The sequence below is a fragment of the Oryx dammah genome, unplaced genomic scaffold, assembly GCF_014754425.2.
Source record: "Oryx dammah isolate SB20612 unplaced genomic scaffold, SCBI_Odam_1.1 HiC_scaffold_5, whole genome shotgun sequence".
Lineage (NCBI taxonomy): Eukaryota > Metazoa > Chordata > Mammalia > Artiodactyla > Bovidae > Oryx > Oryx dammah.
In genome coordinates, this window is record NW_024070189.1 from 7,472,266 (window position 1) to 7,544,354 (window position 72,089).

The following is a 72,089-nucleotide window of genomic DNA, read 5'->3' on the forward strand; positions in this document are numbered from 1 at the left end:
GTCATCCCCATGCACCAGCCCCAAGCATCCTGTATCCTGTATTGAACATACACTGGCACTTAGTTTCTTACATGATAGTGTACATGTTTCAAAGCCATTCTCCCAAATCATCTCACCCTCTCCCTCTCCCTCTGAGTCCAAAAGTCCGTTCTATACATCTGTGTCTCTTTTGCTGTCTCGCATACAGGGTCATCATTACCATCTTTCTAAATTCCATATATATGTGTCAGTATACTGTATTGGTGTTTTCTTTCTGGCTTACTTCACTCTGTATAATCGGCTCCAGTTTCATCCATCTCATTAGAACTGATTCAAATGTATTCTTTTTAATGGCTGAGTAATACTCCATAGTGTATATGTACCACAGCTTTTACTTTACAATACTGTATTGGTTTTGCCGTACATCAACATGACTCCGCCACGGGTGTACATGTGTTCCCAATCCTGAACCCCCCTCCCACTTCCCTCCCTATACCATCTCTCAATTTTTTAAGTATCCCTTATAGGTTGTTTCTCTGTTAGGCACTGCTATAGACTGAAAGCTTGCATCACTCTAAAATTCATATGTTGAAACTGAATCCCCAGTGTGATAGTATTTGGAGTTGGGAACTTTGGGAGGTCAATAGGTCATGAGATGAGACCCTCACATGAATGGTGTTAGTGCTCTTATAAAAAGGACCCTTGAGCTCGGCTCCTTCTCCCCTTCTACCACGTGAGAACAGAGCAAAAAGAAGGCCATCGTGACCCAGGAAGCAAACCCTCATAAGACAGCCTCTGAATTTGCCAGCATCTTCATTGTGAACTTCTCAGCCCCAGAATTATGAGAAATAAATTTGTAAGCTACCCAGTTAGTGATATTTTGTTAGAGCAGCCTGTAAGGACTAAGACAAACAGCTTTTGCTTAATCTCCCTTATCACAACAGCATCACTATATTCATTGTTTTACTGAAATCACTGAGGCAAGGATTATTAACTAGTTCAGGCTGAAGTTCAAGGAAGTCACTTCTTTCTTATTCTTGATCCTGTGATTTTTTTTTTTTATAACATATAATAGTAATTTAAGAATCCTTCAAAAAAGCTCTTATGAATGTCAATGAGATGGCTTGAAATGTATATTAATGTAGAAAATTAATTCTCTCCAAGATTTTTTACATATCCATATATATGATTAATTCTACATTTTACAGTTATTACAGAGAGATTCTTTATAAGATTATTGTGCATACCTTTGCTACATTTAAATGCATATGTATATGAGTATTTCAAACATATTTTGATCTTGGAAATATTGCACTCATATATAAAGCTTACTTTATCAGATTCAGTTCCTAGTAATGAAGACTGAATTGTTTACTACAACTTCTTTTTTCCCTTTTAAAGACTTTGTTTCCCAGACTGCTGTTTTCTCTGTCCTCTATTTTCTAGATGCTCACCGTTCATAGTGATTTCTCCACAGTTTTCCTAGATTCCAAGGAATTAAATATTCCCCTTGGCTACTGTTCCCTTTCTGACACTTTACACTGCACTCCTCAGACCATTTCTCTATCTTAGACTCCTTGTGATAGCAGCTGCTAACCAAACACAGTGAAATTGACCTGGAATCAAAATGTGCCTTCCTGTGTACCTTCTGCCATTTTACACCAGCTTCTAAAATAATGGAGAGAATCAAAAGAGCTTATTACTTGCTATTTCAAAAGCAATTATTTTTCATTTAATCAAACAGTTTTGAAAACAGCTTGAGTTGCATGCTTGTTCTGAATTTGAAAATTACTGCTTTTCCTCAATCCATCTCTGTATAAGTCTCATGTCTGTAAGTATATCACAGTATATAAACCCTGGAAGAAAATCTCCTATCATATCCAGATAAGAGATATTTTCTAAAAGTTCCTGCATTTGCTCCCTATGGATCTATGAGAAAACCAGAGCACTGTAGTGACTTCTATAATGAAGAAGGCTTTTTTCACCATCTAGATACATGTGTTGGTAATATGTTTATAGAGCTTTTCCTATAAAGTCTTCCTTATTTGGGGTATAAAAGTCTTTCTGCTTCCTACCACAGGTAGGAAGAGAAATTGAAGAACAGATCCTTTTTAATCTATTAGAGAAATTTTTCTGGAAATTAACTATGTACTTAGGGAAACTGTACTATTTCAAGAGTCCTTGTGGATAACAAATCCTAACATCACCTTTTCTTTGGAAGTTATTCTGGCTGATGAAGAAAAAAGTACATGATAATGTAATTTATCATATAGTATTTGAAGTAAAATTTTTTACATAGTTTAGGAAGATAATGCTTAAAATCCCATGGCTTTTTGCCATAGACTTCAGTTATACAATCTGACATCAGGTATGAGGGAGCAGAGAAGTATTAAAATGAAGAACCCCCACCAAGATGATTGGTAGAGAAATAGGCAGACTGACTATCAGTGATAACTCTCCTGCCTCCCTGCCCCAGTGGTCTCATGCAGGTCAAGTTAAATCAAGTGATAGATAGGTCCACTAAGGATGGAGGGGATAGCCTAAATGGGCTGAATTGTTGAGGGACTACTCTCTTTATTTTGCCTTTATTTTGTGTGACAAACAGATACGCCTGTTTTATTGTCCTGTTGTTAATTATTGCTCTTTCTTCTAGTTAAATTTTTATCAACAGCTTACTGTAAGAAAACCACTACACTGAGTGTTCTCTATATCAGTTCAGTTCAGTTCAGTCTCTTGGTCATGTCCAACTCTTTGTGACCCCATGGGGGTGGTTCTCTATATAGTGGCAAATTAATCACATAAGGCTCTTTGTATCTTATATATATGGATGTCACAGGATACTAAATTAAAAAATAATACTCAGATAATTGAAATTTGCAATCAGTATAATAAAGAAGAAAAACGGGGCCAATAGTGGAGAAGGGGAAAGAGATGTTAATATTAAGCAATCTAATATGGCTTCTCAAGGAGGGCATATTTCAGATAGGTTCTAATGAATAAGAAGGACCTGGCGAAATCTCTACTGAGTCACTTCACTGGGACTGTTCCTACAAGTAGCATGAGACTCTCCGAGTCTGAATTCCCATTTGTTTGGGGCAGATAAGCTTAACCTTTCAACTGACTTACGATTATCTGCACTGGGTTTCTCTTTCCTTGGAGTGTACAGCATGCTGCACTCAGTCACTCAGCCACGTCTGACTCTTTGCGGCCCCATGGGCTGTAGCCTACCAGCCTCCTCTGTCCATGGGATTTCCGCAGCAAGAATACTGGAGTGGGTTGCCATTTTCTCCTCCAGGGAACTTTTTCAACCCAGGGATGGAACCCACGTCTCTTGCAGCTCCTGGATTAGCAGGCGGATTCTTTACCACTGAACCGTCTGGGCAGCCCTGCATACAATAACCTTGCCTGAAAAGCCTAGCTCCTTTTGACTTGAGACTGCGCAGATCTGTTTTCTCAAATAGTGAGAACACAATAAAGATATTCAACATCTAGCACCCTAGGAAATATGATGAATTGTTTAAAGTATCAGAGTCTTGCCACGAATCTTCCTGTCTTTATTATTTCAGATAATGTTAAATTACTTTAAGCCAATAGAGTCTCCCCCAGTGCAGTCTTCCCTCACCCTCCTTTCCTTATATTTTATCATATGCGTAAAGGAATACAAAGCTGCCTCCATAACCTTGTTGTTGTTGTTGTTGTTCAAGTTTCCTAATGTCCACGATCATGATCATGAGTATGGCGGCTAATATTTATTGAATGCTAACTCTTCCCAGATGGCTCTATGGTAAAGAACCCTCCTGAGAATGCTGGAGCCACAGGAGATGCTGGTTCGATCCCTGCATTGGAACGATCCCCCGGAGTGGGCAATGGGGACCCACTGCAGTATTCTTGCCTGGAAAATTCCATGGACAGAGGAGCCTGGTGGCCTAAAGTCCATGGGGTCTCAAAGAGTCAGACAGGACTGAGCAACTAACACTTTCACTTTCATACGTACTCAGATTCCAGAGGCTGCAACCCAGAAAGGAGAACTGTGATATTATTTTTCAGGTACCATTTTCTTATACGGATTTTGAATGGGATTGAGTGGAATTCATATCCTCTCAGGGAAAAATAATATGGTATTGGTAAACTAATGAATATATCACATCGAAGCCCTTTATGAAGGAAAAAAAAATGTGAAACATCAGCACTTAAAACAATTATATATGCATATATACATACTGACATACAAATCTAATAGCCTTTACAAAAAAAAGAAAACAAGGAAAACTATCTGATCAATGGGGCTGCCTTTTGGAGCAGGTAAGAGATGGCTTGGGCTACTTAGGGAATTGAGAGTTGTTGAAGCAAAAAGCTCTGAAACCTCTGCCAAATCTAGCACAGAATTCTACTTTGATAACCACAAAACAGAGGAGTTGCAAGTTTTCTCTTGCTGTAACATTTTGCCAGTGTCAAAACAGTTCATTCTGCAAGCCTGCCAGTCTCCCACAAAGCTCTTCATTCAGTTTTTAAGGGAAGAACATAGATGGTAATCAAATGTCTTTGATTCAAATGGCATTACAGCTGACACATGAAAAGATTTAAAAGAAAGGGAAAAATAAACTGACTTTACAAGTCCCATAGTCTTAAACAAGAAAGGCTTATTACTCAATAGAATGAGCACTTCCCGTGGTCTTGACAGCCAGAATTTTTGTACAGCTTATTGCAATACAAATTCTCTTGCATGCAATTAAAAATGTGAATCCAACTTCAGTTTTCTAGTATTAATTAATAAAGTGGGAAATAAACCATCATAAAAGTTCTCAGCATTCATGAGAAGTCATCCAGAGAGGGTGTATATGGTGGTCAATGATATAGATTCTGGAGTCAGAAGTCCTAGATTTAAATCCCAGCAGGTTAGGTCTTAATCTCCTGGCACTGCTAGGAGTATCTATCTATCTATCTATCTCTATAAATATATATATTTCTAATGACACTGGATTCTTGCCTTACAGTCTAACTGAAAGGGTTCCATTCTATGACTAAACTGTCCCCCTTTTTTTCCCCTCTGAACCTCTCAGATGAATAAAAGAGATCACATGGGCTCTAAGGGAAAAAGTATAATTTAGACAGATAAAATATGATAAAGATGATTAGAATTTGGTGACCAATGTGGACATATAAAAATGAAGAGAAGCTATTATTAGTATGCCTGCATGCCTGCTAAGTCGCTTTATTCCTGTACGACTCTTTGTGACCCTATGGACTGTGTGCCCACCAGGCTCCTCTTTCCATGGGATTCTCCGGGCAAGAAAACTGGAGTGGATTGCCACGCCCTCCGCTAGAGGATCTTCCCAACCCAGGGATCAAACCCGTGCCTCCCGTGTCTCCTGCATTGGCAGGCGGGTTCTTTACCACTAGCACCACCTGGGAAGCCCTATTGTTAGTATAGACACCATTCTATCCTTTCCTCATGCATTGGCTTCAGGTGTAGTTTTGAAATATAGATGAATTTTATGTTGAAAAAAACCTTTGGACTTCCTATGCATGAGCCAGACATATTCTTGTCAATGAACAACTTCTAGTAATAAACTTGTTCGTGTGTTTTAAAGTTATCCTTTTTGTATATAACAAATCATTTGTACTTTATTAACTTTAAAAAAAATTATATGATTGAATTACTACTTAAATATTTATCTTTTCTTACATGAAGCCCTCACCTTGGCTAAGGAAAGATACTTTATATAACATTACTTGAGTAATCCCATTTTAACTGAATTAATTTAAAATGAGGCCTTCATTTATATCAGCAGAGAAAGAATTGTGCTAAGAATCTAATGTTATTGATCTATGTGAAAATTACACTGTGAGGTTCTCCTAATTGTATGTCAAAATCTAGTTGGCTACAGAGGATGTTTATTGTCAGCTTCCACTACAAGATCATGTTTTATTGCCAATATTAAACTCAAGCTAAATACAGAAATGTATACCTGCCTCCCAAAATAGGCCAATCGTGCAGAGTGAATATTAATTCATATTTGAATGAATGGAAATGTAAAAATTACTCTGACACAGTGTTCACTTTTGAGGATCTCAGAGACTATTACAATATATCACATCTGCCACAAAATAATGCAGCTTACTATGCAAACTACAATAACATATGGGGAGTAAACACCCCTTTTTATCACAATAAACATTACTGGCTGCTGTATCTAGAGATTATGCAGTGATTCCTTAAATAAATCCTAACTCCTAGTTAAACAGTGAGTACAATTTAAATATAAATTTAGAAAGGTCTCTATATAAAATATTATTCTCCTAATTGTTATTACTCTTAGTTTTTATGTTATTATTGCCTCCAAGTAGGGTAAGATTTACCTCACCGTGAATACATCCTGAGATGTTACCATGATATCACTGAAATGTAATATGTGTTCTCTCTAAGTATATGGAACAATAGTGAGACTGAAGAAATGGGATTCAGAGAGAGCTGTACTCCTCAAGCATTATTTTTCTTAAAAATTATTTACTGATTAAAGATTTTGAAAAAGGCCTATCTTTTTGTATATGTTTCCAAATGATCTAATTCAAAAGGAGCATCTCCATAATGGCAGGTAGGCAACAAGTCATATTTCTAAAAGAAGTCAGAGACAACGTTTGCTATGGTTTAATTCCTGATGTATATAAGACTTTAAACTCTAAATACATGTTTAGGGAGTCTTCTGGCTACCTAAAACTTGTTGATTTTAGTTAAAAACTAAGAAAAAAGGAGAATCATTATTTCAACAATCATGGAAATATTTTACTGCGCTACAAGACACAGCTGCAGTATGGTGCCAAAATATCTAGATTCAGACAGGCTCTGACTCAGTTAATCCCCAAGCTTATTTATTTTTATAATTTAGCAGGCATTGGTTATGATTCAGATGCACTCTTAAAACTTAAAACATATATTAGAGATGTATCTCTGAAATCTACCTTTTATTACAATAAAATATCATATAATTTTTACTAATATTTTTATTTTATATATAGAACATGAATCCAATTAATGTTGTACTATTTTTCATATTTCAAATGAATTGACATTACTTACTTGAATATTTATCACATCCTTTCTGGTTTCCTAATGTACACTATAATTGGCATTTGAACTACAACTCAGTTGGAACAAAAGTTACTTTTAATTGTTTTTGATTGATTTGAGTATTTTAAGTGGGCAATAGCTTCCTTATTATGTGACCCTTTTCGATCTTCAGTTGTTTCTGGATGGCACTTTTCATTTCATTAATATATAATTTTATCAATATAGACTTTCTATTAAATAGTATAGGATCAAAAGTAGTGAAACATAAGTATACATTAAAATATAATCAAATGATGACAAAAATGCAAAAACAAGAAGTGAAGTGAAGTCGCTCAGTCGTGTCCAACTCTTTGCGACCCCGTGGACTGTAGCCTACCAGGTTCCACCATCCATGGGATTTTCCAGGCAAGAGTACTGAAGTGGGCTGCCATTTCCTTCTCCCAGGGATCTTCCCAACCCAAGGATCGAACCTGGGTGTCCCAAACTGCAGGTAGACTCTTTACCATCTGAGCTACCAGGGAAGCCCCAATAGCTTTCAAGCCAGCAGCAGTTGATCATTAGCCTCTTCCAATTTCCCACAAAATAAGCAAGAAGACACAGATAAGTGATTAAAAACATCAATGACACAAAATTTAATACTGACAGACAAGTCACAATCTTGGAGGTGAAAAATATTTTAAGGCTGATAAAGTTTACATGGAGAAAAAAGATCAGCTAAACTACTTAGACTCAGTCTAAGAGGCCATGATCTACTCAGTAACAGAACTAAACCAGATTATCTAGAAAAATAATGTTGGAAACATGCTTTTAACCCCCTCACCTGTTCTGATTCAGGGACTATGTAAGTCAGCAGTTCTCCTTGGCTGCTATGCTGTATTTCCATTCCAAGTTACCCCCCCCCAACACATGCTTCTGCACATCCACAGACACATACACATATCATTTTCCTCCAAAGACATTAAATTCCAAATAATAATTTGGTGAAAATAAGAGTGGTAGAGTGGTAGCCATTATATTTTACTTTCCGGGGGCAAATTTTTCATAAAAACTCAAAGTGTTATCAGAAAAAGTTAGAAATCCTAATTTTCTTGTATAACTCTATCTCAAAGGATGGAATGGGGAACAGGAAAAAAGTCATAAAAACAAAACAAAACAAAAAGTATCTTTAAAACTTAAACTTGACTTGGAATTGAGCACATCCAACTGCTTTCCAAACATATACACCAAGCAATCAACAGTAAGGCCAAAGGTAACCTTCTCACTCATATTTGTCCATGCTTAGCCTAGTATTTTTACCTTCTATTAAGTAATTACTATTGGAGGGGAAAAAAACACTATGGAATCAAGAAAATATTAAATAACCAACAAAATAATATGAAGACTACCAGGGGAATAGCATATTTCAAAAAAATGACCTACTGTGAGATGCAGAAGAATATACTCAGATGACATCATCTTCTAAGAATTGCAATAAATTATGGCCTTCATGTATCAGGGTTCTGAATTTAATAATTCAAAACAGGAGGAAATGAAAAGTACTTGCATCAAATAAAAAGAGATAAAGCAAGAGAGAGAATACTGAAAATTGACTGCAATGGCTGTCAGTCAAGTGGGTAAAAACTAAGAGGGAAAAAATATAAAATCTTTTTGAAAAACTAGTAGAATTGAAATGAAATACATAATTCCCCAAACACTAAAATGATTTAAAAGCATAAAGAAGAAATCTATGATGTTGAACTGTGGTGTTAGAGAAGACTCTTGAGAGTCCAAAGGACTCTCTGCAAGGAGATCAAACCAGTAAATCCTAGGGAAAATCAGTCCTGAATATTCATTGGAAGGACTGATGCTGAAGCTGAAACTCCAATACTTTGGCCATCTGTTATGAAGAACTGACTCATTGGAAAAGACCGTGATGCTGGGAAAGATTAAGGGTAGAGGAGAACGGGATGACAGAGGATGAGATGGTTGGATGGCATCACTGACTCAATGGACATGAGTTTGAGCAAGCTCCAGGAGATGGTGATGGACAGGGAGGCCTGGCGTGCTGCAGTCCATGGGGTCCCAAAGAGTCGGACATGACTCAGCAACTGAACTGAATTGAGAAATAAAAAAGAGCAAGCATAACTGAGACATTTTAATTTTATGTTTTATTTTCCAGTTGCTGTAAATTTTTAAAAATCTTCTTATCTGTTTACTCACACTTAATCTAAGGAAAAGAGCCCAGAGCCGAATAAAAACAAACTGGAGTTCTCAGCTTTTGATAAACAAAATATACTTTTGAGTGAAATGAAAAGAGAAAGAGTTTTGGAACCTCAAATGTGAAAGTTAATGCCAAACTCTAAATAACAATAGCCAGTTTTGTAGGGCAGGCTTTCTGCCTCCAAATGAGAAAGTTGAGTAAAAGAGAACTGTAGTCCTCACTCGGTGATTAGAGATGGTTCCTCTACCCCTCCTACTTACAAGGTTGCCTTCAAAAGACAAGGGTGAGATACAATGCTCCCTTGGAGAAGTTTGGCAAATCTAGGATTAAATGAAATTCTCAACATCTGCCCAGATTACTGGTGAAATATCCTGTATCACCAAGAATGGGAAGAGGAAGGGAGATGACTAAATTTGGAACCAGGAGCGAACAGAGCTGATGCCATTCCACCTACAACCTCCTGACTTGAAACGTCCATGGGACAGCAGCACAAGGGAGAATTTGGAAAACAGATGTGTGGGCTGCAATTGGCTGAGTTGGTAAGATGCATTACTGCATGGGCAATGCTGATCACAAAAGAGAATCGGCCAGTTTGTAAGTAAAACAGAATTGTAGTGAAAGACAATAACTTGGTTTGGAAAAACAGGAACTTAAAATTTTTAAAGAGGTAACTTTGTTCTCAACCCTACCTAGTAAAAGATTACACTGACAGAAAGACAAAAGGCAAAGGAGAAATAAAATCTCAGGCTTTTATAAAGATCAAATCAAGTCTATGTTTATCTATTTCATCTGTGGCAGACAGATTGTAAGACAGGCAAGTAATTTATTGGTACTTACACTCTATGTAATCCACTTCCCAAGTCTGGACAAGGCCTGTGATTTGTATCTAAACAATGGCAAAGGTGATGAGGTATCACTTGAAAGATTAGTTTACATTTTGGCTTGCAGACTCTGTCTCTCTTGCAGGTTTTACTGAAGCAAACTGCCATGTTTGATATGCCTGTAAGGTAAGGAATTAATTGTATCCTCCTTCAAGCCAAGAGTCAGCATGGAAATGGGACCTTCAATCAAACAGCCCTTGAGAAATTGAATCTTTTCAAAAACCATGCAAACAAGCATAGAAATGGATTCCTTCCTCAGTCAAGAAGTTGGATGAGACTTTGGCACTGGCTAACAATTTTATTTCAGCCTTTACAAAAGATCATGACAAAAGGAACACAGGAAGCAGATTCCTGACACAGAGAAATTGTGAGATTTTATACATATATTTAATCCACTAAGTTTTGGAGTAATGTGTTATGCAGTAATGCGTTATGCAGCTATAGATATCTAACATAATACCTCTTTTAAAACATCTGAATGAATAAAGGTGTCTTGGATCACCACTAACTTTATGCCACCAAGTAAATCATTTCAATTGATAAAATACTTTAGGCAAAAGAATTAAAGGCTTTCCAAAAAAAGAAGTATTAACTTGAGCTAACTGAAACTAAGTCATAAAAATGAAAAATGGAGGCAAGAAAGAAAGGAGGAAAGTTAGATAAATCTAAGAATGTGCATTATTACTATTCTTCACTGACTATAATGGATATGAAGCACAGGATATTTTTAAGAGTCATACTTCTAGAGAATGAGCTCAGCCTCAAAAATAGTGTGATTCTTTGAACAGTAAATTGATACTTGATCGTCTCAGTGCACGGGTTCAGGATGGGGAACATGTGTATACCTGTGGTGGATTCATGTTGATGTATGGCAAAACCAATACAGCATTGTAAAGTAAGATAAAGTGGAAAAAAAATTGATACTTGAGTCCCAAGTTTGTTCAGGCAGAAGTCAAGCTGAGAAAGTGGCCCAGCTTCCAAGGAGGGTATATTTTCCAATGTTGCCCAAAAAGAAAATGGAGGGGAAAATCAAAACAAAACCAAACTCCCATGGGTAACAGCTCAGGAACTAGAGATCCCTAGAATGAGGGAAAATTCAGACCCACTTGAGAAACTTTCCCTTTCCTCAATGTAGCGGTTCTCATAATCTCTGCCAAGCAGGATTTCATGATTAACTGGAGGACCCGTGATCTGCTGGTGTTTCCCATTCTCTGCCTTCAAAACACGACTCTTCATTCTGGTTTACCCTGTCCTGCCACCATATTTAGATAGGGGGCAAGAGGAGAACTTGTCTTTTGAGTTCTTAAGCAACCATATCAAGTCCCTATCAGTGATGCTGAGGCTACTGCATTATCATGTAAAGATACTATATTTTGAGGTAACTCTGGGAATGAATGGGATATTTTGACTTTGCCTCACGAAGATGAGTGTATTTCACTTATGGAGAGGCCCGCTGAACATCTGGTGACGAGAAGTTGAACAGGAGTAGTCCATTTAAGCTTATACCAAATAGTTTTCCTCTCCCCTTTTCGGGAACTGTGTAGGACTGGATTTTGTATCCCCTGTGAAATTATACCTGGAGTTTCTTTAGTCAACAGAATGTCAATAAATGGCTTGTATTACTTCTAGCTAAAATTCTAAGAATCTCTAAACAGTTTAACACACATCTTCTCACTTCTGCGGCAGTCATGTAGAAAATCATGCAGGCAGAAGCATCTATCAGAATGAAGCCTTTATTAGCCTGGAAATCTTTGTAAACGTACAGACTCAAGCTTTCAGGCAACCTGTGTGGAAGTGTCATGAGCTAATATGTCAAGTCAGTAAGATTAATGTAATATTTATTAACACAGGTTAACCGATTCTATCCTAAAACTTGCAGACATCCTTGATTTCTGGATACGAATTTGAAGAGGATGATTCCAGTTTCTTAGACCTAATGGGAATAGTTTAGCAGAATGGGTGTGGACTTTGCAATTGAACATGAATAAGAAAAAGTGGAAATGTTAGTCACTCAGTCGTGTCTGACTCTGCAAACCCATGGACTGTAGCCCACCAGATTCCTCTGTCCATGGAACTCTCCAGGCAAGAATACTGGAGAGGGTAGCCATTCCCTTCTTGAGGGCGTCTTCCTGATTCAGGGATCAAGCCCAGGTCTCCTGTGCTGCAGACAGATTCTTTACTGTCTGAGCCAACAGGGAGCCTGGAAGTGCACACTTCAGCTTTAATTCTGGTTCAGTCATAACTAATTTCCAGAAAACGGCTAAAATTTTCTGAACTTGCGTGTTCTTTTATAAAAGTGATATAAAACTGAATAAAGTTATTTTATGGAGTAAGTGAGAGAGCTCGGAAAATGTAGGACCACGAATCATAGGCAAACGTAGTATGTGCCCTAACTCCACCTCCTTCCCTCTGATTCCTACTCAACTATTTGCTTTAAAAATCAAAATTAAATCAAGTTCAAGGGGCAAAATGCCATATGTGCATGTTTAGAAGAAAACATCTTCAAAGTTTACTACATAAGCTTATAAAGAGAAGTAGAAACTTAAATTAGTTTCACTAGATTGAATGTTATCTATCATTATTGAACCAAATTTGACAGTGTGGCAGGACCTGATTGATACTAACTCATTAGGGTGCCTTTCACTGATTTATTTACAATAAACTTTGAGAGATTACAAATAAAAATGTCTATGCACATACAGCTCATGAACATTTTTATTACTGTTACAATTTAAATCCTACAAAATCCACAACTTTAATTTGGATCCTTAAAATAATGAGATCTAAACATTAACTTGAACCCATAAAAATTCAAAATTTAATTCATTTATTTAATATCTTGGGTGACTATTGTCTTATCTATGGTTTTATTAATAAATCATAATACAGCTGTGTAGTTTTTATAAAATTCAGGGTTTAATTTATTGGATACAATTTCCAAATATTATAAAACAAACTAGTGAGCTCAATGCCATTTAACTGTTTTTTTTTTTTTTTTAAAGAAAAGTAGAAAAAAAAGTTGCTTTTTTGGCACTCTATTTTTATATCTTATGGTACACATTAAAGTATTATTAAATTGACAGAACTTGATGTCTATTATGTGTTTTTCTTATCAATGTTTATGAGTAAATAATTAACTTATGCTATCTGGGAGTCACTAAAAGAATTCCACAATTTTGAAAAGGCCAGAACCACAGAAGCACTGTGATGGACTAAAAGGCTTGACCTTGAGAGTTGTCATTGAACTCTTTATTTGCAACCATTCTTTTAGCAATATTGCACAGTTCCTGCCAGATAGGCTGTAAAACCCACTTGCTGTTAATGTAGATTACAGATACTTATGATGTAGTATGGTGCAGCACACGTGTCAGTCATATCTGACTCCTTGTGAACCCATGGACTGTAGCCCGCCAGGCTCCTCTGTCCGTGGGATTTTTCTGGCAAGAATGCAGAAGTGGGCTGCCATTTCCTCCTCCAGGGGATGTTCCCAACCCAGGGACCGAACCTGTGTCTTTTGTGTCTCTTGCACTTGCAGGTGGACTCGTAGTATAGAAAATAAATTATTTATTTGATTTAATGGATAACCAATTTTTCTAAATAACAAAGAAAAAGAAAATACAGACAAATTTGAATTAATTCTGAATTCTCCATTCAGTGAATGATTTAGGTTTAACTTGTTCCTGACATCACTTTAATTGCATTCTCTCTTTCTGCACAGTGTTGACCATTTTCAGGGCTAAAACAGTGCTTTAGTTTCAATTGTATTTTATTAGTTTCATCTGGCTTTTCTTTCCCAATTTCATATTATTTTCCCCTAAAGCTTTCTGCCAATATAAGGCATAGTAAGATTTTATAAAAAAAAGAAGAAGAAATCACCAGTGGGTCAGCTTCACATACCAAAGAATGTTCTTAGAATAATATTTTTAGCTAAATTTGGAAGCAAAAATGTTTATATAATTACCATAGAAAATGGAAAGGTCTACCTATATTTATATTTTCAAAATTAAGGTCCATTTGTTGAAAATTTTTGAATTATTCAATACTTCACACAGATAACTTTCTGCCTTCATGTTTAAACTTTAAAGAATGAAAACAGATATATTACTGATGTGTTATTCCTCAATATATATTCCTAAACAGCTAAGGGATTAGATTATATGAATGGATATCATATAACTCCCTAGTGGAAAGATGCGTTGCCTGAGTCTTATTATGAGAGTTTTCTTAAACATGTTGAAAGATGTCCTATAGGAGTAAAGATGAGTCTAAGTACTAATGGAAAAATAAACCAGAGTAATATAAACTTTAAAGTGATGAACTTTTTAAGATGTAAAAATTCCCTAATTTCATAAAAAATATAATACATGGCTCTGCTTATTTTAAGAGGTACGTTATATGATACCTTATAGTGATATCTTGTATATGACATGTCATATACAGAATGTGTGCACGCGTGTGTGTATGGTAAGTCACTTCAGTTGTGTCCGACTCTACGATCCTATGGACTGTAGGCCGCCAGGCTCCTCTGTCCATGGCATTCTCCTGGTAAGAATATTACAGTGGATTGCTGTACTCTCCTCCAGGGAAATTTCCAGACTCAGGGATCAAACTGGTATCTCTTATGTATACCTGCATCAGCAGGTGGGTTCTTTACCACTAGCAGCACCTGGAAAGCCCCCATGTACAGAACATATATTGTTTAAAAGGTATACATGCATACATAGCCATGTGCCTACACAGAAAATATAATGAGTTCAGAAATTGTGAAAATCAATACTTAATAAAGAGACCTCATGCTTGCTGTTTCTCTGTTTTATTCCACTGGACAAGAGGACTGACAGAACATCATTCCTATAAAACAAAGCCCAACCCCAAAAAGCAGAAGTGCTTCATAGAAATCTTTGAAAATACTTTACTTAAGAATAGCTCTAACCATGTTTAATCTTGTTTCCTACCTACAACATTTATATCAAGATAAATAATGTGACTTTTAAGCTTATGCATGTGAGGGCTTTGATCAGAGACAGATTGTTTTGTTATGCTTACAGCAATATCAACATCCAACTCAATACTCCCATGTTGGTATCCCATGCCCAGCCGCCCAACAGAGCAACGCAATGAGAACCAGATGGAAAGGGTGCTCTCCATGAGTTGGAGGCTCACTTAGTAGACCACAGATGGAGAAATAGGGTCTCCTCCGTAGAGAGGGCAAAAAGACTATCTCCTCTGCTGCTTTTCCAAAGACGTCTTCTTGGAGATTGGATGGAAGCATATTTACTAAGTTTACTACATATTTACTACGTAGGTTGAATGACGGCCTCTCCAAAATATATCCATGACCTATTCTCTGGAGCCTGTAAATCTTCACTTCTATGGTAAAACTAGGACTTCCTTGATAGCTCAGTTGGTAAAGAAGCCGCCTGCAATTCAGGAGACCCCGGTTCAATTCCCGGGTCGGGAAGATCCCCTGGAGAAGGGATCGGCTACCCGCTCCAGTATTCTTGGGCTTCCCTGGTAGCTCAGCTGGGAAAGAATCCGCCTGCAATGAGGGAGACCTGGTTTTGATCCCTGGGTCAGGAAGATCTCCTGGAGAAGGGAAAGGCTACTCACTCCAGTATTCTGGCCTGGAGAATTCCATGAACTGTATAGTCCATGGGATCGTAAAGGGTTAGACATGACTGAGCAACTTTCAAGTCATTACCTGATAAAAAATTTGTATCCAGAATGTAAAAAAGCTGTTAAAACTCAATATTAAAAATTCAACTAATATGATTTAAAATGGGCAAAGGAGATGAAAAGACATTTCTTCAAAGAAATATAAATGGCCAATAAGCACAAGAAAAGATACTTAACATCATTAGTCATCGAGAAAATGAAAACCAAAACTACAATGAGACAGTTTCACACTCCCTAGGATGACAAGAATCAAAAAGTTAGAGAATATCAAGAGCTGTTGAGGACATGAGGCAGTCTGAACCGTCTTAAACTGTTGTCAGAAATGTAAAATGGTGCAGTCACTTTGGAAAATAGTCTGTCAGTTCCTCAAATGATTAAACATGGAGGTACCATTTGATACCTCCCTGTTTGATACTAGCAATTCCACTCCTAGTTTCAAACCCAAGAAAAATTAAAACACAAGCCCACCCAGAAATTTGTACATGGATATTTATAGCAACATGATTCATAGTAGCTAAAAGATATAAGGACATAAATTTCTATCACTGACATATGAATAAACAAACTGTGATATACCCATACAATGGAATATTATTAAATCACAGAAGTACTGATACAGTTTTCAATATATATAAAAATGTTAAAGATTATTCTAAGTGAAAAAAGTCTGGCACAAAGGTCACAGTCTATGATTCTGCTTACCTGACATATCTAAAAGAGGAAGATCTTTTAGAAACTGAAATTTTTAGAAACTAAAAGTAGATGAATGGCTATCTATGGCTAGGGCTAGAGTGGTAAGATGGGGAATGGTTATTCCTTTTTGGAGTGATGAAAGTATTCTAAATTTGTCTGTGGTGTTAGTTGAACATATCTGTGAATGTACTGATAATCACCTTAAAAGGGTGAATTGTGTGTTACCTGAAATTATCAATATGCCTAATGAAACATTATAAGAAGTTCAGGAAACTGTCAGTTTGTGAGCAGGATAAGGATGAATGAAGAGGAAGACACACAGGAGGCCTTAGAGTAATGGAGAATATTTTATTTCCAACCTTGGTGATAGACACATAAATACTTTTTAAAGTATTTATTTTTACTTTAATGTTTTATATATATACATATATATAGCAATTATTATAGATATAAAGCTAGATATAGAGTGAGTTAGTTCAGTCGCTCAGTCATGTCTGACTCTTTGAGAAGCCATGAATTTCAGGATGCCAGTCCTCCCTGTCCATCACCAACTCCCGGAGTTCACTCAAACTCATGTCCATTGAGTCGGTGATGCCATGCAGCCATCTCATCCTCTGTCGTCCCCTTCTCCTCCTGCCCCCAATCCCTCCCAGCATCAGAGTCTTTTCCAATGAGTCAACTCTTCACATGAGGTGGCCAAAGTATTAGAGTTTCAGCTTTACCATCAGTCCTTCCAAAGAACACCCAGGACTGATCTCCTTTAGAATGAACTGGTTGGATCTCCTTGCAGTCCAAGGGACTCTCAAGAGTCCTCTCCAACACCACAGTTCAAAAGCATCAATTCTCTGGGGCTCAGCTTTCTTCACAGTCCAACTCTCACATCCATACATGACCACTGGAAAAACCATAGCCTTGACTAGACGGACCTTTGTTGGCAAAGTAATGTCTCTTCTTTTTAATATGCTGTATAGGTTGGTCATAACTTTCCTTCCAAGGAGTAAGCGTCTTTTAATTTCACGGCTGCAATCACCATCTGCACTGATTTTGGAGCCCCAAAAAATAAAGTCTGACGCTGTTTCCACTGTTTCCCCATCTGTATAGAGATAGGTATTTAAAAACAGTGTATGTCAAGTATTTCAAAATTAATAAAAGAAAACCTAAACTAGGTATATTAACTTTGATTCCATTCCTACCAACATACCCATCATGGTTTCCATTGTATCAGACAGTGATTCTAAAGTTGTATTGCCTGGTTTTGGTTTAAAATTGTGGTTGATAATTCATTAATACAAATACAACATTGGCTTCTGGTGCAAGCAACATTTCCTCTAACTCAAAATAAAACTATTATTGATTTCAGATGAAGTGTAGCTATATAAGTAATACATGTGGCTATTACAAATGACTTGCACAAAAACAAAAATACATGCTGTGCCTTAAAGTGATACTCATAATAGTTTGTATCAACTATGCAAAGGCCCAAATGCAAATGCTTTTTAAAAGCAATTACTTCCCAACATTTACAGGCTTTTCTATAGAACTTCTGCCATCAAATCAAGGTACTAAGTGGTAAGTTACATCTTCGTAGTTACAATTACTGGCTTGATATATGCCAATGCAACTATTAATCTAATAATAGATTATATAATAGTCATTTCTTTTGCCTTAGAAATGGGATGAAGATAGATGGGCAAACAGGTACCAATAGATAAAATCATGTCAATAATTCTTCAATGTGAGTCTATCTGCTACTGCAACGTGGATAGTGATTCACTTTGCAGAATGATGTGAGAGCAGGGCACAGGTGCATTTGCACAACTCTTTCAGTTCCATCAGGAGCACCCTTCAGCAGGCAAAACATGTCTGTTGTCACTGGGGTTGGGGGAGGGAGTAAGTATATTTGGGAACTAGCACCCTTGGGTAGTATAAAGGAGCATGGTTCACATTGTCTGAAATTGCTCATGCCCTGGTTCATCCAGCTGGTAATGAAGCAGTCAGCATCCCATCTCTGGAGTGGAATAGGCAATTATTCCAGCTTGAAACTCTGCCCTTGCAAATTGAGTGTGGCAACAATTCACATTGGCTGTCATTACAAAGTCCCTCAAAACAGGGTAGCTATCCATATCAGATCACAAGGAAAAATCAGAGATGCCTAAAAAGTTTACCTTAACTCCAAATAGATTATCGTGTGCGCTGATGATATAAATATTTAAGCTGCTTTCTGGGGGACCTTTTTGTTCAGTTTTATTCTTTGATCTTACTCCAGATTGCTCCAAATAAATCTAAAATCCTAGTCACGTAGAATATTTCTGTAGAGTCTCATTAACCAAAACCTCCTGTCTTGCAATACAGTTAGAGAATAAAAACATCTCTCATTTCCTTCTAGTTACATTTTAATGCTATTACAAGAAATCAAGAAAAGAACAAACTCCTCTGGGAATTTGAACCTTGGATGTGCAAGTAAAACACTTTGTACCTAGACCTCTCAAACGTAGCTCATGTATGTATCTTCTGGGGAGCTCTCAAAATAGTATCTGTGCCTGGGCCCCACCCTATACCAGTTAAATCAGAACTTCTGCACCTGAGATGATTCTAGCATGTTCAAGTTAAGCACTAGTAAAAATTTAACAGGCATACACATCACCTAGGGAAGTATTTCAACTACAGATTCTAACTCAGGTGTTCCATGATTGGGACTAAAAATCTAGATTTCTATACATTTCCAGATAATGTGGATGTAGCTGGTTTATGGGCCACTTTGTTAAGCAGCTGGAATATAGATAAGAACTTTCTTTTTAAAATTTTTTTTATTTTTATTTTTACTTTATTTAACTTTACAGTACTGTATTGGTTTTGGCATACATTGACATGAATCTGCCACGGGTATACACGAGCTACCAAACATGAACCCCCCTCCCACCTCCCACCCCACATCACCCCTCCAGATCATCCCTGTGCACCAGCCCCAAGCATCCTGCATCCTGTATCGAACATAGACTGGCGATTCGTTTCTTACCTGATAGTATACATATTTCAATGCCATTCTCCCAAATCATCCCACCCTCTCCCTCTCCCTCAGAGTCCAAAAGTCCGCTATACACATCTGTGTCTCTTTTGCTGTCTTGTATAAATGGTCATCATTACCATCTTTCTAAATTCCATATATATGTGTTAGTATACTGTATTGGTGTTTTTCTTTCTGGCTTACTTCATTCTGTATAATCGGCTCCAGTTTCATCCATCTCATCAGAACTGATTCAAATGTATTCTTTTTAATGGCTGAGTAATACTCCATTGTGTATATGTACCACAGCTTTCTTATCCATTCATCTGCTGATGGACATCTAGGTTGTTTCCATGTCCTGGCTATTATAAACAGTGCTGCGATGAACATTGGGGTACATACGTCTCTTTCTATTCTGGTTTCCTCAGTGTGTATGCCCAGCAGTGGGATTGCTGGGTCATAAGGCAGTTCTATTTGCAATTTTTTAAGGAATCTCCACACTGTTCTCCATAGTGGCTGTACTAGTTTGCATTCCAACCAACAGTGTAAGAGGGTTCCATTTTCTCCACACCCTCTCCAGCATTTATTGCTTGCAGACTTTTGGATCGCAGCCATTCTGACTGGTGTGAAGTGGTACCTCATTGTGGTCTTGATTTGCATTTCTCTAATAATGAGTGACATTGGGCATCTTTTCATGTGTTTGTTAGCCATCCGTATGTCTTCTTTGGAGAAATGTCTGGTTAGTTCTTTGGCACATTTTTTGATTGGGTCATTTACTTTTCTGGAATTGAGCTGCATAAGTTGCTTGTATATTTTTGAGATTATATTGTTTGTCAGTTGCTTCATTTGCTATTATTTTCTCCCATTCAGAAGGTTGTCTTTTCACTTTGCTTATAGTTTCCTGTGTTGGGCAGAAGCTTTTAATTTTAATTAGATCCCATTTGTTTATTTTTGCTTTTATTTCCAGTATTCTGGGAGGTGGATCATAGAGGATCCTGCTGTGGTTTATGTCGGAGAGTGTTGTGCCTATGTTCTTCTCTAGGAGTTTTATAGTTTCTGGTCTTACATTTAGATCTTTAATCCATTTTGAGTTTGTTTTTGTGTGTGGTGTTAGAAAGTGATCTAGTTTCATTCATTTACAAGTGGTTGACCAGTTTTCTCAGCACCACTTGTTAAAGAGATTGTCTTTACTCCATTGTATATTCTTGCCTCCTTTGTCAAAGATAAGGTGTCCATAGGTGTGTGGATTTATCTGGGCTTTCTATTTTGTTCCATTGATCTATATTTCTGTCTTTGTGCCAGTACCATACTGTCTTGATGACTGTGGCTTTGTAGTAGAGCCTGAAGTCAGGCAAGTTGATTCCTCCAGTTCCATTCTTCTTTCTCAAGATTGTTTTGGCTATTCGAGGTTTTTTGTATTTCCATACAAATCTTGAAATTATTTGTTCTAGTTCTGTGAAAAATACCGCTGGTAGCTTGATAGGGATTGCATTGAATCTATAGATTGCTTTGGGTAGTATACTCATTTTCATCATATTGATTCTTCTGATCCATGAACATGGTATATTTCTCCATCTATTAGTGACCTCTTTGCTTTCTTTCATCAGTGTTTTATAGTTTTCTATATATAGGTCTTTAGCTTTTTTAGGTAGATATATTCCTAAGTATTTTATTCTTTTTGTTGCAATGGTGAATGGAATTGTTTCCTTAATTTCTTTTTCTACTTTCTCATTATTAGTGTACAGGAATGCAAGGGATTTCTGTGTGTTGATTTTATATCCTGCAACTTTACTATATTCATTGATTAGCTCTAGTAATTTTCTGGTGGAGTCTTTAGGGTTTTCTATGTAGAGGATCATGTCATCTGCAAACAGTGAGAGTTTTACTTCTTCTTTTCCAATTTGGATTCCTTTTATTTCTTTTTCTGCTCTGATTGCTGTGGCCAGAACTTCCAGAACTATGTTGAATAGTAGTGGTGAAAGTGGGCACCCTTGTCTTGTTCCTGACTTTAGGGGAAATGCTTTCAATTTTTCACCATTGAGGATAATGTTTGCTGTGGGTTTGTAATATATAGCTTTTATTATGTTAAGGTATGTTCCTTCTAGTCCTGCTTTCTGGAGAGTTTTTATCATAAATGGATGTTGAATTTTGTCAAAGGCGTTCTCTGCATCTATTGAGATAATCATATGGCTTTTATTTTTCAATTTGTTAATGTGGTGAATTTTTATTTATTTTAATTGGAGGCTAATTACTTTACAATATTGTATTGGTTTTGCCATACATCAACATGAATCCACCACAGGTATACACGTGTTCCCCATCCTGAACCTCCCTCCCTCCTCCGACTCCGTACTTTCCTAGCTTAATTTTAGAACTTCCTGTGGAACTTTTTAAAATTCTTGTGCCCATGACATCCTCTAGACTTGCAACACCAGAGGTTCAGTGGGTGCAATTCAGCCACCAGTAGTTTTTTAATGTGCCCAGTGGTTCAAATGTATTGGAAATGTTGACTATCAGTGATGTAGCTATTCTCATCATCCACTGTTACCTTACCATTTCCCCAGCCTGACTTTCCCCCTTGGCTTAATGACACAACAACCTTCCATTAAGCAAGTCTGAAGAACTGTGATTTCTCCCCCTGCTGCATCCACATATGACTTGCCATGTTTCATTCATTCAGTAACTGAAATGTCTGCTGACACCCATGTCTCCTTTCAATAGTCAGCACGTATTTAAGGCTTCAATTACCATTTGCCTACCACGGCTTACAACAATTTTTTTTTCAATCAATTTCTACCTAACTCTAATTATTTAAAAACCTATTAGTATATTTTACCCATTGTTGCTGAATTAGTCTGCTTAAATCATTCCTAAAGGGGCATATATCCTTTGGTTAGGGCTCCCTGGTGGCTCAGATGGTAAAGAATCTGCCTGCAATGCAGGAGGCCTGGGTTCAATCTCTGGGTCAGGAAGATCCCCTGGAGAATGGAAAGGCTACCCACCCCAATAGTCTTGCCTGGAGAATTCCATGAGCAGTGGAACCTGGTGAGCTATATAGTCAGTGGGGCTGCAATGAGTTGGACATGAGGAGTGACTAACACTTTTGCTTAGAATCTTCATATTGTCCTTTGTCTATGAAATCTAAACAAAACCCCTCAAAATAACATTTAATATTCTCTATATTCAGGTCTCTACTTAATTTTCATTTAAATTTCAGTGTAATCTCTCATTATTTATAAAGCTCTCCTTTTTCTCACGTATTTTTCTCATTACAACTTGGTCCTCAAACACAGCCTTATTGTCCTGTGTATGACTATCTCTGCTATTTGTCTAACACAGTATTCTCAGAATACTGAACCACATCTTTACATCTTAAGAGCTTATTCAACCAGAAAAACCACCTCTAAATCTCTGCATTATACAAACAAAATAAGAAACTCTCTGCTTGGACTCCCCGATTTGCTTATTAAAATTCTGTTAAACTTCTATTCAAAGTTTGCCTAATCTCTTTCCCAAATTTCTCTAGGCCTTAATATCCTGAAACACAGAAATAGGGTCTTGAGAGTATCCCACAAAGATCTCCCCCAATTAAAAGATCAATTAATATTTGCTAAATTGAAATGTATAAATATTTTCCATTTGAGTATTATGTGCATATTAGTTAAAAATATGATTTCTCCCCATAAGTTTACAGTTTACAGGGTTTAAATATGTAAAACAAATACCACATAAGGACATATAGCTAATTCTTCACGTAGTCAAAGAGATTCATGATGAGACTGAATAATCTGAAACTGCAGCAACTACAACTGGTCCACAGATCTTGACATATAATAGCTTCCAAAAATAAATTCTCAGAATTCAAAGAGATGGGTTCTTTTGTCAGTATAGGCTTTCAAGAGAAATCTTGGGTTTTGTAAGTTCTGTGAAAAAAGATAATAACGGCATTTTAGATGAGAGAGTAAGTATAAAGGCGGAAGGGAGGAAATGCAAATGGCAGGCTGGATGGAGAATGAAGAGACTGCTTTGGTTGTGACAGTGTATGGCAGTCACTAAATGCTTTCAGATTGATGATGTCTGATGAACAAACATTTAGAAAGCATGTATTAGTTAGTCCCATATTGGAGTAAAAGATAGCCCACTAAAAATATTTAGAACACCATCTTACCAGCAAGAACAACATGATTGAAAACAAGTACAGTTTTACTATTTATACAGAATAATTCCGAACTTGCCTAAAGTGAAACATAATTGGGTTACTGGTTGCGTGCATTTCATGCATGGCTGAAAAATACAGGCATCTAAATAAATGTTTAATAATAATAGATTTAGAATTAGTACACACAGTATTTCATGTCATGGAAAGTATGTTATAAACCTAATTTATAGATGTTATTTCAAAACGAATATGGTGGTGATACAAACATCTCTTCACTGCTACCAAAATACATTAGTCCAGCTTTATAGTTGCAGATTTTAGAAAACTTTCCAATTCTTCAAGATATAATTTGCCATTAGTTTGACATTTCTCAATTCCTATGCTGGGATTTGAAACTGCAAAATTTTTCTAACGTCGTTTTTTACCAAGTATTTCCTGAATGTGTATTGTGAATTAGATTCTTTCAGTTCTGAATTTTTCCTTTCTATTGTAGCACTTTCTTTACTCTGCTGCTGCTGCTAAGTTGCTTCAGTCATGTCTGACTCTGTGCAACCCCACAGACAGCAGCCCACCAGGCTCCCCTGTCCCTGGGATTCTCCAGGCAAGAACACTGGAGTGGGTTGCCATTTCCTTGTGCCCGACTTTCAGCGACCCCATGGACTGCAGCCCATCAGGCTCCTCCGTCCATGGGATTTTCCAGGCAAGAGTACTGGAGTGGTTATTTTCAAATGTTTTATTTCTCTAGTACCCTACTGTGAGGATACTTAAAAGACGTAGATAGTGCCCAGAAAAGTTGAAAGTAGTTTGAATAGTTTTTGAGTTCTCATTCTTTAAGTTTCATGCATATTTAAAACATATACCACAAAATACTGACTTTTAATATAAAATGCTGCTATATATTGTTTATCCTTAGGAAAAATGTGAACATCAATTAAATATGCCATATTTCAGCCTGATAAATACTACCACATACTTTTGTAGAGAAAGCTTCTTCATCTAACTTTGAAAGCAATAATTACAACCCCATCACACCTAATTGTGTATCTGCATCATCCTTTCATTTTTAAATAAGTATGCCATAATTGTCTCTGAAAAAGGATGCACCATTCAATACAATTACTTTTAAATAAAATGCAAATATAACAGATATTTCTGCCTTCAGGAAATCTGAAATTAAAGATGTAAGACACAAATAACAGAAGCAACGTGCCAAAAGCATTTTATACAATGAAAAGTATAGCATTTAAAGTAGGATGAGACCAAACTCTAAAATGAGGGTAATCAAGATGAATTTCATGAAGAGATAGTATTTCAGTTGGATATTACATATGAATAAGGTTTTGGCACATAGTCTGGAAACAGTAGAGTCTGGAAAGAAGAAAATATCTGAGCAAAGGAAGAAAACAGAAATGTGCAAGATCCTTTTCAGGAATAAAATAATAAATTGATTTCAATTGTCAGAGAGAAAACATATAATACGTGGAGTTAAAAATGGAAAAGCAGACAAGTCACAGTATAGAAGATCATGGACTTTGAAAATTTTTCTTTATAAAGTTATTTGGATGATGAAATGTGGGCTGGTAAGGGTACCAATCAAGAATGTAACAGCTGTAATCGATATATCCTGCTTTTGTCAAGATGCTGCTGTTGTTCAGTTGTTCAGTCATGTCCGAATCTTTGCAACCCCATGGACTGCAGCACGCCAGGCCTCCATGTCCATCACCAACTCTCAAGTTTTCTCAAACTCATGTCCATGGAGTTGGTGATGCCTTCCAACCATCTCATCCTCTGTTGTCCCCTTCTCCTCCTGCCTTCAGTCTTTCCCAGCATCAGAGTCCTTTCGAATGAGTCAACTCTTCACAGCAGGTGGCAAAAGTATAGCACAACTTAAAAAAATATTGTCCAAGAGAACTGGGAGGAGCATTTAAGCAAACAAACAAAAACTCTTCTGATATGTTTCTAACTATAAAACTAGCTTGATTAGCACTTCCTCACTCTAATGGGTCAGAACACATATGAATTCAAAATTAAGTGCAAAGAAAATAAGCATTTCTGCTTCTGCTAATGAATAGATAATTCAGATTAATTTTTCAGCTGTGAACAACCAACAAAGCAAGGATCTTTTTTTTTTTTTTTAATATATCAACAAACCAATAAGATAGCGAGGAACTGTAGAACCTATTTCTGGAACAAGAATATCCAGTGAAACAAGCTCTGGTATCTAACAAATTTCTTACTGAAAGGTGTCCATAGATTCCATACCATGATAAAGATGACTAAGCCACTTTATAAGCTAAGCAGAGCTTTCCAAAGACTTACATGAGTAAGAAAAAACATATGTAGTTTAAGTGCCAAGGACTGAGACCTTGGCAAGCTTGGCAGAATTTGTGTAGGCTTATATTTTAGAATTAAGGGAAAAGTGGAAATAGCCCTCAAAAGGACTGTGGTTCAAATTTGAATCATTTCAATCAAGTCAATAAGATGATCTCTGATATCTGGGTCCTCTTGGCCTTAAAGAAGAAATGTGTAACCCATTTTGGAAGTAGTTAATGTCATTTCATATGTCAAATCACTTCTTTTATAACTCTTCATACTGCAAACTGTTTGCAATTCATGAATTCATATTTGTAATTTGATCGAAATAGGAATGGATGGCAACAAGAGCACATGATTTGAAACCATGAAAAAGTAAAATAGAGAATCTAAATAGCTGATGGGCGTTAGATAATAAAGATATCAGACATAGATTTTACTATTATTCTGTTAATAAATTCAAGAAAATAAAAGATTAAAAATTTCAAGAAGACTGGATGTCAAAAAATATTCTATTGAAATTCCAGAATGAAATGTATAAGACAAATAAACAGCAGTTCTAATAGCAGATTAGATTCATCTGAAGAATGACTGATTTGGAAAATAGATAAAAATAAAAGTTCTACAATGAAGCACAGAAAAAAAAAAGAGGAAAACTTAAAACTAGTGGAATTTTCTAATATACATGGAATTTCTATATCAGAAGCAGAAAAGAGAAAGAATCAAAATTCAAACACAATTTTTTTTCTAAAACTGATTAAAAGAAATCAACCTGCAGATTGAAAAAACACTACAAATCTTAAACCAGAAAGTACACTCATACAGGTTTTAGTAAAACTATTGAAAGCCAAAAGCAAGAGAGAGAAAAGAGGAATGTAATAATGAGACAGAGCACAAAAGAAGCAATATAATTCATAAATCAATACAATTATATTTAATAGAGAGAATAGAATAAATCTGTCAATCTATAATCTGCAGCTCTGGAAATATCTTTCTGAATAAAACTTAATATCTCATGTTAACAATCAACACTGTCAAATAAGTGAATGAAAAAAATGAATAAAAAAATAATCAGAAACACTTGAAAGCTGAATATTTTATATGTTAAAGCAATTATCATTAATTATGTTAAACATCACAGGGATAGTGGTCAAGTGTTTTAAAAGACTTCTATGGACCTTAGCCTGTCAGGCTCCTCTGTCCATGGAATTCCAGGCAAGAATATTGAAGTTGGAACCCATTCACTTCTCCAGGGGGATCTTCCCAAACTAGGGATCAAACCTGGATCTCCTGCATTGCAGGCAGTTTTTTTTTTAACCATCTGAGCCATCAGAGAAGCCCCAGAGACTCCTTAAATACACAGAAATACATATTAAAATTGGCTGCGAATTTCTAAATTGATTTAATGTACTCCATTTTACAAGTAACTAATAGAGTTTCTTGAGTGAGGTATTATCATAAGACCCTCTCTTCTAAATACTTATTCCATTTACCCAGTTATTTACCAATAATTACTTGTATGCTTAATATTTACCAAGAACTGTGTTTATATACTAGAGGTTAAAAAACAAAACAGTCCCTTTCTTCCTAGAAATTACATTTGGAGAGAAATAAAGGTAAACAAAACATTATGCTACAATATAAAAAACTATGAAACAAATTGACTAGTGTCTGGTTAATGATTATTGAGTAAAAGATTATTATAAAAATATATACAACATTCCATGGGAATAATATTAAGAATCATTTATTCAAGAAAAGGTGAGTGAATTACACACACATGTATGACTGAGTCTTTTTGCTGTTCATCTGATACCCTCATAACATTGTTAATCAGCTATACCTCAATACAAAATTAAAAAAAAAATCAAAAAGGGTTGAAAAGGTGGGAAAAGAGGCATATCTATCTGGTTCTTAAAAAACACCTTTGCATCATATCATAGATATCAATGTTAAGGGACTAAAGATCCTCTGGGCATTTCTATTCACCATGCTCTTGAATCTAACTGAACTAGCACATAAGGTAAGGAAATTTCATATTCAGTAAAATTAGAAAATGAGGAAAACCAAAATTATGAAAAATAGTTGTCAAATATAATGAGTGTTTGATGAATTTGAACAGAAGACACACAAACAACAGACATATGAGTGCATGTACATAAACACAGTCTCAGAAGTCCTAACCAGCGGCCCCAAATGCTTGACACTGGACATCCTGGTAGCAGGAGAATGCAGGAGCACATGCTCGCCTGTGTTATGCAATATTGCGTCAAGGGAGATGGACTGAGTAAGAAAACTGAGGATTCTCTGTATGCACTAGATACAGGTGGTAAGAAAGGAAATTCTGGGAGAGTTCACGGATGGCAAGTAGATTTGCAACTGGTACGAAGAACCAGTGATAATGAAATATCCTAACACTAACTCATCATGAACACACACACATACCCCTTCAAGATGCCGAGTTTACTATGAGTTATATAGAATTCCTATTCCCAATAAAAAAGGAAAGGGGTATCACTAAATGTTCTGATTGGAGATAAATGTTCAGGACAGAAAACATAGTTGAGTTGGTGAGAAAAATTTGGTGGGAGTTGACTCTGCATTGGTTTCACTGGAGAGTACAAGTGAACAGAACCAGAGGTGAGTCCAAGGGCTCAAATTGTCACATTAGGATATTTTTCTTTCTCCATCTACAAACCTTGCCTTTCTCTGCACTGTCTTTATTTTTAAGTATAAATTTATCTCACAATGGCAAACCTGGATACAGACTTATTATACAAAATCTCTGCAAAAATAGTCTCATGTTCCCCTTGATTTTAGTAACTGTTCAATAAGTGAATTTCATTCTATCTTGATTCATTTCCCTTACTGAATCAGTTAAAATGGCTAACGAGATGGGATGTTCTATTTAATTATAAGTGGGTTATACTTGGAGATAGAGGTTAAAGTCAGCCTTCCTAGATGATAAGAACTAAGAATAGGACAAGTTGATTTTCAAAAGGAAAAAAAGCAAAGAGCTATTACCAAAAAAAAAAAAAAGTTTAAGTTAAGCAAAAAATAACAATGTCCTTTAAGTCGCCCTTTTAGAAAAACTTTAGGTGATAAAATCAAATAAGTCAGGAAAGGTATGAAGAAGCTATGTTGAATGTACCAGTACTGAGTGTCAAAGATAACTAAAGACTGAAAAATATATTTACTATGTTAAATTGTGGGAATTACAGTTACTTATAGAATATTTATATTATAAATCCTAGCAATGTGAATTGAGAATAGAAAAACTGGAAAATAAAGTGTATGGGAGAGGGGCAGAGGGTAGATGAGGAAAGAAATGAAGAAATATAAAAAAGTTGACCTTTAACAGTGTTGCTGTAGGGTGCTGATAAATTGAAAACAGAAAATTAGATCCATTTTAGAATAAACACATAACCTTAATAGATTAATTAAACATTCATCTGAAGAAGCTAGAATAAAATATAGATATATCAGCAGATGAATGGATAAGAAAGCTGTGGTACAATGGAGTATTACTCAGCCGTTAAAAAGAATACATTTGAATCAGTTCTGATGAGATGGATGAAACTGGAGCCGATTATACAGAGTGAAGTAAGCCAGAAAGAAAAACACCAATACAGTATACTAACACATATATATGGAATTTAGAAAGATGGCAATGATGACCCTGTATGCAGGACAGCAAAAAAGACACAGATGTGTATAGTGGACTTTTGGACTCAGAGGGAGAGGGAGAGGGTGAGATGATTTGGGAGAATGGCATTGAAACATGTATAATATCATGTAAGAATCGAATCGCCAGTCTATGTCTGATGCAGGATACGGCACGCTTGGGGCTGGTACACGGGGATGACCCAGAGAGATGTTGTGGGGAGGGGAGTGGGAGGGGGATTCATGTTTGGGAACGCATGTACACCCGTGGTGAATCCATGTCAATGTATGGCAAAACCAATACAGTATTGTAAAGTAAAATAAAAAATAAAAAATAATTAAAAAAGAAAATCAGAGATAATTAAAAGCAAAACTAACAAATTGGAAAATGAAAGAATAGTAAATTGGAAAACAAAAGAGAAACATTAAAAACAATTACCAACCTAAACATGAGACAGTATAACATAAATATCCTAATTTTAAAAATACCTAAAAGTCAGAATCAACATAACTATTTATCTATCAGGACTAAGAATGTTAAATGATCATATATTCATACAAAATAATTCTAGTCAATGGTTAACTAATTTATATGTATTGAGATCTCCCAAACACTATATTAACTACAAAAAATGGAAATGACAAAATATTTTTAGGGGAGATCTACATTCTCTCTTTAATATATTATTTATACCTTCTATGCACTAAATATGCATGGGTTTTGACAACATAGTCCTGAAATAATTATAACCACATATGTAGATTTCTATATGGAAACTTTCTGAAAAGACACAACACATTACTAATGGCTACAACCACTAGCAATTAAAGTGGGACAGGGTGTTTACTAAGTGTAAAATTTCACTTTTCACTGCATCTTCCTATATCATTTTAATTGCTGTTACTTGTTCATTTTTTAGAAAACCCACAATAAGACAGCTCACTAAAAGACAGTTCATGTTTAGCTAATTGAAGACTTTGGAGCTTTTTCCATGATAAATGTTGGGTATCATTATCAAAAATAGTGCTACAATCAACATTTATGCAAAATTAAAGAAAAAATTTTATTTAAAAAACTATGATAAACAAAAATAAAAAGCTGTATTTTCTGCTTGAGATACCATTTAACATGAGGCAACCAAGATTCCAAAGAAAATTCATTGTAGATTTATATTATTTCAGATAAACAATTTCTGAGAAGATAAAAACAGACAAAATTGGGCAGAGTTTTGTAAATTTTTAGATATATTTAACTTAAAATTATGTTATATTTTAATACCATTATAAGAATTTTTACCTAGTTCATTATATATGCTGAGTTTTATGCTCAATAAAAAGGGAAAAACACTTTAAGGTATCTATTCTCATGGAGATTAGAATATAAGATAATGTTTTTAAAACAAACAATTGTACAAGGTAAACTGTAAGTGCCAAATCAGTAGATGAAGACTTACCCTGAATATGATACCAATTTAACTTTATACTGTATTACTTCAAATTCTTCAAATCTATCAAAACTTCCCCTATTCACCCACTACCACATTTCATTTTACTAATCATTCTATTTTTATTTTATTAATTGCATTAAATATAGAGTACTACTAAGTTGATTCAGTCATGTCTGACTCTGTGTGACCCCATAGACGGCAGCCCACCAGGGTCCCCCGTCCCTGGGATTCTCCAAGCAAGAACACTGGAGTGGGTTGCCACTTTCTTCTCCAGTGTATGAAAGTGAAAAGTGAAAGTGAAGTCGCTCAGTCGTGTTTGACTCTTAGTGACCCCATGGACTGCAGCTCACCAGGCTCCTCTGTCCAAGGGATTTTCCAGGCAAGAGTACTGGAATGGAGTGCTATTGCCTTCTCCGAAATATAGACTAATTTGCATCAAATATTTTAAAAAATTGTTTCTCCTTAACCCCACAAAAGAAACTACCCATAAACCCTCAAATGGAATCCCAGAAATAGGAATTTCTTCTTAGAATCTTTACATACTTGAAATTTTCCCTAGAACAGAAGCTATGGCAAACCTAGACAGCAGAGACACCACTTTGTCAATAAAGGTCCGGACAGTCAAAGCTATCGTTTTTCTAGTGGTCATGGGACATAAAGAAGGCTGAGCACCAAAGAACTGATGCTTTTGAAATTATGGTGTTGGAGAAGATTCTTGACAGTGCCTTAGACAGCAAGGAGACCCAACTAGTCAGTCCTAAAGGAAATCAACCCTGAATATTCATTGGAAGGACTGATGCTGAAGCTGAAGTTCCAATATTTTGGCCACCTCATGTGAACAGTTGACTCACTGGAAAAGACCCTGATGTTGGGAAAGATTGAAGACAGGAGAAGGGGTGCGAGAGAGGATGCTATGATTGGATGGCATGATCGACTCAATGGACATGAGTTTGAGCAAACTCCAGGAGACAGAGAGGGACAGGGAGGCCTGGCATGCTACAGTCCATGGGGTTGCAAAGAGCTGGACATGCCTTAGCGACTAAACAAAAACAATCCTAGAATGACTCATTATGAAACTGAAGGATTGGGTTAGCCAAACTTGAAAATATTCAATTCAAAGATCAAATGCTAATGTAACCAAATAAGTTCCGGCACTCTAAAATGTCAATATTTTAGGTTGATTCCTTTATTTCTAAAAAAGTGCAAAACTTTTGCATGGAAATATTTAACCAAAAAATAAACACAGTACTATTGTTAAGTGCTTGGGCTTAAGGTTTTGTGGAAAATACAAGAGATGGTATCTTTCACCACATGTCCAAGATAGATATCATAATTGAATTCTGATGCCTGGGATGATGTAATGAACACTGAAGCACAGTGAGGCACATCTTTCATGATAGTTTTCAGTATTTTATAGAGTTTTCAGAGGTAATCAGAAGCAGTTTCAAAATAAATTTCTTTACCTTAGTCTTAAAAATGAGAACAGAGCCAGCTTTTTGAGCTCTAGCCAGATGCCGATTTTACAGTCTGAACTATGTAGGCTAACTGCTAACAGCTCAGGATCTGAGACTTTCAAAGTTATTTTTAGGACAAATCGGTTAATGAGCAGGTACAAACTTCAACATAAATGAGCAGCAGGGCAGAGGCAGCCAAATGTCAGGGAAAGTCTCAGATGGTAGGACAAATTGTAATTATTCAATCCAGTCAGTGGACAGTGGTGAATAAAAATGAACCATTGCCAACTGCTATCCAGTCAAAGGTTTAATTTTTTATGCACATAAATAGAAAAGGTGCAGGAAACACAAACACAATACATGTCAGAATAGCTTACTCCTGCCGTCTCTCATGCAAACAGAGAGCACGTTCCTTTCTTTTTCTGGAACTTTCCTCAAATTAGCTATAATACTTGCATTATGGTTCTAATGAATACTACATCTTGGCTCTGTACTAGCTTATTTGCAATGACAAGGCTTCATGTAATCCTTGCACATGTTGTAGAAAACTCCAAGAAATCAGCACAGTCATAATTCACTCCCTCCACTACCGTCACACCACCAACTGTGGGGTCTGGCCTCCACTAAGAATTAAGTGTCAGCGTCAGGAAAAGGCTCAAATAAATCAGTTCATTTGTACTGAGAAAATCACATCAGTTTGCCAGTTATCTAGAGAATGACTAAATCTGGGAGAAGAGAAGGCAATTTTGCCAAAGACATGGTCCTATAGAGCCCTGAAACTCGTAGCTGCTACTCTGGTTTTCATTGCACAGTGTAATAACAAAAGGAGGTCCAGAGTGTTCCTCAAACACTTCACCTTCAAGCAATATAAGAAAACTGGTTATGTGCATTTTTCCTTTGGTTTGGTTTTTGGTTACCAAGCAACCACTACCAGTGTTTCTAATGGTACTCGTTGTCTTGGGAAGGAGACATATTTCTCTCCCATTCTGAATGATCTGGGGAAATCGTAAAATACAGTGCTATGAAAACACCCCAGAGGATCCTTCCATCAAAAACAGATCACTCTTTTCATCTCTGAGATGCAGTAAATGTGGGTAGGTAATTAAACTAAGCTTTGTCAATCAATCCTCTCTCTCACATTTTGAATCATCAGGGGAGTGACAAGGTGAGACAAATAACTGGAATTTGTTCCTGCTCCCTACCAATGCAGAAAATTTCCAGCAATTAATGCCCTTGAGACCTGAAAGCTTCCTTTCCCCATTGTGAGCCTGCGTCCCAGCCCTCCCTTAAACACTGTGTGATACCCTATGTCCACTCAGTATTTTCATTTCAGCTTAATTTAGGGTCACCTGGTCCTGCCTGCAATCAAAGGCACAGAGTGCGTGGGGAATAAAAAGAAGAAAAAATTACTTCTTTTATGGTCCTTTCAATCAGAAAGACAGGCAACAGTTTTGCTATATAAAGACATTCTGAGGAAGTTTTTTTCCTTACTGTCTTCATACCATTTTTTTCCAGTTTTACTGAGAAATAATTGACATATAGATTTAAGGTGTTGACCATGATGGCTTGATGTATATACATTGTGAAGTGATTTTCTTAATAGGTTCAGCTAACATCTATCACCTCATATAGATACAATAAAAAAGAAAAAAAATCTCCTTTTGATAAGAACCCTTAAGGTTTACTCTCTTAATAACTCTGATATATATTCTACAACTGTGCTATATATTATACAATAACTACAGTCATTATATTGTACATGACGTCCTTGGTATTTATTTCTTATAACTGTAAGTTTGTACCTTTGGACCACCTTCCTTTAATTCTTCCTCTCCCGACCCTCTGCCTCTGGTAACCACAAGTCTGAGCTCATTTTCTGTGAGTTTAATTTCAGTTTTGTTTTAGATGCCACATACAAATGAGATCATATAGCATCTGTCTTTCTCTGTTTGACTTGCTTCACTTAGTATAAAGTCTTCAAGGTCCACTCATGTTACTGTAAGTGGTAGAATTTTCTCGATCGTATGGCTGATTAACATTCCAGTGCGTGTATATGTATGCACATGTATGTGTATGTATGTGTGTAGCTATGTGTATAAATATCAATAAATAGAGATAGGTAGATAGATATATCCACAAATTTCTTTCTCATTCATCCTTTGATGAATACTCAGGTTCCAAGTCTTGGCTATTTTAAATAATGCTGCTATGAGCATAGGGGTTGCAGATATATCTTTGAGATTCTGTTTACATTTTCTTTGGATATATTTCCCAAAGTGGAATTGCTGGATTACATGGAGATTCTATAAATATATTTTTTAGGATCCTCCATACTGTTTTTTGTGGTGGCTGTACCGATTTGCATTCCCACTAACAGGGAACAAGCCTTCTCCTTTCTCTACATTCACAGTAGCACATATTAATGCATCTTTCTGATGATGGCCATTCTAATAGACAGGTGAATTCTCACTGTGGTTTTAACTGCCATCTCCCTAACAACTGGTGATGCTGAACATCCTTTCACACACCTGCTGGCTTTTTACATATCTTCTTTGGAGAAATGCATCTTCAGGTCTCTTGCCCTTTTTTTGGTTGTTGTTATTGCTGTTTTGCTATTGACTTATTATGAGTTCTTCATATACTCGGAAAGCCTCTTATCAGTTATATAGTTTGCAAATATTTGTTTTTGTTCTATAGGTTGCCTTTTTACTTTGTTGTTGGTTTCTTTTGCAGTACAGAAGCTTTTTAGCTTGCTATAGTTCTATTATTTATTTATTTTTAAAGCTCAAGCACGCTTGTGCTTTAGGTGTCATATAAAAAATATTACCTAAGCCCATGATAAGAAGCTTTATTCCAGTGTTTTCTTCTAAGAGTTTCATGGCTTCAGGTCTTTTATTCAAGTCTTTAATCTGTTTCCATTTAGTTTTTATGAATGGTGTAAGAAAGGTTACAGTTTCATTCTTTTACCTGTGAAGATCCATTATTTCAGCACCATTTATTGAAGAGTATTCTCAGCTTTCCTGTCGAACATTAGTTGACTTTATATGCTGGGATTTATTTCTGGATTTTGATTCTGTTCCATCGGTCTATCTGTCTGTTTTTATGCTAGCATCATTCTGTTTTGATGACTATAGCTTTATATTATAGCTTAAATCAGGAAGTAGAACGCCTCCTGCTTTGTTCTTCTTTCTCCAGATTTTCTTTTAGCTATTCAGGGTCTTTTGTGTGTGTGCTAGTTTCTCAGTCATGTCCAACTCTTTGCAACCATATGGACTGTAGCCCACCAGGCTCCTCTGTCCACGGAATTTTCCAGGCAGGAATACTGGAATAGGTTCCCATTCCCTTCTCCAGGGAATCTTCCCAACCCAGGGATTGAACTGGGGTCTCCTGCATTGCAGGTGGATTTTTCACCAGATGGGCTACCAGGTAAGCTATTCAGGGTCTTTTGTAGCACCAGATAAATTTTAGAAGTATTTTTATACTCCTGTAAAAAATGCCTTTGGAATTTTGATAAGCATTGCATTGACTCTATAGGTGGTTTTTGGTAATATGGATATTTTAACAATATGTATTCTTCCAATTCATGCATGCAGGCTATATTTTGATTTATTCATGTATTCTTTGATTTCTTTAATCCTAATATCAGTTTTTGTTTTTAGGTTTTGCTATATATATATATATATATATATATTGAACTGTGGGGTTGGAGAAGACTTTTGAGAGTCCCTTGGACTGCAAGGAGACACAACCAGTCAGTCCTAAAGGAAATCAGTGCTGAATATTCTTTGAAAGGACTGATACTGAAGCTGAAACTCCAATACTTTGACCACCTGATGCAAAGAACTGACTCACTGGAAAAGACCCTGATGCTGGGAAAGATTGAAAGCAGGAGAAAAAGGGGATAACAGAGGATGAGGTGATTGGATGACATCACCAACTCAATGAACATGAGTTTGAGCAAGTTTTGTGAGTTGGTAATGGACAAAGAGGCCTGGTGGCCCATAGGATTGCAAATAGGCATAACTGAGCGATTAAACTGACTGACTGATATATAAAATAATGTTGTCTGCAAACAGTGTCTATAGATAAGTGACTGATGACAAGTAGGAAAAAATTAATGCATTATGTCTATCAGTTTGGAGTTTTTATAAATGTAATTGTAGCTGATGATGATGGTGGAGGTGGTCGTGATGATGGTAATTGATATGCCAAAGAAAACAACTCATGATAGAAATGCAAATTTCTCTCTCCCATTGGTAATTTGACGTTTATCCAGTGGGGTCACTGGATAAAAAATTTTTTTTAATGTATTACTTCTAGTAGATAATAAACAAGCTTATGTGACCTAGAGTCATAAAACACAATCACAATAGAGACTTTAGGATAAGCAATATAATGCATCAGTTAAAATTCTGAGCATGATTTACAGTTAAGACTTCTTTCCTTCCCTGCCTAGGGTCAACTTCCAGCAGGCTGCTCATTGTTTGAGGGGCTGGTGTTATATCGTGAACTCTCTTGTCTCCAAACTCTGCTTACACCTTTGTTGTCTCTGTCATTAATACTGTTTTCCAATAAAGTTTTCCATCTAAATGCACATGGAAGAGTTACATTTTCTGTAAGTGAGTGGAAGTGGATCTATAGTTTTGGCCAGTATGTTGCAAGTGGGAAGTGGCATGAGTTATTAATATTTGCATGACAAATTATTTACTCATTGATGAAAAACCCTCCAAGATGTCCCTTTCCTTTGGATGTAGTAAATGCTACATTTAAGACAAGTATGGTTTCTTCTGAGCAGACACTCTGTCCCCATCCTCTCATCCCACTAACTAACAAGGAAAATGTAATGGGAAAAAGAAATAAACTCTCCTGAACCATTGAGATTTTGGAGTTAATTGTTATACAAGGAGAACCTAACCTCTTCTGACAAGAACTGAAGTACTTCAATAACAACACACACACACACACACACACACACACACAGGCAGACATCTAAAACACTGGCTTAGGGACTAGGTGACAAGCTATAGAAAAACTGGTATCTAACGCATCCTGGAAAATAATTTCAGCTAATGATAACTAGAAAGATATTTACTTAATCAATCTGTAGCTTGAAGGGGAGAGAATGAAAAACAGAACATTATCAGTATGTGTTAGCTGCTGAAGGCTGGCTTCAGCAAGTTACTATAAAAAAGATGTTTGTCAGGAAAGAATTACTGGGTTTTCTGAAAGGAATGAAAGAAATTAAGAGAGTCCTGAAATTTGAAAACTTTTCGTGACCTACTAGTAAAAAAATTAAACTAAGAAAGCCTTTGTGTAACAAATATGGATTCAAATTTAGCTTTGTAGCAAGGATCAAGGAGAAGACAATGGCACCCCACTCCAGTACTCTTGCCTGGCAAATCCCATGGATGGAGGAGCCTGGTGGGCTGCAGTCCATGGGGTCACCAAGAGTTGGACACGACTGAACGATTTCACTTTCACTTTTCACTTTCATGCGTTGGAGAAGGAAATGGCAACCCACTCCAGTGTCCTTGCCTGGAGAATCCCAGGGACGAGGGAGCCTGGTGGGCTGCCATCTATGGGGTCGCACAGAGTTGGACATGACTGAAGCAACTTAGCAGCAGCAACAGTAGCAAGGATCAAATTGAGAAAGCAGTCTACACATACATTGCTGAAACCTCCAGATAAATTTGATTAATATTGGAGCAAGTACCCATTTGAAACCATAGTGTTCAATTACTACAAATTGGATAACATGGCTTAGGGATATGAGACCAATGATGTGACTTCCCACAGATGCACAAAAATCTCAACGTGCCTGCAATTAATTTTGGAGAGAGAAAGAATCAAGGGTGGGAGAAAGCATACAAATACAGCAAATCTAATAGATGTATTTAGAACAGAACAAAAGATATGCCTATTGCAACAAAGATGACTTGAATCATAGATTAGATTCTCATCTCTAGATGTTCCCAAAGTTATTTAGAGAATGCTACTGCCAAAAGGACCTAGTTTAAAATAATTTGTGATTGTTCAAGACATAAAATTGCATTTGTCTCCTGTCTCCCCAAAGCCCCACCCCAGCCACTATACATGAGTAAGAAGCATGCTAAGAAATCCAAATGCCAAAAACATTTTCCAGTGTCCATTTCAGATATTGTCAAAGACTACTGGAAAAGGAACAGAGAGAAGGTTAGAGGGCCACAGAGACCAACAGAAGAACTTGGTGGAACAAAAGAAAAGCAGAGGGGCGCTGGGGACAGAGTCAGTGACTAATCCATCTCCTATCATCAAGACAGGGGACTTCCAAAACACCTGCTTTTAAATTTGTCATAAACCATATCTTTTCCAACTGAGATTATATACTATGGCTATTCTATCCTTGTTTTACTTTGGTGTTTTAGCTGTGTGGATAGCAAATAACATGTCTTTTTGTTCATTGGCTCCAAAGTCAAGAGATTCAGTTCAGCTCAGTTCAGTCGCCCAGTCATGTGTGACCTAACCCCATAGACTGCAGCACTCCAGACCTCCCTGTCCAACACCAAATCCCAGAGTTTACTCAAACTCATGTCCGTTAAGTCGGTGATGCCATCCAACCATCTCATCCTCTGTCGTCCCCTTCTCCTCCTGCCTTCAATCTTTCCCAGCATCAGAGTCTCTTCAAATGAGTCAGTTCTTCCCATCAGGTGGCCAAAGTATTAGAGTTTCAGCTTTAGCATCAGTCCTTCCAATGAATATTCAGGACTGACTTCCTTTAGGATGGACTGGTTGGATCTCCTTGCAGTCCAAGGGACTCTCAAGAGTCTTCTCCAACACCACAGTTCAAAAGCATTAATTCTTCAGCACTCAGCTTTCTTTATAGCCCAACTCTCACATCCATACATGACCACTGGAAAAACCATAGCCTTGACTAGACAGACCTTTGTTGGTAAAGTAATGTCTCTGCTTTTTAATATGCTGTCTAGGTTGGTCATAACATTTCTTCCAAGGAGTAAGCGGAAATAATCAGACCTAATAAAGAGACAAATGATCGGCACCCAGGAATCCTAGACATGGAGTTAAATGCCAAGAATGAATAAGACAGTGAGGTTGGATCTGTTGAGAAGGAGGCAGTATATTTTGACTGTGAAACAGAGAATATGTATATTTTTATTTTTAGCTAGAAAGGCAGATTATGGTAGCTGTTAGTGATGTTAATCAAATATTTCTCACCCTCAGTCTTCAATATAGGTGATAGAATGATGATTGATGAAAGTGAAAGAGGAGAGTGAAAAAGTTGGCTTAAAGCTCAACATTCAGAAAACTAAGATCATGGCATTCGGTTTCATCACTTCATGGCAAATAGATAGGGAAACAGTGGACACAGTGGCTGACTTTATTTTTCTGGGCTCCAAAATCATTGCAGATAGTGATTGCAGCCATGACATTAAAAGACGTTTGCTCCTTGGAAGGAAAGTTATGACCAACCTAGACAGCATTTTATTTTTTTTTAATTTATTTTTTATTTTACTTTATAATTCTGTATTGGTTTTGCCATACATTGACATGAATCCACCATGGGTGTACATGCGTTCCCAAACATGAACCCCCCTCCCACCCCCCTCCCCACAACATCTCTGTGGGTCATCCCCGTGTACCAGCCCCAAGCGTGCCGTATCCTGCATCGGACATAGACTGGCAATTTGATTCTTACATGATATTATACATGTTTCAATGCTATTCTCCCAAATCATCTCACCCTCTCCCTCTCCCTCTGAGTCCAAAAGTCTGCTATACACATCTGTGTCTTTTTGCTGTCCTGCATACAGGGTCATTATTGCCATCTTTCTAAATTCCATATATATGTGTTAGTATACTGTATTGGTGTTTTTCTTTCTGGCTTACTTCACTCTGTATAATCGGCTCCAGTTTCATCCATCTCATCAGAACTGATTCAAATGTATTCTTTTTAACGGCTGAGTAATACTCCATTGTGTATATGTACCACAGCTTTCTTATCCGTTCAGCTGCTGATGGACATCTAGGTTGTTTCCACGTCCTGGCTATTATAAACAGTGCTGCGATGAACATTGGGGTACATGTGTCTCTTTCAATTCTGGTTTCCTCAGTGTGTATGCCCAGCAGTGGGATTGCTGGGTCATAAGGCAGTTCTATTTGCAATTTTTTAAGGAATCTCCACACTGTTCTCCATAGTGGCTGTACTAGTTTGCATTCCCACCAACAGTGTAGGAGGGTTCCCTTCTCTCCACACCCTCTCCAGCATTTATTGCTTGCAGATTTTTGGATCGCAGACATTCTGACTGGTGTGAAGTGGTACCTCATTGTGGTTTTGATTTGCATTTCTCTAATAATGAGTGATGTTGAGCATCTTTTCATGTGTTTGTTAGCCATCCGTATGTCTTCTTTGGAGAAATGCCTATTTAGTTCTTTGACCCATTTTTTGATTGGGTCGTTTATTTTTCTGGAATTGAGCTGCATAAGTTGCTTGTATATTTTTGAGATTAGTTGTTTGTCAGTTGCTTCATTTGCTATTATTTTCTCCCATTGAGAAGGCTGTCTTTTCACTTTGCTTATATTTTCCTTTGTTGTGCAGAAGCTTTTAATTTTAATTAGGTCCCATTTGTTTATTTTTGCTTTTATTTCCAGAATTCTGGGAGGTGGATCATAGAGGATCCTGCTGTGGTTTATGTCGGAGAGTGTTTTGCCTATGTTCTCCTCTAGGAGTTTTATAGTTTCTGGTCTTACATTTAGATCTTTAATCCATTTTGAGTTTATCTTTGTGTGCTGTGTTAGAAGGAATCCAAATTGGAAAAGAAGAAGTAAAACTCTCACTGTTTGCAGATGACATGATCCTCTACATAGAAAACCCTAAAGACTCTACCAGAAAATTACTAGAGCTAATTAATGAATATAGTAAAGTTGCAGGATATAAAATCAACACACAGAAATCCCTTGCATTCCTATACACTAATAATGAGAAAGTAGAAAAAGAAATTAAGGAAACAATTCCATTCACCATTGCAACAAAAAGAATAAAATACTTAGGAATATATCTACCTAAAGAAACTAAAGACCTATATATAGAAAACTATAAAACACTGATGAAAGAAATCAAAGAGGACACTAATAGATGGAGAAATATACCATGTTCATGGATCAGAAGAATCAATATAGTGAAAATGAGTATATTACCCAAAGCAATTTACAAATTCAATGCAATCCCTATCAAGCTACCAGCGGTATTTTTCACAGAACTAGAACAAATAATTTCAAGATTTGTGTGGAAATACAAAAAACCTCGAATAGCCAAAACAATCTTGAGAAAGAAGAATGGAACTGGAGGAATCAACTTGCCTGACTTCAGGCTCTACTACAAAGCCACAGTCATCAAGACAGTATGGTATTGGCACAAAGACAGAAATATAGATCAATGGAACAAAATAGAAAGCCCAGAGATAAATCCACACACGTATGGACACCTTATCTTTGACAAAGGAGGCAAGAATATGCAATGGAGTAAAGACAATCTCTTTAACAAGTGGTGCTGGGAAAACTGGTCAACCACTTGTAAAAGACTGAAACTAGACAGCATTTTAAAAAGCAGACATTACTTTGCCAAAAAGGTCCATCTAGTCAAGGCTATGGTTTTTCCAATGGTCATGTATGGATGTGACAGTTGGACTATAAAGAAGATTGAGCATCAAAGAACTGATGCTTTTAAACTGTGGTGTTGGAGAAGACTCTTGAGAGTCCCTTGGACTGCAAGGAGATCCAACCAGTCCATCCTAAAGGAGATCAGTCTTGGATGTTCATTGGAAGGACTGATGCTGAAGCTGAAACTCCAATACTTTGGCCACCTGATGCAAAGAACTGACTCATTTGAAAAGACCTTGATGCTGGGAAAGATTGAGGGCAGGAGGAGAAGGGGATAACAGAGGATTAGATGGATGGCATCACCGACTCAACGGACATGGGTTTGGGTGGACTCCGGGAGTTGGTGATGGACAGGGAGGCCTGGGGTGCTGTGGTTCACGGGGTCGCAAAGAGCTGGACACAATTGAGTGACTGCACTGAACTGAACTGATTACTCTTTCTGGCATATTGTATTCAGGTAGGCCTCCCAACTTAATTCTGGACAAGCTGTTTTGGAAAGTACTGGCATTTAATTGTTGATGTGAGATCCTCCTAATTCTCTACCCTGTGCTATTTTTAGTGTCTGTGAAAGCTCCATCCCTCTGGGTCCCTGATTGACTAAAATATTCAGTGACTTTCTGCCAACTTGCAAAGAACATGTGACATAAATAAGAGATTAAACTTTTTATTTTAAGCCAATGAGATTAAAGATTTGTTATTGTAACAAACTTATATTATCTAACTGATACCCATGTCTCTGACCCCTTGCAAGGAGAAGAGAGAAAGGGAAGAGGGAAAAGAATATGTGACATTTTTATTTGACTAAGGGCTTCCCTGGTAGCTCAGCTGGTAAAGAATCTGCCTGCAGTGCAGGAGACCTGGGTTCAGTCCTGGGTTGGGGAGGTCCTTTGGAGAAGGGAAAGCCTACCCACTGCAGTATTCTGGCCTGGAAAATTCCATGGACTGTATAGTCCATGGGGTCATAAAGAGTCGGACACAACTGAGAAGCTTTCCCTTTCACTTACTTGACTATTATCAAACAGGATTTTAGATTCTCTGGAAATGGCTAGTAGCTAAGGCTGAATTTTTCTCTTGGAAGTATTTTCATAAATTATTAGGAAATACCCTGATGGACTCCTCTTACCCTAACTCTTTGCTTTAGCTGGCTGCCCTTGCACGCCCATAAGGCTCAGGCTTTCTCTAGCTTTACTTTCACAGACTCTGCTTTTTAGGGACTCTCCATACTCTGACAAAGGCCTTTTTTTTTTTTTTTTTTTGGCTGTGCAGATCTGGGATCTTAGTTCTCAGACCAGGGATTGAACCTGTGCCCTCTACGGAGGGAGTGTAGAGCCTTAACCACTGGGCTTCCCGGGAATTCCCTGGCAGAGACCCTTGTCAAACAAGATCCCTCTTAACACATGCTGATCTTCCCACTAGGTGCTGCACGAGTGGTCCTGGAGACCCTGCACGTTTCTCCACCACGAGTAGGGTGGCCACTTGCTTCTGGATGCCGTGGCAGCTCTCTCTGCACTGTGGCTTCAGGCTGTGTCCACATTGAGGAGTCTCATGTGTGTGTCAGACAACCCAACCTTGCACCCCCACGTTTCCGAGGGCACACATCAAGCTTTCAGATTGCCTTCTTGAAAGGTGCAACCAGGACTGAAAGTAGAAGAGGGCACCTCAAACTAACCCTTAAGTAGGAATGAGCGAGACTCAAAAGCACTTCAGCACCATATCTAAAAAAAAAAAAAGAAAAATCTTTTCACAAATCTCCCCTCCCGTGGCCTGTTTATCTTGTCCTTGTGAATTTTAGAGCTGTCCAAGGTTCCTTTATATATTTTAAAAATGTCCATTTCAATCCAGTACTTACTTAAGGGATTTTTAACTATTAAACTTTGACATATAGGTTGAAGCTTAAAATTTTACATGCTCTCATATAATAGTCACATATATCATTTATTGAGCTCTTGAAATGTGCTAATAATGGCCCCAATTACTTTAATTTTATACTGACTTTCTCTTTTAAGTCTCATGGGATTTCTATGAAGCTGGGTTATTATTCCAAAACTTCTATTGAGGCTCTGAGAGGTTTAATATTCAATTGTTGAGAGTTTTGTTTTGTTTGGCTTTGTTTAAGCCACACTGCTACAGTAACTGCCATGAAGTTGTATGTATAGTATTTACCAGGAACAAATATAGGAAAACAACTTGCCTCATTTCTACATGATTTCCTACACATTTTGGTATACTTTCAATATGATTTTAGAGAGAAAGAAAAGTAAGTTTCAGTGTAAATTGTCTAAGTGCTATGTTTAAGTTTATTTTATAAAATTTTGAACATGTGGCCCTACAGGTAGTGATCTGTCTGTATATTTCACTTCCCCTCTTCCTTGCAAAGATGCAAAATGGAAGATATGGCATATCCATATTGAGGAATATCTATTCCAATAGTTAATGTGCCATCTCATTCATAATTTTCTGGCAATAGGTTTTTAAAAGTAGATTCCAGTATTCTTTATGCTTTCCCAATTATCAGAACAGCTTGAAAGGTTCATGTTTCAAGAGGGATTTCTCTTCAGGTTCCTCTCTGACACCACTGCCCTCCCCTTGCCTCCTGTGGTTCTTTTCAAGCCAGTTCCGTGCCTCCTCTGGTTGTGACCCTTTGCTGTGAGTCAGGGGGCTGACTTGTGGCATCTGGCACCCCAAAGCACACTTGAGCGCAGCACAATTAGGGATTTCCCAGGATTAAAGTTCTCTCTCAGATACCTAAATATTGCCCTTCAGTATTAATCGTTTGTTTTGCAGTTAGTACGGCTGCAGGCCAGCTGGCCTCCTTGCTGGACTGCTTCTTCAAGCACATGCTGACTGACACTTGAAAGTGCTTGGAACTTAATAAACGTGTGGCCTTAAGACTTTAGCTGCCACTTAGTCCCGCAACAAGTGAGCACACCCGACTCTTCAAACACAGGGCTTCAGCTGAACCAGGCTGCAGCAGCAAGCACTGCCCTTGAAGCTAGGGGCTAGCCAGCCAAGATGCAGAGGAATAAATATCTTCTGTAATCCTTCTTTTTAAAGCTGTTTTTTTAAAAATGAGTTTGTTTGGATCTCTTGCCCTTTAAATTGGGCTCTTTTTAAATTTTTTTTTCTAACTGATTTTAAGTGTTTTGAGAAGTGGAGATATCTCTATTTTCCCCCTATTTTATGCTTATGATCTGTATACTCTAGTAACACTTTAAAATAATTTAGTGCATTCAAAAATTTTGCTTACATTTACCCTGGTGTAACTAACTTTCATTATACAAAATTGAGTTCAGTTAAATGACTTTTTTTTTCCCTGAAAGATCCATGGGAAAAAAAAAAAAAAAAGATCCATGGGTATGTAGCATAAAAATCACAAATCACATTTGCATTTCATTTTTAAATTAGTTGTTTCATTCTTTGAAGAGATATTCAAGGTCACAGACCCAGGAAAGGTTTTCAATATGTGATCATGCTTCCATCTGTGCCTTTGAGACCACAGAAAAAGGATATTATCTCAGACTTCAATTTAAATAACATTCTGAGCACCCTACTCAGTCTTTCCTAAACCAAATACACCTGCCAAAGATGTTGAGGGACAAGTATTTCTCATTTAATTGTTAAGTAGAATTCTTTCAAGTTTATAGATGAACTGAGAACAATTTTAATTTAAATCTTAAAAAAGAGGGGTGCAATGTGCAGAGGGAATATGCAAAACACATCCTTGGAATTTATGGTTTTCTGGAATGAGAGAAACTAAATTGTATAGGGTGTGTAGAGAGACAATTTAGGATTGGAGGGGGTTGATGGAGGCTACTATAAGGGAGAGAAGAGAAACTTAAGAAGCAAAAAAAAATTTAAAAATCAAAGCTTTCTTCTCATGCTCAGAGAAGAGTGCCTTGCATAAGACACTGTTGTGAACACTATTATACTATCAAAACAGGTTAGCTTAACCTAGGAACATGAGCCACTGACCTCATTATGTTGCTGAAAGGAAGCCACCTTTGCCCCCAAAGAGCTAATCTTTTTTCCTGTATGGTTACCACGTGACCTAGAGGGTTTTCTGAATTTCACTGAAAATTTCAAATCCCTGTAAACTTTAAGGCATCAAAAAAATGTCCTTAAAAGCTATAGACAGCATTTCCTTTGTGTTTGCTAAATCAGATTCCCTTTCTACAATAAAGAACACATACACATGGAAAGCCTGAATGTTTGAACAGATACACCAAGAGAGACTTACAAGGATCTACATTTTAAAGGCAGTGACTCTAAAACATGACAGTGATTTGTGTTAGAATTAAAAAGACAAAAAGCCAATGAGAACACTGGAGGAAAAAGAAATAGCAAGGATTATAGCCACAAAATCAGTATAATAATCTGGGGTCCAAAAATCCTGGCAAAGTATAGGGATATTTCAAACCATCAACTTCTATAGGTTTTTAGTAAAAACATATTTACCTAGGATCTATCCTATCAGATCTACAAAGGGAACAGCAATAAAAACAGCATTATTTTTTCTTTATGGTTATACATGGAGCTGACAGTATAATTTGGCGGTACTAGCTGTTTACATCTTCTTCTTCCAAAAGAAATGTGAGCGGAAATGCCGTGTTTGTCCCTGACCAAATTTTTCAAAATTGTTTTGAACAAAACAATAAATACCATCTGCCATCATTGCTTACATTTAAGGAATGCAGTTTAGTACATTGGAGAGGTTGGAGTGCAAAGAAATACCAACAGCACAACGGCTCTCAGAAAGAATGCACACAATTCCTTTGCCGTTGCACTGTTTATTATTAGGGGATGTTGCAGGCATATCTTTCTGATATGCCTTATATGGAATTTGTGCATGAATTTGAATTTTAGGGATTCTGTGCTCATTATAATAAGTCATTAAGCATCAGCTACAACACAGCAAACTGTCCCATTGAATCATTTCGTACCAGGAAATTTTGCTGATAGAAATACTAGTCTTAAAAAAAAAAAAAAAAAACCCACAAACCTTGCAATTACTAGAGTAGATTAAATTAGTAAGACAAAAAAACACAAATTATAAAAATATAAAATATTATCCATTTGATCAACATATATGCATTGGAACCTACGACCAGGCATGGTTTCTAGGCACTGGGATTCAGCAGTGTACAAAGTAGGCAAATATCCCTTCCTTAGGGCTTATAGGTTACTGGAAGAAGGAGCCAATAAGTAGGCCAAGCAAGAAAAAAATCTATTTTTTAAGATAGTTATGAACACTAAGGAGAAGTGGAATAAGAAGTGTGTTTGGAGAACGAGGGGTTAGAGTGGTCTGAGACCTTACGGAGTAAAGACCTGAATGAACAGAGAATGGAAGTCACGCAGACACCTGCAAAAGGAACGTTCCAGAGAGTGGAAGAGAAAACACTAAGTGAGAAGCCCAGTTGGCTGCAACAGAGTAGGCGAAAGGAAGACCAGGAGGCATGGTAAGAGGCATCGGACCCCATGCATGCACAGCCTCAGATCCGATGAGGACGTTTTATTAGGCATGGGGGTTTTAAGCCCAGGAGTGACACTCTGGCTGCTGGGTGGAGAGGAGGTGGTGGGAGGGAAAAGATGAAAGGAAGGCTAGCCGCAAAGAGTCCCAGGGCTGGCTCTGTCCTCCCAGATGCGCCCTCCGCCCTCTTCACACTTTTCTCTTCCTTGGGAAGCATGGGAGCGCCGGAAGGAGACCAGAGGGTGAGGCCAGCTGAGTCCTGCCGTTACCCCGTGGCCCTGCCTGCGCCTGCTCACATTATTCAACGAAAGGGTGCTGATCCTTTCCAGCCTGCAGACTTGACTTGGTCTTCTCTTCATTTGTATCAGTTTCCTGGAGCTGCCGTAACAAAGTGCCACAAGTGAGTGTGGCGTAGGTAACAGAATTTGTTGGCACACAGTTGTGAGTCCAGAGCCTAAAATCATGGTGCTGTGAAGGAAAATCTGCCCCATGCTTCTCACTTCTGGGACACTCAGGTTGCTTTCTCGGTTTACAGGGGGCATTGTCCTTGTGGCTATTTCATTGTCTTCTGTCTGTACGTTTGAACTCTGTGTCCAAATCTCCCTTTTTTATAAGGATACCAGTCATACTGGAGTGCAGCCAACCCTATAACCTCATCTAACTTATTCATTGCAAAGATCCTATTTCCACTTAAGGTCACATGCATAGGTACAGCTACTAGGACTTCAATATCCTTTGAAGGGGAACACAATTCAACCCATACCATTATTCTTCCAGACTCAGGAATGAAAATAACTTACCTGCCACTAGGTCCAGTTCTGCTTTTCTTAACATTCTTACTTTTGAAAAATCTCTTTGTAAATAAATTTCTTAATTATCATGTTTGAACATGTTATCTGTATAATGCTGGGAGCTTAATTATGTAAAAGTCTATACCGTAAAAGAAACAATAAAGCAGAATGCTGGCAATGGCAGCAATGGGATGAGGTCACCGTCTGGATATAATTTTAAGGACAAGGCAACAAGATGTGCTAAAGAATTGAATATAGGGTATGACAGAAGGAGAAAAGTCCATGATCCCTGACCTGAGCTACTGGAAGAATAGTGTCGTCATGACTAAGATGGAAAAGGCTGTGAGAAAAGCAAGTGGAAGGGATGTGTGAGATCAGAAGCTCAGTTTTGAGTATGTGGAGTTTGAGATTCCCATTAGATGACTAAAAGGGTCTTTTGGATGTATGTGTTTGGTGTTTAGAATGAGGTCTATCGATGCACACTTGGGGATCATCAGAGTATAGACAGCCAATCCAAAGTCATCAGGATGACTGAAAATCAGAAAATGACTAAGTGGAGACAGAAAAGAGAGCCAAAGGTCTAACTCTTGGAACTCTAAAGTTTACAGAGAAATGAGCAGCAACCAATAAAGTTGACTAAAAATTAGCAGCCATAAAACCAGAAGGAAAATCAGGCTTTGGGAAGTCAGAAGGGAGACAGAATGAGTTTTTTAGGGAAGAGAATACTCAGTGGTATCAAACACTGCTTCTGGTAGGTCAGATAAAATGAGTTCTGAGATGGATCACTAGGTTAAATTAATGAACAAGTAAAAGCCAGAGACTAGACAGGACTGGTGTAGTCCAGTGCAGAGCCTGGGGCCAAGCTACCCTCGTGGACAATTCTGGAACTAATGAGAGAAGGGTTAATACAACTGCATCACATGTCATTTACACAAATATGGATTTCTGGAGAGTTCATTTTATACCATTTCAAAACTTACTTATCAACTTTAACCTAGAGTCGTTTATCCCAGGAATGGAATTGGCAAGAAAGGAGTTTAATTTTATTTTACAGAGGCCTATATCCCTGAGATGGTTTATAAGGAATATGTACTACTTCTGTAATCAAAAACAAAAAGAATCCATTCAAAATTACATGTTAAAAAAAATACATGTAACAGTGATCAACTTCCAGTATGATCATACAAGACACTCTGCTAACTCACTCACCAATGGTACTGTTGAGAATTATCTCTTCAAAGCATCCATTTAAAGCTTCTAGAAATGGTTTTAAGGAGAAACAGAGAAGGAAGAAACAACTAATCAAGAAACTGATGAAAGTGTGAAAAGAGAGACAAGAATATGGTATTTGAACCGAGTCATCTCCCTCCTCCTCTCTCATCAGTGAGGCAGAGACTCCCCTCCAGATGCCTGCAACCAAGAACCCAGAGCCCACTTTCCCAGCTCCCAGCTTGGGCCTCTTCCTGAGAGAAGCAAGACTTCAATTTTTCTCATCCTGTATCAGATGCCTGCTGTTGAGGCTAACTCCTGGGCAACTGGGTTGGAAACTGTATGTTTAAACACATCTTTCTTATGAAAAGCAACCAATTTCACTTTAGAGTTATGAAAATATACATTTTTTTTCCTGCTGATTTTCCCCAAAGGTAGACTGATGCATTCTGACAATGGAATTTACAAGTATGAAAGGATCAGCTAGTCAGTTGACTTGAACAAGAGCATGTTCTCATGTACGAAAAATATACAGTTAGTGAAATTCAGAAACAAACACTTTTTATATGAAAACGTTGCTATGACTACTTGAGGAATAGTGTAAGTATGAAAATCATTTTTAAAAGTACCTTCTCCTCCAGAAAATAAATCAAAATAACAGATTTAAGGCAAAATTCAAACTACATTTCTAAGTCTTTCTCCCATCTCTAAAATATTATCTAGACTCTCTCAATAACCCCCTTATCTGCTATGGATTAGTTTGACCAACATTACAGTCCATTAAAAAGACCTTTCTCTTGGAAATTATCAACTTTCACTCACATCTTTCCCCACTGCCTATATCCTCTTATGTACTTTTCAACTTCACTAAAATATCTTTGTTTTTTATTTCTACATTATTCTTCAGAGACTTATAATTCATCATTAACATTTTCAGTACTTTATAGAAATAGAGGTGGGCAATCGGCTCTAGGTACCCTCACTTTAGTAATAAATATACTCCTTGGGATATTTCTGGATCACAGCCTGTGTGACTCAATGAAGCTATAAGCCAAGCTATGCAGGGCCACCCAAGATGGATGGGTCATGGTGGAGAGTTCTGACAAAACGTGGCCCACTAGAGAAGATGTGATACCAGAAAATGAGTGCCTCCTGTCAGTAGGTGTCCAATATGCTTCTGGGAAGGAGTGGAGAAATAGCTCCAAAAAGAGTGAAGAGGCTGGACCAACACGGAAATGCCACTCAGCTGGATGTGTCAGTGGTGAAAGTAAAGTCCGATGCTGTAAAGAACGATACTGCATAGAAACCTGGAATGTTGGGTCCATGAATCAAGGCAAATTGGATGTGGTCAAGCAGGAGGTGGCAAGTGTGAATATTAACATCTTAGAATCAGTGAACTTAAAAGGATAGGAGGCGAATTTAATTCAGATGACCATTGTATCTACTACTGTGGGCAAGAATCCTTTAGAAGAAATGGAGTAGCCCTCATAGTCAACAAAAGAGCCTGAAATGCAGCACTTGAGTGCAATCTCAAAAGTGACAGAAAGATCTCTGTTCGTATCCAGGACAAACCATTCAACATTGCAGTAAAACAAATCTATGCACCCACCACTTATGACAAATAAGTTGGATTTGAACGGTTCTGTGAAGACCTGTAAGACCTTCTAGAATTACACCCAAAAAAGATATCCTTTTCATCACAGGGTATGGAATGCAGAAGTAGGAAGTCAAGAGAAAGCTGGAGTAACAAAGAAGTTTGGCCTTGAAGGACAAAATGAAGCAGGACAAAGGCTGAGTTCTGCCAAGAAAACACACTGGTCATAGCAAACACTCTCTTCCAACAACACAAGAGACAAATCTACATATGGACATTACTACATATGAAAGCTCCAGTATTTTGGCCACTTGATGGGAAGAGCTGACTTATTTGAAAAGACCCTGATTGAAGGTGGGAGGAGAAGGGGATAACAGAGGATGAGATGGCTGGATGGCATCACCGACTCAATGGACATGAGTTTGAGTAAACTCTGGGAGTCGGTGATGGACAGGGAGGCCTGGTGTGCTGCAGTCCATGGGGTTGCAAAAAGTCAGATATGACTGAGCAACTGAACTGAACTGAACTGAACTGAAACTATGATGGAGGTAATGAAGAAAATGGCAACCTCCTTGAAAAAGTCCCATGCAAGCACTGCTACACTCAGTGCTCCCAACCCTGAAGCAGGCCACTGTTGACCTGTACCTCCACAGAGACACTCAAATGCAGTTCTGCCTCAGTCTGTGTGGGATATCTGGGTCTTGGTGCGCACAAGTTTTGTTTGAGCCCTCTGAGCGTCTCTGGCGGGAATGAGGCTTGCTTCTCAATGCAAATTCGCCCCTCCTACCATCTTGCTGGGGCTGCTCCTTTGCCTTTGGAGGTGGGGTATCTCCTCAGGAGTATGTCAAGTTTGTATGTTGTCACCCTGTTTATTTAACTTACATGTAGAGTACATCATGTGAAATGCCAGACTGTATGACTCCCAACCTGGAATCAAGATTGCCAAGAGAAATATCAGCAACCTCAGAAATGCAGATGATATCACTCTAATGGCAGAAAGTGAAGAGGAACTAAACAGTCTCTTGATAAGGGTGAAAGAGGAGAGTGAAAAAGTTGGTTTAAAACTCAACGTTAAAAAACAAAGATCACGGCATCCAGTCCCATCGCTTCATGGCAAACAGATGGGGAAAAGTGGAAACCAGGACAGATTTTATTTTCTCTGGCTCAAAAATCAGTGCAGAGAGTGACTGCAGCCCTGAAATTCAAAGACGCTTACTCCTTGGAAGGAAACATATGACAAAGCTAGACAGCATATTCAAAAGCAGAGACATCACTTTGCCAACAAAGGTCCATATAGTCAAAGCTATAGTTTTTCCAGTAGTCATGTATGGATTTGAGAATTGGATCATATTGGAAGGCTGAGTGCTGGATAATTGATGCTTTCGAATTGTGGTGTTGGAGAAGACTCTTGAGAGGCCTCAGACAGCAAGGAGATCAAACCAGTCAATCCTAAAGAAATTCAATTCTGAATATTCATTGGGAGGACTGATGCTGAAACTGAAGCTCCAATATTCTGGCTATCTGATGTGAAGAACTGACCCATTGGAAAAGACTCTGATACTGGAAAAGACTGAAGACAGAAAGAGAAGAGGTGGCAGACGATGAGATATTTGGATGACTTCATTGACTCAATGGACATGAGTTTGAGCAAACTCTTGGAGATAGCGGAAGACAGGGGAGCCTAGCCTGCTGCAGCCCATGGGGTCCCAAAGTATTGGACATGACTGAGCAGCTGAACCACAACAACAACAAAGTGAGGACCTAAATTGAAGGTAGGCATGGACTTCCCTAGTGGCTCAGAGGTTAAAGTGTCTGCCTGCAATGCCAGAGACCCGTGTTCGATCCCTGGATCAGGAAGATCCCCTGGAGAAGGAAATGGCAACCCACTCCAGTATTCTTGCCTGGAGAATCCCATGGACAGAGGAGCCTGGTAGGCGACAGTCTACGGGGTTGCAAAGAGTCGGACACGACTGAGCGACTTCACTTCACACGAAAAAAATAAACTTTCACTTTTCTTTAAAAATTTCCCGAAGTTGACCAGGCCCCACAAAAAGAACAAAAAATTCTGCTTTTGAATCAAGTCCATCTGCTTTCTGGTATCAAAACTCATGCCTTTATCACCATTACTGTAAATTAACCATGCATTTTATTTTTCAAAATTGTGATCTCGTCTAAAACCAAATGATTATAAAAATTTTATGAAACAATGTATCCAAAGTTCCAAATAGGCAGGTAACAAATGAGATTTTGAATGATAACTGGTTTAAGGGCTTCGGAAACTGCATGTGGAATAATTCGGCAAATGCACAGGGAAGCCCAAGTGGAACAGAACATAAAGCTAATTAGCTAAGAAAGCTAGAGATCCTGTGAGCCTTGATTTATTTTTTTCTTAAATTGTTGTCTTCTTAGCCACAGTACTCGATGAAGCTTAATCATTTCTACCATCAATCCCAAAATTTAGCATATTACTTTTGGACATTTTTGTTGTTGTTCAGTTGCTCAGTGATGTTTGACTCTTTGCGACCCCATGGACTGCAGCATGCCAGGCCTCCCTGTCCATCACCAACTACCGGAGCTTGCATTATTGAAATTTTTATAAAATATGCCTCTTTTCTAGACATTTCATGAAGAATCATCTGGTGAAAAGCTTGTTTTAATTTTATTGAAGTATAGTTGATTTTACAGTGTTGTGTTATTTTCTGCTGTACAGCAAATTGACTCGGTTATATATATACATATTCTTTTTCATTTTCTTTTCCATTGTGGTTTGTCATAGGATGCTGAATACAGTTCCCTGTCCTATACAATAGGATTTTGTTGTTTATCCATCCCATATATGATAGTTTGAATCTACTAATCCCAAGTTCCCAATCCTTCCCTCCCCCACCCCCACCTTGACAACCGCAAGAGTGTGCTCTGTCTGTGAGTTTGGTTTTATTTTGTAGACATGTTCATTTCTGTCAGACTCTAGATTCTACATATAAGTGATATTATATGCTATTTAGCTTTCTCTCTCTGACTTCCTTCACTTAGTATGATAAACACTAGTTCCATCCATGCTATTGGGAATGACATTCTTTGTTTCTTTGCTGAGGAATATTCTATTTTACACACACACACCATTTTTATTTGTTCATCTGTTGATGACATTTAGGTTGTGTCCATATCTTGAGTATTGTAAACAGTGTGTGATGAACTTAGCAGGTGCATGCCTCTTTCTGAATCACAGTTTCGTCTGGGTATATGCCCAGGTGTGGGTGGGATTGCTGGATCCTATGGCAACTATTTCCCAGAGTGGCTGCAAGTCTTGGAAATTTTTCATTGAACTTTTTAAACTTCAGTTTTCTTTGTAGCACAACAAACATTCATTACATCTGCTATGATTAGCATTTTATAAAAGCCACTTTTTCTTTTGAATTATACCAGCTTTAGCTCTACATTTTCCCGTCAGGTATTACAAGTTTTCTTTAGATATCTTTTCTATTCCACTGATTTGTATTTTCTTGAAACTGTCTACAGAGAACAATCATCTATTTTTCAGGTGAGAAACTTTAATTGATAAACATAATATAAAACAACCATTATCTCTTAGAATTCAAAAGGACATTTTTATATTTGAACTACATCCAAGACCACAAAGGTAGAAAAAATGCCTGTCACATTTTAAAGTAACATAAGTACATTCCTATCATATTTCAGAGTATGTATAGCAGTGTACATTCTGGTCTCTAATAAAGTCTTCGAGCCCATACTTTCCTGATTGATGCTGATTTTCTAGATTTCCTGTATGTGATATCCAATTATACATTATTATGAGACTCTTCTCATGTTTCATAGACATTTACTTTGATACTTTTTATCCCACAGTGCTGATTGAGCCCTGTTGTAAAGATTGCTAAACCAATTATATTGTCAGGAATGATGATTGTTAACAATGATCTGGATCCTGTTTGGGCTCAGTCCCCCTTCCTGAACAAACAGTTTGACTCACTGCATCACTAAAATGTGTTACTGCATCATAAAGTGAGAAATACAACTATTTTCCAAGTAAATATGTTCTCAAGAGAACTAGAGAACATTATTGAAAATGGCAGAGTAAGAACCTCCAAAAATTCTCTTCTACAAAGAAGCAATTATAAATCTATGAAACATTGTCAGAAGCAACACTTTCAGAACTTTGGAAGTTAGCTAACATTGACAGCAGATCTATAACCCTTAAAGAAAAACACCTAAACCTCAGCAAGAACAACGAGCTTTGTGCCATTGTTAACTTGTCTTAATCACGGCCATAACTTTCTGTCTTGCTAAATCTCTTCAGTTGTGTCCCACTCTTTGTGACCCCATGGACTGTAGTCCATCAGGCTCCTCTGTCCATGGGATTTACCAGGCAAGAATACTGCAGGGGGTTGCCATTTCCTTCTCTAAACTCTCTATCTTGGTTGTAGTCTTAAAAACTATCAGTCTGAAATGACAATGAAAACCAGCAGTGTGGAAGCAAAGAGAGGGAACAGAATAGTGTTGGAGTTCCCCCAAAGTTCCATTTGCAGAGAACTGTCAGTATTTGACCTATTCATGGATTCCCTAGAAGACATCACTTGCAAAACTGTCTTTATTTGACCTTATTCTGAGCTCAGCAAATGTGAAAAGCCTTTCCCCTGGGGTATGTGTTGAAAAAATTACAGGTAATTGTTTAACTTTAGGGCTCCTTAGCATAGTGGACAAGAATTGGACTAAGCAAAAGACTAAACAAAAAACTAAAAAAAAAAATACAGGATGAGATGTCCATGTGGTCTTTGAAAAGTCTCAACACATTCCTGATAATCCAGAAGGCTGTGTGCATTCACAGACTTGTACACACATGAAGTACTCCGTACATGCTCAGGCCCTGAGAAAGCCCTAAATCCTCACCTCTGGATGGCCTTGAGATTCTATTCAGGGTCAGTCAGTTCAGGCGCTCAGTCATGTCTGACTCATGCGACCCCATGGACTGCAGCATACCATGCTTCCCTGTCCATCACCAACTCCCGAAGCTTGCTCAAACTTGTGTCCATCAAGCTGGTGATGCCATCCAACCATCCCATCCTCTGTCATCCCCTTCTCCTCCTGCCTTCCATCTTCCCCAGCATCAGAGACTTTTCCAGGGAGTCAGTTCTTCCCATCAGGTGGCCAAAGTATTGGAGTTTCAGCTTCAGCATCAGTGCTTCCAATGAATGTTCAGGACTGATTTCCTTTACGATGGACTGGTTGGACCTCCTTGTAGTCCAAGGGACTCTCAAGAGTCTTCTCCAACACCACAGTTCAAAAGCATTAATTCTTTGATGCTCAGCTTTCTTTTTAGTCCAACTCTCACATCCATACATGACAACTGGAAAAACATAGCTTTGACTAGACCAATCTTTGTTGGCAAAATAATGTATGTGTTTTTTAATATGCTTTTTTTGGGTCACACAAGTGGTAAGTGAAGGCAAAGGTAAATACTTCAACTGTGTTGAAGACATCCCCTAATATACACACAGAGCCCCTCTCAGCAAAGAACAACAAGTATTAGTTTCAGGTGTCTAATAAAATCTCTTTTTCCAAACATTAGCTAATCATGAAACCAAATGAGTAGAGACTTCAGTGATTACATAGGATAAAGCATGCAGATGTTACAGAAAGAGCTTGTAAAGGTCATAGGAAAACCATTAACAATAATAAACCCTGATAGCAAATGGCAATTAAGGGTAAAATTTCCAGTGTTGCCACATTATATTATTTAAAATGTCCAATTTTCAACTAAAAATTAAGTCTGGAAACAAAAAAGATATAGCCATTATGCAGTAAGGGAAGAAAAAAAAGCAGTTAAAAGAAATTTCCCCTGAGGAAACTTAGACATTGTACTTACCAGGCCAAGAATTTAAGACAACTACTTTAAATATGTTCAAAAAGTAAAATAAGGCATGTCTTGAAAATAAACAAAAAACAGTATGTCAAAAGTGTTTCACAAGCAAGAAATATCACTAAAGAGATTAAAAGAATCACACAGAAAATTCTGGGATTTAAAAGCAAAATAATTAAATGAAACCTTCTCTCAGTGGCAAGCTAAAAAGAAGACATCAGCAGGTAGAAGAAAAGAATCAACAAATTTTAAGATGGGTCAATTTAGATTATCCAGACTGATGAAGAGAAAGAAAAACAGAACTGACTCAAAAAGACCTATGAGACACTGTCAAGCATGCCATTATGTGCCATAATCAGAGTATCAGAAGAAAGGCAAAGGAGAGAGAAGCAAGAATATTCGAAAAAATAATGTCACCAAAGTTTCAAAAATTTAATGAAAACCATGAAGCTACACATACAAAAACTTCCTAGTATGAAAAATTCAGAGATCCACACTTAAACACATCAGAGACAAACTGTCAAAAACCAAATGCAAAGACAGAGTCTTGAAAGAAGTAAAGAGATTTACCATGTACAAAGGTTTTAGAGAAGGCAGAGGAACCAGAGATCAAATTGCCAACATCCGCTGGATCATGGAAAAAGTAAGAGAGTTCCAGAAAAACATCTATTTCTGCTTTCTTGACTATGCCAAAGCCTTTGACTGTGTGGATCACAATCAACTGTGGAAAATTCTGAAAGAGATGGGAATACCAGACCACCTAACCTGCCTCTTGAGAAATCTGTATGCAGGTCAGGAAGCAACAGTTAGAACTGGACATGGAACAATAGACTGGTTCCAAATAGGAAAAGGAGTACGTCAAGGCTGTATATTGTCACCCTGCTTCTTTAACTTCTATGCAGAGTACATCATGAGAAAAGCTGGGCTGGAAGAAACACAAGCTGGAATCAAGATTGCCGGGAGAAATATCAATAACCTCAGATATGCAGATGACACCACCCTTATGGCAGAAAGTGAAGAGGAGCTAAAAAGCCTCTTGATGAAAGTGAAAGAAGAGAGTGAAAAAGTTGGCTTAAAGCTCAACATTCAGAAAACGAAGGTACCATCACTTCATGGGAAATAGATGGGGAAACAGTAAAAACAGTGTTAGACTTTATTTTGGGGGGCTCCAAAATCACTGCAGATGGTGATTGCAGCCATGAAATTAAAAGACGCTTACTCCTTGGAAGAAAAGTTATGACCAACCTAGATAGTATATTCAAAAGCAGAGACATTATTTTGCCGATTAAGGTCCGTCTAGTCAAGGCTATGGTTTTTCCTGTGGTCATGTACGGATGTGAGAGTTGGACTGTGAAGAAGGCTGAGCGCCGAAGAATTGATGCTTTTGAACTGTGGTGTTGGAGAAGACTCTTGAGAGTCCCTTGGACTGCAAGGAGATCCAACCAGTCCATTCTAAAGGAGATCAACCGTGGGATTTCTTTGGAAGGAATGATGCTAAAGCTGAAACTCCAGTACTTTGGCCACCTCATGCGAAGAGTTGACTCATTGGAAAAGACTCTGATGCTGGGAGGGATTAGGGGCAGGAGGAGAAGGGGATGACAGAGGATGAGATGGCTGGATGACATCACAGACTCGATGGACGTGGGTCTGAGTGAACTCCGGAGTTGGTGATGGACAGGGAGGCCTGGCATGCTGCGATTCATGGGGTCACAAAGGGTCGGACACGACTGAGCGACTGAACTGAACTGAACTGAAGGATCCTCAGTAAAATTAACAGCTAGTTTCCCATCAGAGATAATGGAGACCAGAGGCAATGGGAAGGCACATTGAAAGTGCAGAAAAAAAAAAAATCTTTCAAACAAGAATTGTATATCCAGTAAGATGATTCTTTAAAACTGAACAACAACAAAAAAAAATTGAAAAACAGAAAATATACAAAGACTGAGAATATTTCCACTATCAGACTTGCACAATAAAAAATATTAAGGTGCTTCACACTGAAACATTAGAGTAATTTAAATTAAAATTAACTTTCATCTCTTGTGATATACAAAAAATATTAAAACAGATCAAATATCTAAATGTAATATTAAAAGTATTAAACTCTTAGAATAAATAAATGCAAATATTCATGGCCTTAGATTAATCATTGCTTCTTAGATAGGATATCTAAAACCCAAGCAACCAAAGAAAAATAAACAGGATGATAACAAAATATAAAACATTTGTGTTTCCAAGGACATCATGAAGAATATTAAAGTGTATTCACGGAAAGGGAGTAAATGTTTACAAATCGTATATATCAGTAGATGTATCTGGACATGATATATCTCAGTGTTTTACCTGTCTATCTCTCTATCTTTTGCTATCATATCTTCAGTATCCAGAATATTGGAAAACCACTTACAAATGAATTATAAATAACCCAATGAAAATGTGGGCAAAGGATCAGAACAGATGCCCAATACATATCCTCAACAGTATTGGTCACTGGTTAAATGAAAATCAAAACCGACTATGTCATAATAGTCTGGCAACAATGTAGACTAACTGGAACCTTGACACACGGATGCTGGGAATGCAAACTTATAGAGCTGTTTTGGCAAACAGTGTGGCAGTTTCTCAAGGAGTTAATCATAGAGTTAACATGCCACCCTGCAATACCACTCCTAAGTATATTCTCAAGAGAACTGAAATATCATGTTCACACAAAAATGTATACACAAATCTTGACAGCATTGCTATTCAGAGTAGTGTCAAAGTGAAAACAGTCTTAATTCCAACAACTAATGAACAGATAAAATGTGCAGATGATTAATTTTATGCATGACCTTAACCACGCCAAGTGATGCTCAGACACTTGGTAAAGAATGTTTCTGAATGTGTCCATATTCCTGAAAAATTTAGCATTTGAATTCAGTCCACAGAATAAGTCAGATGGCCCTCTGCAACGTGGATGGCATCATCCAGTCTGAGAGGAAATGATAAAGGAAGATTGAATTCTCACTCTGCCTAATTCTTACTCTATGTTGCTGGCTGAGTCAGGACACTGACCGTTTTAGGTCTTCAGATTGTGACTGGAATCCATACCATCAACCTCCTAGCCCTCAGGCCTACAAGCTACAGTGGCAGCTTCACTGGATCTCCAGACTGTATAAAGCCGATCATGGGACTTAGCCTCCACAATTACATGAAATTACGTTATAATAAATATCTTTTATATATACTATGTACATATTTATACATATTACACATTATATATGTGTATAGCCATTATAGATAATGTGAGATGAGATAATATAGGGATGCCTATTGGTTCGATCCCTGGGTCAGGACGATCCGCTGGAGAAGGGAAAGGCTACCCATATTCAGAAAACTAAGATCATGGCATCTGGTCCCATCACTTCATGGCAAATAGATGGGGAAACAGTGGTGGAAACACTGGCTGACTTTATTTTGGGGGGCTCCAAAATCACTGCAGATGGTGACTGCAGCCATGAAAATAAAAGATGCTTGCTCCTTGGAAGGAAAGTTATGACCAACCTAGACAGCATATTAAAAAGCAGCGACATTACTTTGCCAACAAAGGTCCGTCTACTCAAGGCTATGGTTTTTCCAGTGGTCATGTATGGATGTAAGAATTGGACTATAAAGAAAGCTGAGTGCTGTAGAATTGATAGTTTGAACTGTGATATTGGAGAAGACTCTCAAGAGTCCCTTGGACTACAAGGAGACCCAACCAGTCCATCCTAAAGGAGATCAGTCCTGGGTGTTCATTGGAAGGACTGGTGCTGAAGCTGAAACTCCAATACTTTGGCCACCTGATGCAAAGAGTTGACTCATTTGAAAAGACCCTAATGCTGGGAGGGATTGGGGGCAGGAGGAGAAGGGGATGACAGAGGATGAGATGGTTGGATGGCATCACCGACTCAATGGACATGGGTTTGGGTAAACTCTGGGATTTAGTGATGGACAGGGAGGCCTGGCATGCTGCAGTTCTTGGGGTCACAAAGAGTCGGACATGACTGAGCAACTGAACTGACTGACTGACTGACTGACTGACCCACTCCAGTATCCTGGGCTGGAGAATTGCATGGACTGTATAGTCCATGGTGTCACAAAGAGTTGGACACAACCAAGCAACTTTCAGTCACTTCACTCACGTTGGTTCTGTGGTTTTTGCTTTTTTGGATCACCTTGACTAACACAATATTGTATATCCATACAATAAAAATATTTGCTGCTGCTGCTGCTAAGTCACTTCAGTCATGTCCAACTCTGTGTAACCCCATAGACGGCAGCCCACCAGGCTTCCCTGTCCCTGGGATTCTCCAGGCAAGAACTCTGGAGTGGGTTGCTATTTCCTTCTCCAATGCATGAAAGTGAAAAGTGAAAGTGAAGTTGCTCAGTCGTGTCCAACTCTTAGCGACCCTAGAGACTGTAGCCCACCAGGCTCCTCATGCCATGGGATTCTACAGGCAAGAGTACTGGAGTGGGGTGCCATTGCCTTCTCTGAAAATATTATTTATTCTCACCAAAATGAAGTACTGATACACGCTACAACATAAACCCTGAAAACACTATGCTAAGTGGAAGAAATAAGAGGTAAAAGGCCATGATTTCAGTATGATTAAATTTGATTCAAAGGCTATATGATTCAAATAATAAAGAGTTCAGAATGGGAAAATCAATAGAGACAGAGAGTTGATTAGTTATTATCAGGGTTTGTGGAGAGTTGTGAATGGGGAGTGACTGCTAATGGCTATAGGTTTTCTTTTTGGAGTGGAAATGTATCTGGAATTAAACAGGGGTAGTGCTGTACAACCTTGTGGAATTACTAAAAAGTTCCAATTGTACATTTTAAAGGCATACATTTTATAGTATGTTATATAAAAAAGAAAAAACCTCTAAGTAAATATTAACAATTGATTTAAAATTAAAAACAGAGATAAACTACTGGATGGAATCATAATAAACACCATTATGGACTCAGTTTCAACTAATTCAAGAAGGTCTCTAAAATATCTATAGATTTTAATGAAAAGTAGGAATGTCATAGCATGCTGTTTTAAATAATGTAGTAGGCTTCAGTGTCTCACAAATTTTTCCTATAAAAAACTACCAAAATAGTTCCTGAGAAACCAGGCTTAAGAGTAAAGATTAAAACAACAACAACAACAACAAAAAAAGAGTAAAGATTATTTTATTAAACCATGTCATTGCACGTAGTATATCTCCTAAGTATAAACCAGCCAGCCCCTAAAAATGCTATCAGTGGTCTTCAACCACATATACAAATTGGTAGAGAAATCATGCAAATTTCTGATTTCTAGGACAGGAGGCAAATGGTTGTTTCTAAGCTGCTAACTTTATATACCCACACAATAAGAATGACAGTGTCTAAGCTGATCTAGATATATCAATTACTACATAGTAATGTATAGTTTAAGAGGATTTCTTCATCCTTAAATCCAGGGGGGGAAACACATTTGAATATAGACTTTCATTTCTTCCTGTCCACAGTGATTTGTGGCCTGTCACTCTTAAGGCATTTTGGAACAGAAGACTGACATCCTGACAGTCTCCTTATCTCTATTTGAGAAGACACAACAGGCTGAGGTTTTCTGAACTCACATGTCATTGACGCTGCAATATTACTGAGACAAGTGTTGAAAACTGCAATTATGAACACTATAGAAATAATCTTCTTTGATCAATTACTCCTTAAACAAAATGGATTCTCCAAAGTGTATCAAATAATGCTTAAATGTTTCCGTAGTTGGAACCTAACTGGAATTGATTCTTCTTTCCTTAGACTTATTTTCTGTATACCTCTGGAAATCAAGTTCTCACATAGCAAACAAAAATGGCATTTGTGTTTTATTTTACCTTGTGTAAAAAATATCCTTATTATATTTCTTACTAAATTGTCGTTTCCTTGAGTCTAGGAAACATGCTATTATCCAAAGATAGGCACTCAATAACTATTGGTTAAAAGAAAAAATGAGCAAAGAGAAGTCCATTCATTGGTCATGTTGAAAGAAAACCTAAGCCCTTGAGAATCCAAAAGAGCCTCGTATTTTTCTGATTAATATGTATGAACTAAGTTTTTTTTTTTTTAGTCTTTCATGCAGATCTTAATACAATATATGTAAGTTAGTTGTTCTATGATATGTGTAAATTAGTTGTCATGTGAAAATGTTATTAAAACATGACATTTTCTGAAACATGCATTTTTAAGTTTTGTAGATAAGTGGTTTCTACTACAGAATTTGATTTTATGCCCGTTTGCTTGAAGAACTTGAAACATTGGTCAAAGGTTTAGGCCATTAACCCAGCAGGGCTTGGTTTCTAAGTTTGGGGAACTCGTAGGGGTTCTTGTTCTGAAACAAGCAGATCTTCTCCTCTTCTACTGTAATGGAGTTGCAGAAAGCACATGGACCAGCCAGAGATGATATTCCTCTGCTTCCTATCAAAGAGCCTCTTTCTGGAAGGCCTCCTCCATAAATAAGTTGTAAGGAAAGTGACTTAACTTCTGAATCATCTCCAATGCAAAACACTGCCCACTTCTGTATTATGTTCTTTCCTCTTCTTGTGAAAGGAAACAACGGCATGTTTGCAATCAAGCTCTCATTATGCAGATGAGGACAGCAACTTTGCAGCTTGCCAAGCCAGAGAATGGAAAGGTCTAGATCCAGAATGATGGAGAAGGCAATGGCACCCCACTCCAGTACTCTTGCCTGGAAAATCCCATGGACAGAGGAGCCTAGAAGGCTGCTTTCACTTTTCACTTCCATGCATAGGAGAAAGTGAAGTTGCTCAGTCGCGTCCGACTCTTTGGGACCCCATGGGCTGTAGCCGACCAGGCTCCTCAGTCCATGGAATTTTCCAGGCAAGAGTGCTGGAGTGGGTTGCCATTTCCTTCTGCAGGGGATCTTCCCACCCCAGGGATCGAATCCGGGTCCACGCATTTCAGGCAGACGCTTTACCGTCTGAGCCACCACGGAAACCGAAGGAAATGGCAACCCACTCCAGTGTTCTTGCCTGGAGAATCCCAGGGACGGGGGAGCCTGGTGGGCTGCCGTCTGGGGTCGCACAGAGTTAGACACGACTGGAGCGACTTAGCTGCAGCAGCAGACCCAGAATGAACACGTAGAGCTCCTACAATCTGGACACCAGGTGTGGTGCCATTGGAACCGCTTGCCATCGGAGGAAAAATGTACTTCTCTAGAAGCAACTGTACTTTGGGCTATCTTGGCTACAGCAACTTAGCTCTTATAATGATTGATATATTTCCAAAACAGACATGAAAGAACAAATTTGGGGGGTTTCATTAGAGTTCAAGCAAGGGACCTAGTTCTGCCAATTAGACACACTTAAGTAAGACTTTGATTCAGAACCTAGTGAGGCAAACAGCAGAAACTGTTTAACCTCTTTTCTGATGATAGTAATGCATATATATTAAATACTTAATAAACTGATTAATTGTGTGCACAGACAGCTACTTGTTAGAATTTTGAATTAAATTCCAAAGAAATTAAAAGGGGAAACCAAAACACCAAGTCCTATTCTAAAAGCTATTAAAATGTAAAGTTACAACATGAAAATTGGCTACCATTTCATTCGAATGGACAGAACCAATGCAGACATTTTCTTTCTTTATTGTTGTCTTTTTATCTGAAGTCTTTTTTGGTCCCTAATGAACTCATCTGATAGTCATAGTACCTATTCTTCAGCACTTTTAAAATGTGACAGCTCTTATCAAGATATGTCTTAGCATTGGTTGAAGCATGAAGAAATTTTGGAATGTAAAACACATCTATAGCATTGCCCTCTTGAATTGGAGTTCAAGTTCCTTACTTGTGAAAATCTGAGATCTCTCCATATGCCCAGATCTTATTCTCATACGTGACTGGATAGAATTTATCTGTATTGTTCTGTGATTCTAACCATATTTTGTAAGTAAAGAGTAAGAAAGATAGTTGATTAATAAGACAAAATATTTACTAATCACAGAATGAAGGTAAAGTATATTATAACTCTAAGTTTGAGAAAGTATAAAAAGAGTGCCAACACATTTACGTATTTTTTGATGATGCTGCTGCTGCTGCTAAGTCGCTTCAGTCGTGTCCAACTCTGTGTGACCCCAGAGACGGCAGCCCACCAGGCTCCTCCGTCCCTGGGATTCTCCAGGCAAGAACACTGGAGTGGGTTGCCATTTCTTTTTCCAATGCATGCATGCATGCATTTTTTTATAATGTTATAAATAATCACCCAATTGGAAAACCACACATAAGGTTCAGCAGTAAGATAACTGTGGTTTCTGTTTGTTTAATTTTACTTTCTGTATACTTATAATGTTTATATTGGTAATTAGATTTATTATAGATTGGAAATGAAATGCAGCATCCTTAAGGTTGTAACAAATTTATAACCTTAATGAAGAATAATCAGATTTTGTTTGGTAGCTTGTATATGTTTTGTAAAATAAAGCAGAAAAATAAAACAAAAACAACTTAGACAATATGAAAAGGACATCTAAATGTTTAGCTAAATTCATGAAGTGCTGAGTTCATGCGTGCTTAAGTCACTCAGTTGTGTCCAACTCTTTGTGACCCATGGACTATATAGCCCACCAGGCTCCTCTGTTCATAGCATTCTCCAGCCAAGAATGCTGGAGTGGGTTGCCATTCCCTTCTCCAGGGGATCTTCCTCACCCAGAGATTGAAGCAGGGTCTCCTGCATTGCAGGCAAATTTTTTACCATCTAAGCTGCCAGAGAAGCCCAGAAATGCTGAGTATCTGCTACCTAAAATCTGCCAGTTATCAGGAGCCAAGTTACAACCCAGCCTTGAGGGACTGAGCTTAGGGAGATGCCTGTGTTCAGGAATTTCTAGTTATAAAAGACTGAATTCCATGTTTCAACTTTGAAAGCCTAATAAACTGATTGCCATGTAAAGACATTTTTCCAGACTTCTAATACAACTGATATCTTTTAGAAAGCAAGTGAACTATTTTAATAAGTGCTTTTCTCATATTGGAGGTAAATTTGCAACTTCCACAGAGAATGAAATTCCTTCATGTGTAATCTTTGCCACCTACTATTATTTTTCATCTTTATAGTCTAACACTTGAAATTTGTGTTTCACTTTGTAAATATTAGAGGAAATTTTTTAAGCTTTTTGAGCTTTTTAAAGTCTCTTATGCTTACAAGGTGTTTTACATAAAATATGTTTTTTTACATTTAAATTTTAGAATAGCAGAGGCCCAATCACTATCAGTTATGTGAATATGCCTTTTATTTGATATATATAAATATGAATGACCAATATTCAAGAATATAGAAGAAAATTGGTACGATAGAATGTAACATTTTTATGATATTCTGACAAACATATACATGTATATGTGTATTCTGACATATTCTACAGTCATTTAAAAATACTGTATTTACTTCATTTTCTTCAAATGGGTTGTAAATAAAAATATAACCTACCATTACAATCAGATTCTATGGATGTTACCTGAAATTTAACCTCTTCTTAAAGAAAAGCTTCAGTGACAGGAAATAATAAAAATTGCATAAATGTTATAACAGTTATTGCATTTTCTAATAAAAATGGTAAACTGACTCTTTAAACATCAGTATGCAAATACTTATGATTTTTTTTCCCCATTTAATACCCACTTGGGACTTCCCTGGTGGCTCAGATGTTAAAGTGTCTGCCTGCAAGGCAGGAGACCTGGGTTCGATCCCTGGGTCAGGAAGATCCCCTGGAGAAGGAAATGGCAACCCACTCCAGTATTCTTGCCTGGAGAATCCCATGGATGGAGGAGCCTGGAGGGCTACAGTCCACGGGGTCGCAAAGAGTCGGACATGACTGAGCGACTTCACTTTCATTTTCATAGGAAAAAAATTGCTCACATCTGGACTTGTGTTTCTTTTGAGACCATTCCATGTCTCTACTCAGCTCTTTCTTATCTTCATGATGGACAGGGAAAAAAATCTAAGAGTGTTGAATAATCTGAAGGAATAGTGTAAAATTTGTTTTTTGTTTTTTTTTTTAGATGTGTGTAGTTCCATTTGTTGCCTCAAAAAAACCCACGATACTTACTAGATGTATAGTATGTACACAGCATTAAATACTAAAAACAACTATACCACTTAACATTTATATCGTATACTTACCATGTGCTAGAATTGTTCTAGCTTGTTTACATGTATTAACTCACTTCAACTTCACCGTGACAACATGAGTGAAAAGTTGTTGTTTAGCTGGTAAGTCATGTCTGACTCTTTGTGACCCCATGGACTATAGCCTGCCAGGCTCCTCTGTCCATGGGACTCTCCAGGCAAGAATACTGGAGTGGGTTGCCATTGCCTTCTTCAGGGAGTCTTCCTGACTCAGGGATCAAGCCCTGGTCTCCTGCTTGGCAAGAAGATTTTTTACCACTGAGGCACTTTGGAAGCCCAAGTGAAATATTACTAAAATATTATTTTCCCTTTTTACATCTGCACAATTCTCTTATGTGCAATAAAAGAATTTTTCCTTGAATTATTTCTAAGACCTCTACCCAGTGACCTTGGTTTTTGCACATGAGGGGTAGAAACTATGGAATAATCAGGCAGCTGAGATCTTTGACTGTCACTCTCTCCCCTTATCTCTTTCCTGTTGGGAGAAGAAGCAGCATTCACAGGAAGGAGGAAATTCTGAGTATGCCCTAGACTGGGCTTCCCAATTGTACAGTGATAAAGAATCTGCCTGCCAATGCAGAAGATGTAGGTTCGATCCCTGGGTGGGGAAGATCCTCTGGAGTAGGAAATGGGAACCCCCTCCAGTATTCTTGCCTGGAGAATCCCATAGACAGAGGAGCCTGGTGGGCTACAGTCCATGGGGTTCCAAAAAGTTGGACACGGCTGAGCACACACACACACACCCTAGGTTATTGACCAGTTCATGGCAAGGAAACCTCCAGACAGATATTGGGATTCTTCTAAATAAAAGCAGTAACACTTAATAAGTGATTATTAAGAAGCAAAAGAGATGAGGCTACATTTATAAAACAAGCTAGTGTAAGTACATTTGTTATTTTAGTTATGTGTAAGTGAAGAGTCCATTGAATGAGGGGCCACAAAGAAGATGAAAGTACTTAAAATACTGTGTGGTCTTAAGACCACTGGAGATCTCATTTATAAAATTAGCTATGAGTAGATGCAGGTCAGGAAGCAACAGTTAGAACTGGACATGGAACAACAGACTGGTTCCAGAAAGGAAAAGGAGTATGTCAAGGCTATATATTGTCACCCTGCTTATTTAACTTATATGCAGAGTACATCATGAGAAATGCTGGGCTGGAATAAGCACAAGCTGGAACCAAAATTGCTGGGAGAAATATCAATAACCTCAGATATGCAGATGACACCACCCTTATGGCAAAGAGTGAAGAGGAATTAAAAATCCTCTTGATGAAAGTGAAAGAGGAGAGTGAAAAAGTTGGCTTAAAGCTCAACATTCAGAAAACTAAGATCATGGCATCTGGTCCCATCACTTCAAGGGAAATAGATAGAGAAACAGTAGAAACAGTGTCAGACTTTATCTTTTTTGGGCTCCAAAATCACTGCAGATGGTGACTGCAGCCATGAAATTAAAAGACGCTTACTCCTTGGAAGAAAAGTTATGACCAACCTAGATAGTATATTCAAAAGCAGAGACATTACTTTGCCAACAAAGGTCTGTCTAGTCAAGGTTATGGTTTATTAGTAGTCATGTATGCATGTGAGAGTTGGACTGTGAAGAAAGCTGAGCGCTGAAGAATTGATGCTTTTGAACTGTGGTGTTGGAGAAGACTCTTGAGAGTCCATTGGACTACAAGGACACCCAACCAGTCCATTCTAAAGGAGATCAGTCCTGAGATTTCTTTGGAAGGAATGATGCTAAAGCTGAAACGCCAGTACTTTGGCCACTTCATGCGAAGAATTGACTCATTGGAAAAGACTCTGATACTGGGAGGGATTGGGGGCAGGAGGAGAAGGGGACGACAGAGGATGAGATGGCTGGATGGCATCACCGACTCAACAGACATGAATTTGAGTGAACTCCGAGAGTTGGTAATAGACAGGGAGGCCTGGCGTGCTGCAATTCATGAGGTCGCAAAGAGTCGGACACGACTGAGCAACTGAACTGAACTGAACTGAAGAATTACCATGGAGAAGGATTTGTTTAGTCACCCAGTCGTGTCCAACTCTGTGCGACCCCATGGAATGCAGCCTGCCAGGCTCCTCTGTCCATGGGATTCTCCAGGCAAGAATACTGGAGTGGGTTGCCCTGCCCTCCTCCAGGGGATCTTCCTGACACAGAGATCAAACCAAAGTCTCCTGCATTGCAGGCAGATTTTGTATCCACTGAGCCATCAGAGATTCGGTGTTAAAGAGCCATTTCTTTAGGCTAAGCATGGTTAATTACTACATGAGTAGCATTTACTGACCGACAGTGCCATCAGTGTAGTAATAATTTTGGTACTGCTTTCGTGCTAACAGAAACCTTCAACTCATCTAACCTAAAGTAATATCATAAAAAGTTCAAGAACTATAGCAGGGTTGGGCTAGGAGTATGGGAATTTCAGTACTCAAAACTTAGCCAATTTTTGTTCTGTGTCTACTTCCTTTAGTTAGAAAGCAGGCATAACCTTCTGAATGTTTAAGCAACAAAATTAAAATTTATTTTAATCTTCAACTTGTTTGTCTTTAGGTATTCCAGTTTATAGTCTGTAGGTAATATTCCATCTTTCTAATATCTTGTCAACTTCCAACCTCTTTTCTCCATTTTACTTGCACTCTGCATTAAGTGATCAAGATAACTTCATGTATGTATGCCCATACAACCTCACCCTTATTTGAACCTTTTTCTTTCTTCCTTTTCTTTTCTCATATATCCCTGTGATTTCAGAGACATAAACTCCTTCTCTCTAAAACTCACTCCTCTACTCTAGTAGAGTAGTGCTTTATTATATTCTCTTCAATTTTGAGGAACATTATTTCTATATATCTCTTCTGAAATAGAAAAAGAACGAAATTCTGTCTCATTTTCTTCCAATTCTTTCTCATATCCTTCTACTTCAGATAAGAAAAAGCTTTTTAAAAAGTATTATAAAATACCAGTTATATCACACTAGTTATCAAAACACATATAGGGCAGCCCACCAGGCTCCCCCGTCCCTGGGATTCTCCAGGCAAGAACACTGGAGTGGGTTGCCATTTCCTCCTCCAATGCATGAAAGTGAAAAGTGAAAGTGAAGTCGCTCAGTCATGTCTGACTCTAGCGACCCCATGGACTGCAGCCTACCAGGCTCCTCTGTCCATGGGATTTTCCAGGCAAAAGTACTGGAGTGGGCGCCATTGCCTTCTCCAACAAAACACATACATAAACACAATTCTCCGTTGTTATTACTTCATTACTATTTGTCCCTTCTTTCCCAGTTAAAATTCTTTGGTAACTGCATCTAATTATTGCCCCTGATTTTTCATTTATCTCTTCAAAATTCCATCAACTACTCCACTGAAATTGCTGTAATGTCGACAGAAACCATCTTGTCACAAAGCTCACTGATCTGTTTCAGTCCTTCTCTCTTTTAGCCTTCCAGCAGTTATCACCCTCCTTAACCTTTGCACTACAGTTGTAATTGTTTATGACTTCCTGTTCCTGAATGTTGTCTTCTTTGTAAAGACACAGTATTCGGGTATTTCTCCTTTCTTTTCAAAGTCTTTCTTGATGCTTTTAGTTTCTTTTACCATATGTCCTTTAACTGTGTTCATCTCCTTTAAGTTAAGGACTTTTAGGGTTGCTTGTCACACTGACTTTATAGAAATGTCCATTTCTTTAGTCTAGAGAGTTAAAAGGTCAAGATATAGCCTCTAACATTAATTCTACCCCTTATGTCGTCCAGTGACTACTTCAGGAGCATTTGTATCTGAAAGTCCTAGCTTCCTCAGCCCAAAGGTCCTTCTCTGCATCTTCTGCATCAGCATCTGTATCATACAGGGAAACACCTGATTCAACACCATCCTTTATTCTTGCCTGCTCTCTGTTTTGTTGTACTTTGTCTGTTTTCTGGCGATTTTTGTTTGTTTGTTTTTGTAAGTACTGATTTATCTACTTAGATATCCTTTAATACCCAGGGAAACTTTTTTATTTCACTTAAAGCTTCATGAAAATAGTATGGCATTTTTAGTCCATTGTATGTTAATAATTCATGAAGAGCCTTTTTTGTTGTCTAGGCTACAGTAATCTAACAATTCCATTTGCTTATGAAATCAAAAATTTCAAATTCAAGAAAATTATGAATTTACTTTCAACTCCAATTGGCACATTAAAAAAAAAAAATTAGGATTCTTATCCCATTTTTCCTTCAGAAGAAGAACAAAAATCTTTGGCCAAAACTGAATTTCATCCTAAAACAGGAAAGAGAGAAAAGTTTGTTTTAATTCTTTGTGTGAAAGAAATACTGACTAGTTTTTGTGCCATGAGAAGGCTACCATTTTTCCAGTGAGTAGAGATGCCCTCTACTATGAAGCTTTTGCCATTTAAAGAACAACCAGGAAGCAATTCAATGAAGAGGAATTGTTAAGGATAGGTTTCTTGCTGCATTCCAATCATGTTCTTTTCAAAACCTGGCTTTATGGATTTTAAAGAAATCCTGAGGGGGGTCTCTTTTCCTTTTGTCCCATGGAAATATCATCATTAAACTCCTCTAAAAATGGTTTCTGATATGATTCAGCTTTCCAGCTGAGGCAACATTTTCTATAAGTAATAACAAAACAGCTGAACTGAGTAAAAGGAAACTGGGCAGATAGGAATATCCATCCTGATGCGACCAAAGGGAGCCCTGTGTTAACTTCTGAAGGGCCTGAACTTTTCTGAACCAGTTGGGTTTGACTGAAATTGGAAATGCTCTTTTACT